Source organism: Malania oleifera, chromosome 2 (assembly GCF_029873635.1).
Source record: "Malania oleifera isolate guangnan ecotype guangnan chromosome 2, ASM2987363v1, whole genome shotgun sequence".
Classification (NCBI taxonomy): Eukaryota; Viridiplantae; Streptophyta; class Magnoliopsida; order Santalales; family Ximeniaceae; genus Malania; species Malania oleifera.
Genome location: NC_080418.1, coordinates 135,887,640 through 135,959,728, shown reverse-complemented (window position 1 = coordinate 135,959,728; position 72,089 = coordinate 135,887,640). Strand labels below are relative to the sequence as shown.

The 72,089-nt window shown below is 35.0% G+C and overlaps 2 protein-coding genes across 5 annotated transcripts in view; one reads left to right on the top strand and one right to left on the bottom strand.

The window, feature by feature from the left end:
• Positions 1-13,225, bottom strand: part of LOC131148558 (uncharacterized) — an 18,654-nt gene extending 5,429 nt beyond the window's left edge. Inside the window, exons 1-3 of the mRNA XM_058098338.1 lie at positions 13,095-13,225; positions 12,890-12,958; positions 9,785-10,398 (exon numbers count right to left, since the gene is read on the bottom strand). Of these exons, the coding sequence (XP_057954321.1) occupies positions 9,785-10,398; positions 12,890-12,911 (636 nt within the window). The 5' untranslated portion in view covers positions 12,912-12,958; positions 13,095-13,225. The remainder of the gene's footprint in view (positions 1-9,784; positions 10,399-12,889; positions 12,959-13,094) is intronic.
• Positions 13,226-17,596: 4,371 nt separating this feature from the next.
• On the top strand, positions 17,597-66,943 carry LOC131149179 (uncharacterized). Of its 4 annotated transcripts, XM_058099362.1 has the most exons (11): positions 17,597-17,798; positions 19,750-19,998; positions 21,572-21,663; positions 29,979-30,050; positions 35,429-35,535; positions 35,804-35,859; positions 56,227-56,401; positions 61,782-61,865; positions 64,449-64,751; positions 65,601-66,448; positions 66,593-66,943. In XM_058099362.1, exons 2-11 carry the CDS (start codon positions 19,840-19,842, stop codon positions 66,620-66,622), a joined length of 1,926 nt encoding a protein of 641 aa, XP_057955345.1. In that variant the 5' UTR covers positions 17,597-17,798; positions 19,750-19,839; the 3' UTR covers positions 66,623-66,943. The 4 variants fall into 4 exon arrangements, with proteins under 4 accessions (XP_057955345.1, XP_057955347.1, XP_057955346.1 ...); XM_058099364.1 differs by lacking the exon at positions 61,782-61,865; XM_058099363.1 differs by having other exon boundaries at positions 65,601-66,943.
• The last annotated feature ends 5,146 nt before the right edge of the window (positions 66,944-72,089 follow it).

Here is a 72,089-nt window from a genome sequence, read left to right as displayed (position 1 = left end):
ACATCTTAGTTAGCCATCAGAGTAAGCTCTTGTTTTTTCTTTTCTTTTCTTTTTTTCTTTTTTAATCAGTAAAGAGAAATTTATATTAGCAGGGCTTCCAGGGGATGCCAACCCATGTACAAAACATCCATAACTCAGTAGAGTGTCGCAAGCACCTAGGATTACACCATGATCATTAACAATTTGCCCACTAAACCAGCTGGAAACAACAGCAATCCACTGTTCTTTGCAAATCTGAAGCAGAGTAGTTGTATCTTTGAAGGCTCTCTTATTTCTTTCTTCCCAAGCACACCAAAAGATGGCAAAAGGGATGAGGTACAAAGCCTATTGCTTCTCCTTGGTGACTCTGATGTCTTTCCAAGCCCAACTCACCCCTCCAACTGAATTTGCCGTGACCAACAGCTGTCCAGTCCAGGATAGAATCAAATCCCACAAATTCCTTAACCAGGAGAAGTGGAGAAGAATGTGGTTGATTGATTCCGCATCAACCATACATAGAAAGCACCAATTTGTGACTGTAAGCCCTCTTTTCTGCAGATTGTCAAGGGTTAAAATATTTCCACATGTGGATTCCCGCACAAAAAAGGCAACCTTTGAAGGGCCTGCTGTCCACCAAATGCGAACCCAAGTGGAGTTGTTGTAATTTGTTCCCATCCAGGGAGCTTCTTGTAGAAAGATTATACAGTGAAAACACCATTTTTGTCCAAAGCTCATTTTGGTTCATTGGGGATGTTTAGGTAATGGAAATTATAGAGAATTCTGTAAAACTCAGAGAGTGGATGAAGTTCCCAATCTGCCAAACTCCTAGTAAAAGGAATATTCTAGAAAATTCCTTTATCAGTGATTTTGAAGATGATGACTGATAAGGGCATTTTTGTCACAAGCCAAGTTGCAGAAGGAAGGAAAGACAACTCCTAAGTCTAAGATTACTGTTCTCACACCAAACATCATGCTAGAATTAAACATTGGCTCCATTTCCCACTTGAAATGTCGTAAATTGGAAAAAGTCATCTCATTCTTTCCTAACGAATTTCCAGACTCCCACTCCATAGGGTTCCCTACTATTGTGTGCTGTCCAACCATTATGCTCAAGCCCATATTTAGAATCAATAATATCCCACGAAAAGTGGTCTTTCTCCTCTGTGAACCTCCAAGGTGGGCTTTATTGAAAGGATTTTTCAGCCCCAAACCTCCCAAACAAATTGGTTGTTTAACCAGTCCCACCTAACAAGGTGATATTTAACTCCTCTCCTAAGCTTCCCTAAAGAAATCTTATCTGAATTCCCTCCAATCTCTTCACAACTAAAGTCGGTAATGGAAGGAAGGGCATGAAATACTAGAAGATTCATCAAAGTGCTCCCAATGAGGGTGATTTTGCCTCCTTTTGATAAGAAATTTCTCTTTTATCATGTCAATCTCCTTTCAAAATTCTCAATAATAGGGGTCACAAACTCCCTTGTCTTTGAATTTAGCTCCAAGTGGGAGACTGAGGTAATTACTGGGAAAGGATCCCATCTTGAAACATGGATGACCAGCAAGGAAGGTTCCCCCCATGTTCTCTCCAATTGGAATAAGCTCACTTTTACCATGGTTCACTTTCAAGTCTGAGACAGCCTCAAACCCTAACAAAATGTCTTGGAGGTCAAGGATATGAAGGGGATCATCTTTGCAAAAAATGATAGTGCCATCTATGATAAGCAGATGAGAAACTTCAGTAAGCCCTCCATTTCTGCCCACCTTGAGACCTCTAAAGATCCCTTCTACATCCATAACCAAAATAAACAGAAAAGGGGGCAATAGATCTCCTCGTATCAAGCCTCTCGAGGAGTGAAAGAAATCAGAAGGGCAGCCAATTATAAGCACTGAGAAGCTTGAATTTTGATGCATTGAGCAATCCAACTACACAAAAGCTCCCCACAGTAAGCTCTTGTGTCCCACCCACAAACATTAGCCACCTCATACACTTCCCAACTGCATCTGCACGAGCATTAAGGATTAGGATTTTGTTCATTAGGGATCAAAATGCTTTTGATGAATCTTCTCACATTTTACAAGGGCTCACTTGGAGGGCTAACTATGAACCTATGGTGCTAGGAGAGTATTTCATCAACAGAATATGGTTGTTGCATATCAGATGAATTGAAACAATGTGCAAAGTTCAATGCATAATATTGTGCAAATTGAAGTTCAGTGACCAATTTGAAAGTACTCTTAAAGTTCAGTGGCCATTCATGATATTTACCCCCGTGCAAAGTCTACATTCAGCCTTGTCGCTACCGTGCTTATTATTTCATAGCATTGTCAACATGTCATATTTTATATTTCATAAAATCCACAATCAAAACACAGCCATCAAATGAGTCCTTTCCTAGCCCCACTAAAGCTTTGTCATCACATTACAAATTAAGAGCACATTCCTCACATTAAGACTGGATCCTTGCCCACTACTCCACAATCTCACCTCCACAAATCACCATGCATGCACTTTGATCAATTTAACAAATTATTACTACTTGATAATCTTAAACTTGGCGGTAGAGGTATACACGGTTCGGTTCGGTTCGGTTTTTGCCAAAACCGCCAACCGAACCGAACTCCTCGGTTTTCAAAATGACTGAACCGAAACCAAACCGTGAACTTTGCGGTTCGGTTCGGTTATTTTCGGTTTTACCAAATTTTGAATAATCAAAACAACACTAATACAGAGCCTGGGCTGCATCAACAGCCACAGCCCAACAGCCACAGCCCATTATGTCATTTTATAACTCTTAGGCCAAGGCTTTAGTTGCAAAGCCCAAAACATGAGATAAAATATATAAGGTGGGGATATATTTCTCTTCCCATTTCCAACCGATCTGGGATGGCTACTTGGCTAGCATGTGGTTCCTGCATGTGCCTTGCCCTCTTTGCAGTTCGCCGGTGGCCTCTCTCTCTCTCTCTCGCAAACACACACACACAGAGATGGGGCGTGTGCACTGCACACCAAGAAGACGGTGAAGAAATCTCCCACCGCCGTCGCTGTGCCGCCTCGCACGCCGGCTGCTTTTTGCCTCCGCCTCCGCCGCCGCCCTTGCCGCTTGACGGATAGCTCTCAAATTCCCCTTTTTCGTACACCGGAGGCAGCTCCGTCCGCCATCTCTCTCTCGCAAACACACACACACACACAGAGACAGAGATGGGGCGTGTGCACTGCACAGTCTGCACGCCAAGATGGTGAAGAAATCTCCCGCCGCCGTCGCTGTGCCGCCTCGCATGTCGGCTGCTTCCACCTCCACCTCCACCTCCGCCGCCGCGCTTTCCGCTTGACGAATAGCTCTCGAATTCCCCCTTGTCGTACACCGGAGGCAGCTCCGTCCACCATCTCTCCAGGCTCCAGCTTCGACCTCAGTCCTTCCACAATTCCACGCTTCCGTCCAAGCTCCACTTGTCCAAATTCCGCATATGTTACAGGCTCTCTCAATTGGGCCAAGATGTCCGGCCCGCTCGTTTTCAGTTTAATCATGATTATTTTTTATTAATTCGGTTTTCGGTTTTTTCGGTTCAGTTTTGGTCCAAAACCGAAACCAAAACCGAATTTTTTTATATTTCAAAACTGAAACCGCAAACCGAAAAACCAAACCGAAATGTATTTCGGTTCGGTTTCGGTCCGGTTTTCGGTTTTTCAGTAAATTTTGTACACCCCTACTTGGCGGGCAGTTTGAGCTTGCCAGCTTAGATTATGTCCTTTCTAAGTGAAAACATGAACAAATATTTCACATTGAAATAAATTTGCCATTCACCAATACAAGTTTTGGTCCTTAAAATGGTAGAAAAAATAAGTAACATAGGGTTATGCTAGACAAAATAACCAAACATAGGGTTTATATGTTTCAGAGTTTTGAAATGAATGACAAGAAGCCAAGAAAATAAGGTTCACCAAAAATAAATTGAACTCAATTTATTCACACGACTATGACGATGATCACTAAAATTTCACTGTAATTTTTCCAGAACTCCATGTTCAAAACCACTATAACAGTTATGGTTGGCTCATCCATATCAGTTGGATGATGCAATTCGAATCCAGTAAAATATTAAGGAATTGCATACACCTACTAACAAAGACTGAAACATTTTGAAGTATGGCCATATGCACATCAAGGGCAAGTTGCTGCAAATTTATAGAAGTAGGGGTAAGGCTGGTAGTGCATACACTATAATGACCCTCCCATACCCTCACAAAGCAGGGAGCCTTGTGGCCCGAGGATGCCCCTTTTTTTGTTGCAAATTCGTAATGGGATGGGGGTGGAACATAAAGCAAGGGTCCATAGTGGGCCAAAGAGCACAAAAAGCAGGCCTCGGAAACTAATATTTCCAGCAGAATGGTATTAAGGATTCTTATCAAACTAGCATTCAAGATTCTTTCAATATGTAAATGTCTACAGATAGTTCATATATGAACTATTTTTAAATTGATCTTTTACCATTCTCAGTTCCTTCAACCTCCTCCCAAGATCAATAATCTCACTGTGTTCTAGAACCATACAATTTCAAGAAGGTTTCTAAGCTTAAGATTAATATTGGAAAGAGCGGTATTGCAGCTATCAATATGCCTATCGTGAGTGTTAGGGAGTTATCGGAGGTGGGTTGTAGTGTTCTGGATTGGCCACTGTCCTATCTTTCTGCTCATTTCACTATTGATCGTTGTTCTTCCACAAAGCTTCTCCAACCAACACCTTAAAAACCCGCTGGGATGCTTTTCCCATCCCAATTCAACCCTCAAGGTTTTGTTAATTAGTGCCCTACCATATTTCATTCTGTGAAAAAGAAAAATCTATCCTACCAAAATGGATGAGAAACCATCACAAAAGCTAAGGTAACCCACCCCCCACCCCCCCCAAAAACACCCACTTTTTATACTTACAGATAGAAGGATATCCCTTCAATCTAGACAGTACGCTTGAGAGTTGAGGCATTCCTCCTTCATCGAAACTAACAGCCATGACAAAACAAAATCAAGAAAGAGAAGGATTAGAGAGAGAGAGAGAGCAACATTTTGTCCTCCCAAGCATTACTTTATTATTTAGTCCCGTTTTTAGTGGGATTAGAAAAGTCATGCACCCCCACCAAAAACTTCAAGTTCTTTAGTTGTTTTCTTGGTTTTTTTATCATCTTATAACATTGTCCTTTCATGAACTTTGGAAGATCCCCACCTATCCCTAACTCTTTTATTTAAATTGGGACCAGAAAATAATGCATGCACTTGTCATTTGAGTTTTAAAAAAAAAATCCTAAGTAAATAATGAACACTTGAAAAAGTAAGACCCAGCCCTCTTTGTCACAGAACCTCCTTACTAGGCAATGTTTTTGTCTCGCAACCTCGATTTGGCATTTCTTGCACGGAATCTTTACGGACCCTAATTTCAATCATGGCAGAATCTTGCTCCCATAATGCAAGTACCACCCTCCCACCAATACAAATCTCAAACTAGTTTTAGTAGGCCACATGAGAGTTAAGAGTTTCTTATTTATTTAGGGTTAATAAAAACAAAGTTCCAATGTAATTTCAAAACTTTAGGCATTGCTATTAACATGTTTTATAGATTTATACAAATTTTTCAATATCATATATAACTTAAATAGGAGCTTTGCTATTGCTTCCACACCTCCCTGCACCCAGTCTTGCTTCCATTTATGCCCCTTGTAAACATGGCCCTGCTAGGGCCATTCTTTGAGCCCAAAGTCTCATCCTAAGCACATTCCTTTATAGGGCTAAATAGTAGGGCTTAGGCCCTAATAACCAACCATTTGATGGTGGGAGCTTAATTGGGCTTGGCCTTAGCTTTGACTGACACCATAACAAAGTCCTAGACGAGACCATCCTGGCCCATTTTGCACCCCTAATAAGGAGCACACAAGCATTCAAACAGTTTTTTTAACGATCGACAATTAACGAGCTTGGGTGGTGCCTCGGAATTTTAGAGATGTCTTGCTCATGAAGCATAGGGTTTTTGGCTCAAGTAGAAAGGCCGGTGTATTATGGATTGGAGCAATTTCATACCCTACACACCCTTTGGATCAAGAGGAACACAAGAATCTTTAAACACCACATGTCTTGCCCTAGTCTCTTATGGGATAAAGTAGTGTTGTTGGATTCATCATGGGCCCAGTCTTTAGATGTCTTTGGGGTTTATTGTTGTCCGATCTTCAAAAGGATTGGAGTCCAGCTCTTTTGCAATGTTCTGGCTATAGTTCATTGTATCTTGAGGAGATCTTGTCCTCTTCCATGGCACATTATTTTGTTTCTTAATACAAATTTTCTCTTATCCCAAAAAAATAACAATAAAAAAGAGAGGCATTTGTTGTTGGAGGGGTGTTACCGTGTTAAGCCTCAACTTAGATGCAAATAAAACCTTGTTCACAACTTCTACAGATCTAACAGAAGGCAAGAACTTAGTTCTTATTATCTACAATCACAACATAAGCTCCTCCCGCTCTCCTACAGTCTTATTATCTACACCGCCTCCCCCCCCCCCCCCCCCTTTCAACCCCCCAAACCCAAAAATAATAATAAGAAGAAGAAGAAGAAGAAGAATATATAAAAAGCATGAAATCATTTACATTCTTGTTTTCAATCAACTATCAATAAGCTCAAAGGGAGTTTTTCTCTTGGGGGGGAGGGGAAGGCATTGGAGAAGGTAAGTAGGTCGAAACATATATGCAAAAGTAAATAATAATTCCTTCATGAATTTTCAAAGATATAGCAAAATAAAGTTTTTCTTATTATCTAATTATCCAAAAAATAGGTTTCTCCTCCGATTACTACTAAAGATTTCTAGAATGTACAACACAATGCAAGCACACATCATTAAAATAGAAAATGAACTTCCTACAACTAAGATCACCACCACCGTCATAATATGATTAACACATATTTGCCTCCCATTAAAAAACAAGGATTCCAGTATGCAATAAGTTTAGGGATTGTAGGTTGCAGAACATCCCATTGGGTAGTGCGTTGTTTCCTTGGTGTATTGGAGGGGAGCGTTCTGTCTCTAGCTGCTTGGAAGTTCCTTTTTTTAATAGTGACTGGGAGGATGAGTTTCCTTATGTGCTTTCTAGGCCTACATCAAACTACCTTTTTTATTTTTCAACAGTTTAATAAGTTAGGTGGTGGCACCCTACTCCTGTTCATTTTGAGAATGTTCGGATGCTCACCAGTCATTCTGTTATTTGGAGGAGGATACATTGAGAGACATTCAGTGATGGGAAAGGAAGCTTTGAAGAAGTTGATGCATCTCAAAGAGGCTCGAAGGTTGGAATTAAAATGTCTTCTTTTTTTGGGTGATGTTAGAGCTGAGAGGATACATATTTTGCATAAGATTTGGAGTCTGACAAGGAAGAGGATTCCAAGGTGCTGTTTAAGGCTAAGGCTTCAATTCATGTTTCTCTTGAAAATGAGCTGGATGATATGCTTTTAAGGAAGAAAGGAAAGGAAGTGGAAACTAAATCTAAGTTGGTTAAGAAATGAGATAAAATCTTCATTAGGAACAAGATCATTGTAGGCCTATGAATGAAAGTTTGAATTGCTGTCCAATCTTCAATGATTAAGCGGCATGATTGGAGAGGCCTTTTAAGGAGGGGGTTAAAAGCGCACTGTCAGCGATGGATTGAGATAAGGGTCACAGAACAGATGGCTTTAGTAAGGCATTTTCCACGATTGAGGAGATATGGTAAGGAATGAGTTATATGAAGGCCTTTTAGGAGTTTTATGTTTGGGGTCAGCGGGTAACTAGTAGGAGAATTAATTTTTAACTTTTACTTTGTTCCTTAAAAAGGGTTGTTTTGTTAAGGTGCAGCACTTCAAGCCTATTAGCTTGCTGATTAGTGTAAGATTATTGCTAAGGTTTTTTTTTTTTTTTTTTGGGTTGAAGAGTTGAGATCCGCTTTCTGTCACACTATTTCTATTCTCAAAGTGCTTTCATTGGCAGTAAACAAATTTTTTATGTTGTATTGGTGGAGAATGAGGTGGTTGCTCTTAAGCTGGATTTTGAAAAAGCTATGATCAACTCAGTTGGAGTTCTTTTTTCAGTTAAGTTTGGTTAGAAGGAGCTTCCTACTAGGTGGAGTTGGAAAAGACTACTTGTCTACTTCTTTTGTCATTATAAACAGGGAACCTAAGACCTGGTTTACAGCTTCTAGGGGAGTTTTGGTAGGATGACTTTAGTTGCCCTTTTTTTACTTGTCCTTTTAGTGGATGTTTTGATAGTAATGGATGAAGGCACCGTGCACGGGATTAGTATGGCAGCAAGATGTTGTAATGCCTCACTTGTATTTTCTTGATAATACCATACTTCTTGGGTAATGATAGGATGTTCCAGCAATATTCTTATGCTCTTTCAGATTTTTTTTGAGAGTTTCTTCAATTTTTCGGTATCTGGTGTTTGCATAATAATCAACGTGTCATGATAGTTGGCAGGGTGCTTTGCTGTGTTTCAATGGGCGTATCACCTTGATTTGGGCATGTTTCCTCCATTCCTCTTTATTTTTTTGTCCATGTTTAGAATTTATTTTAGGTGATATAAAGAGGATTATGAGTGGCTTTCTGCGGTCAGGAGTGGGTGAGAGCGAGGATCCTTGGTTAGTTTGGAGATTGTTTAGAAGTTTAAGGAAAAAAGAGTTTGGACCCTGCGCCTTGATGTCTAAAAATATTATTCTGTTAAGTGGTTGTGGCAGTTTCCCCAGGAAATTAATTCCCTTCAGAATAAGCTGATTAAAAGCAAATTTGGCTTGCAGAAGAAAGGTTGGGATGCTAACACTGGTATTTCAGCTACTCATAAGAATCCTTAAAGATTCGTTTCACAAATTTCCCTTGCTCTATCCTTTTATTAAATATAAAGTGAGTGATGGCAAACATATTGATTCTTTGCTACATAATGCACCTATTTCTTCTTCCATGACTGTCAAGGGGTAGGGGATTCTGTTTCCTAGAATTTTAATTTTTCATAGAAGCTTAATAATCAAGGAGTGGAGCTTTCTTTACTGCTCAATTTATTGGATGCTCTTTGACCTTTGTTTATTAGGGATTCTTGGGTCTAAATATGGTTTTACATGATTTATGGTAAATCAATTTTCAAACATTTGATTTGATCCTTCATGCCTTTTCCTTTTGGAGAGCTAATTTCCAAGGTCAAAGCATTTATTTGACTGGGGCTAAAACTAATAATCTACTGCAAAGGGGAAGCCTATTGAATTGCTCAGCCACAAGGTCAAGGCATTTATCTTATGTTTCCTCTTCTTCTAGTTTTTCTTTTGCATTATTTTTGCTTGATGATTTATGAGAATATCTTATTCTCTGCTTTGTATATCTTCCTTAAGTTTATATATTTTCTCCTCTCTCTCTAATAAATTTCTTTGTTTATCAAAAAGAATATTTTAATATTAAAAAAAAGTATATTTGTCATAATAACATCTGTCAAACAATCTCATCATCTTTGTCGTGTCTTCTTGATGATTAACAGCCAAAAAATCCACCACTAATCCTATTGTTTGGAGAAATTTGAAATTCAAGCTACATCCTACAAACCTGCTCTCTTTTTTCTTGTGGTGATTTTTCAATTTTTTTTTTTTTTCCCTTTTGGGTGGGGGGTGAATTTGAGGCAATTTTAGTCATCACTCACTACACTTCCAGGTAGGGTAAAGGGTTCTTACAAAAAAAAGAAAAAGAAAAAGAAAAAATTGCATAGATTTCTTTGTCTCAAACTAGAAGTTGAAAGAAAACTACTTGCATTGAATCTTTACATGCCTGAATTTGCTGAATGCCGGTAAGCTCCTTGCAGAAATCACTCAGAAGTTGATTGCAGGTTGGCCGCACATATATTTGGAAAGAATCTTCAAGCTGTCCAGTCACACTGTTCACTATTACAGATGGGAACTCAATAATCTCTTGCGGATGAGGGTTCTTCTCTTTGTCGCAGGTTGCCTCAAAGTCTATGACCACAAAATATTGAAAGTCCTGGAATTGGAAATCCCGTGGGTAACTTTGGGGTGGCATCTTCAAGGGCATGTATTGAAATTGATTATCCATGGAAAAGCAGTACTCGTGATTCATGGGATAGAAATGGTTTTCCAGCACATGTAATTTATTTTGTTGTGTCTTTTGAATGTCAGGATGGTAAGCTGACCAAACATAAAATTCCGGCTGGTTTGGTGGCCTATGGTAGCCTTCATTAGGAGATGTAAAAGACTTGCTGCTCAATGGACTCTCAGGTTCCATAGTACCACCTCTTGGAATGGTACTTGTTCTCTCTTTAAAATTTGAGGGCCCTTCCTGAAAATTCCCAGTGTATTGCAGATTGGAAGGGAACATCTTGCCTTGGAGGCATCTCATGGATGCCTCACGGTTACTTAGCATAGGTTCTGCAGCAAAGAAATACCAGAAATTAATAACAATATCTTGGTGGGAAAATTTTACAAAGAGAAAAAAGACTTGTATCTTCATTATATAAGAAATCACACTTAGGTACGCAACATAAAACAGTGACAGGAAATCACACTTTTGAAGTATGAAAAATAATATCTTGAAGTCATGTAACCTTCACCAAAAGAAATTTCACATTTCCATTTTATGGAATCCAGCGCAACATGGGTGTGTGCGTGCATGCGCGTCTGTACATGTGTGTGTGTGTGTGTGTGTGTGTGTGTGTGTCTGTGTGAGAGAGAGAGAGAGAGAGAGAGAGAGAGAGAGAATTTTTATCACAACAGCAATTCTCTGAAATATTAAAGACGAGAATTATTTATTGATTGAAATATGTCTTATCTAGAGGGATGTCCTAGCATAGCCACCAACATAATCTACGACAATGCCATACATTTTTTAGTTCAATATTGCCAATACTCCAACGTAACCCAACAATCCCCAACTCCCTACCCCAGCTAACATTTTAAGCACCAAATTTAGATTTCTTTTGGTAATAATTCCATTCATATAAAGAATTTATAGATTAATCATCCCTCTTAACAATTCCACAACTAAGATGTTGCAAAAGCTACAAGACTTCCATCATTCTCGCCAAGTCAAAATCACCAAACGTAGATCTTGGAAAATCACTTACCTAGGCTTTATTCCCCCTGAACCATCATGTTTTTAATTATATCATCCCAGCACAATCAACTACCCCTGATTGAAACAAGTGAACTCCATTACAAAGGATAGGCTTGGTGCAAAATGTTCAACCTTACTACCAATGTGGGAAGATGCTTAAAAACTCATTATCCTCCATTGATCACTGCCTGCAGTTTCCATGCCCCTTTTTTTTTTTTTTCAGTATTTCGGAACCATACGATGTGATGATATTATATTGAAAGCACAATACTTCCCAAAGTATGAGTAAGAACAATGCCAGATACATGAATAATGATATTTTTTCAATTAGTCTAATTTCCAAGTACCAAATAATCCAATAACACTGCCACCATATTTATTTTTTTTTCCTCACATAAATAAAGGAAATAAATTCGTCCACAAAATTCTATGGAATAACCATTTTCAATAAAGTAAACTAAGTTATATCATGTCCTCATGACTCCCTCAATCAAAATGGAATCAAGATTTGTAATTTTTTATTATTCCCTTAAAACTAGCAGAGACAACTGAGTGCATGTTGTTTTGCCTTTGATTGCATCCCAGTTTGCCAGTCCCTTAATTTTGAACCAATTTGATGAAGCAGGAATATATTCTCTTAATGCCTCGGAATTGCTGAAATACCACCCCCATCATTTAATAACCCTCTTATTCATTAAGAAATGAGCTTTTAAATTCAGAACTTGAGCTATGCTATAACACTTTATTTTATTAAAAAAAACAAGAACATGAATCGCAAAAACTTGTAATCTCCATTCACTACAAACAATAGGCAGACCCACATTTTGGATACAACTCCTGATCATTTCTTTTATAAAGCATATTTATCTTCACTAGAGGCAAGAGCTAATTGCTGAGAACCTACAGCCAAATGCATTCTTTGTTTGTGGAAATATTATATCAGGACATAATACTTAATGCAGATGAGGAAATCAACGTTGATGACCATATATCATTGTGGGATGTGGAATGGTGGATGAGAACTCAGAAAAATGGAATAATGGAATCTTTAAGAAGAAAATATTAATTGACAGATGGGTGAATGCTTGCCAATATTTCCAAGCAAAGTATAACAACTAATTTATTTCTAGTGTCATTAAATTGCACAAGCAAGTATGCAATTAGCACAATAGAACACATTTAATTTTCAAGGCAACTAGATTACATTGAAAATCAATGCTAATGCTGTTGGTTTTTTGCTTGTTTCTTCACTTATATGAAACTATAGAGCAGTAGCCTACTTGAGCATTAAGAAAAACAATAGGCTACATGCTGTGGTTCACAGAAGAAACATTAATAAGATGATCAAAATGGCAAGTTATAATTTCTTCCTTTCCCCACTACATGAAATAAGTTCAGTTGGCATATAAATCAGAAAGTACCATAATAACTGAACCATTAAAACTCAAACTGAGCATCACCCACCATTTTCATAATTTACATTTACCATTCCACTTCGAACGCACCAATGCCCTTTCACGCGGCACTTTTTCCTACAGATAAATCGCAAGGGGGGGCGGGGAGGGGGAAGGACAGAGACAAATAAAAAATGGCGATCGAAACTCCATCAAAACCCATCTTCCTATCGTATAATTAACAACAAAATAACAAAAACTTGATACTTTGAAGCCCATTGAAGTCCCAAAATCAATGCAACTCGATCATAAAGAACAACAATAAACCCGAATATACACACAGAACATATTTACTGAAACAAAAACAGAAACGGAGATCAAGAGATCGCGTGCTCGTATAGAAAAATCACACCTTTGCGTTCAAGGGCCATCATGATCACACATAATCAGGCACGTCAGATCTCCCTCCACAACTTTCCACCTGAATTAATCAACCAATTAACAAAAACGACAGGAGAAAAAAAAATACGATTTAGATCATCATTAAGAAGCAAAAGAACAGGAAAGGAAAAAGAAGAACAAAGAAGAAATTGTAAAATTTGGCTGCGAGAACTTACATGCTGCGATTGAGGAGGAGGGGGAGTGCGTGGAGAGGGCGGGATTGGTCATATCAGCAGTTCGGGCATTGGTGATTGTTTGGAGACGGAGAAAAGAATAAGGAAAGAAGGAGTAGACCCCACGGCACTAATCTATTAGACTATATTACTGTTACGGGAGTGGTAGAGCTACGCGCTGGCTTACGCAATACCCTCCTACTCGCTTCCTCTGCTTTACGCGTTGCTCCCTGCACGAGATATTGGCTGACGAAGTTGACCGTAAATTATTGCTGTTAAGTTTTGAATTCACGTTTACACGTGTTTGGAGAATTGAAGTCGTTCATCAATGGCTCCACAATTTGATTTCGGTAACTATTTTTTCAATTATTTTTAATTTTAATTATTTTTTCTAAAATATCCTCAATTCACAAGTTATGTTAAAATTATAATATTTACAAGTCATTAATATATAACTAATTCAATAAATTATTTTTTAAATTTAATAAATTTTCAAACCCCCCTTCACCTTTTAAAATTTAAAAATAATAAATTTTAAAAATGGAACATTCATTCTACTATTATTAAAAAAATTCATTTTCACTCTTATTTTTTTTTAATTCATCTTATAAGTTAGCTTACAACTACGATAATTTACAAATGATGTATATATATAAGTAATTTAATAAATTTTATATCATAAATTTAAAATAAAATAAATAACAGATTTCCATTATCTTTTTGAATCCCTTAAGATAAGAAATTTGAAAAATAAGGCATAGATTTAAATTTTAAATAAATATTTTTAACTTCCAGTATCTTTTTATTCTCTATTACCCTTTAAAGATAATAAGTTTTAAAACTAACACGTACTATGCTCACAACTAATAAAACAAAAGATGCAATTTTCGGCCTATCCAAAAAAAAAAAATTCTCGATGTCTTTTTACATTTATTGCAGCTAAATCTTGCCCTACTCAACCTTTTGAACTAAAAATTCGATGACTCGAAATGAAAATTATAATGTCTATGTCAAATCTAAATAAATTATTACCTGAAAGTCTAATTAGTTTTATATTTTGAAGGCACAATCACATTCCACTAGATATATGTTTCTTTTATTAATGAAATCCATAGTTTAGTCGGAGTCACACAAAAGAATAACTTGACGTAGCATGTCTCCTATTGCATACTCTTTTTTTTTCTCCTTCACGAGATTTGGATCATAAAAGTTCAAACTTTAATCATTGTAGTGTTCCTTTAAAGGTCCGAATGAAACAAATTTAAAAATATTTTAATCGGCCTAATGATGTCAAAATTTCAATGGTTGGTTAAATTTAAAAATAGCCAAAGACAATAGCCGTAACAATGTTTATAACAATAGAATATAAATGACAAAAGAATTATAGTGTTTTAAAAGGCCCAAAGAATGCAAATAAAAATTTAAAAAATGTCAACATAAATGAAGGAGTAAATTATATGTCAAGGTATAAACCTTTTAGAAACTTTTTTTTATTTTTTAAAATAGCATTATTACACTTGACTTGACTAAATTTTTTAGATCGAAAACCTTTTGACTCTAACTTAAAAGTTAGGCTACGATTCGTTATTAAACTAAATATATATATATACATATATATATATATATATATATATTAGAGGATTTTGGGATTTTACCTTTTTAGTCTATTTTGACTTTCCCAACCTTATTTAGTCATTTATTGATTTATATGATTTACTTAAAAATAAAAAATAAAAATGTGATTTACTAATTAAAGGGTGAAGAAAATCGAAGCATTATCCCCTATTTTGCCTTCCTCATGCTCACATCGTCATGTCAAAGTACAAAGAACCCATGAAAGTCAGTGTGTTAATGGCGAAGTCAAAACCTTTTTATTACTGGGGTGAATCACTTTAAAAGTGTTGATCATCGAATAATACTATAATGTCAATATTGCCATAATACTTGAGTCTTTAGAAATTGTGAATTTGTGTTATAATTAAAAAGTTGAATTAGCGTAGAAATCAAAGATACACTTGAATAGAGGTAAAGGGATTTCTTGAAGTCTTATTAGACCTAAACTATACAACAGGTGGTCAATTTACATTCCTAAATCTCTCATACTTTCTCCAAAGCTTAAATATAAGATGTTTAATGCAAAAGGATTATGATCAAACTATTGAATGTCCTTTATGTGGTGTTTGGGTTATGGGAACTGAACCAACGATCTCGATAATTCTTACGCTTTCTTTTGATATTTTTAGACTTGGTTTCACATTTTATAATCTGATTCAAGGCTAGTACATATTTTCACAAAAGCTTTTCACGATTAGCGTCTCTATTTCATTTTAAAATGTGGTATCCAAATTCCTAACTTGGAGAAATCACTTAAAATTAAGAAGTGAGAGAAAACGACACATCTTCAAGTAGCATTTGAGTTGTACAATGAGTTATACTCTCATTGAGTTGTGTAGCTTTTTAAGTATCTTATTTTATATGTTGAAGGTCGTGTCATACTATGAAGCTTGAGCCATGAGGACTTTGAATGCTACGAATGGTATAACTTGCTTATCTTGTTATCTTTTTTATCGTGTTAATATGCAAAAGTTACATTGATTTTACCTTTAATTTTAAACTTTAGTTTCTTAATGTTTGGATTGAAAACGTAGTTTTAATTTTTGATTAATTTTATAATGCATAATTAATTTTAAAATGCATTCAATATTAAAAAAATATTTATAAAATATTATAATATTTAAATTAAATAATTATTAGCCCATTAATTTGCCTTCATCGATCCATTGAACCAACGACATAGTGACCTAATACCTTTGTCCAGTCATGGCGAAGTTAGGTATAATAACATTGCTTTCAAATACAGCTACACAAACAAAATGTGATATTGAAAAATATAAAAATAGAAAATCTATAAATTTGAAAAAAAAAATGTTTTGCAAATAACTGTTGATTATCTAACAATAAAAACTTAAATTTATTCAAGTTAATTTGTGTTAATAGATAATAATAACATTGTAAAATTCAAAATCACGAGTCAAACGTACAACTCACAAGTGTTTTTAAATGGATGATAAGCTTATATTTTCATTTAAATTTGAAGTTTCATTAATCATTTCATATATACACCCAGTAAAATTTTGTTGACGCTATTTTACTAATCAAATATGGCTAGAAAAAAGTATGAACTCAAAATGTACATGTCTAAATCGAAGGAGCGCTAGAAGTGCCTAATTTGTACAAATACACAAATTTCAGTTTATTATGTGTTTCCTTTTTTTTTTACTTTAGTATTGTAGAAGATGTCTAAGATCGTTTTAAGTTTTTTCACATTTGAATTACTAGCTCATAAAAAATATACTATTTTAAGCAAATAGTAATATAATACTAATATCACTATAAAAAACTTTAAAGAAATAAGAAACATTTATCTTCGAATCTCATCATGAAAATGGGATTTTGCTAGGATTCAAGTCAATTACAATAATATTAACATAGTGTTCGGAAATTGAAAACTTTAAAAGCCTTCGCATTTAAATTTTTGACTAAATTTTAAAAATTATAATATTAAATCAAAGTACATAATTAATATTATTCCAATAAAAATGTGAAAAAATAATAGACAATTATTTACAATTTATTTTATCATGTTTTGTATTAGTTAAATAATATTAACTCTAGTGCTTGAAAATTCAACCTTAACTTTTACATTAAAATTTGTATAAATTCAAAACCTAAAATCATGCTTAAACCGATTCATAAATGAGTCAAAAGTAGTTAAAATTTTTTTTATCCACTTCGGAATGGGTTGGATTGAATTTATTCAATGAATTTCCACCATTCCATTAAAAAATAAGTTGAGATTCATAACTCATTAATCCTTAGATGGTGTTCGGAAATATAAATTTTAGAAATGATATGTAAATTTAGTAATTATATATAAAATTTAATATAATTTTGAGTTATATTTTATTTAAATTGAGGTAAATCCAAATTCAAAGTGTTTTTCTCCAACGTATAACATAGACCTAGCAAAACGAATCAGGTTGAATAATCAATGGAGAATTAGGCGGATTATAGAGTAAGAAAATTACAATTCATATCCGACTCAATTAAATTATGAATTTATGACGACTTGGATAAGTCCATGCAGATGATAGATAATTCATCATTCCCATCCTACATATAATTTTTTTTGTTATTCAATTAACAATTTATTTCCTAACATAATAACTGAAGTTATTTTTAAAATTATAATTTGCTAAATTATTATTAAGTATTTGATAACCAATTACAAATATATATATATATATATATATTTATTATGATCATGAATTTAAGCATTTTGTTTTGATTAGATAAATGGGTCTAATATGGCGAGTCCAAGTCATGCGTGCGGGCAGCGGATGCCCAGTAGATAGTAGCCCAGCCGGCAGGAGCCCATCCAGCCCACTACTGAGGCCCAGTCGGCCAGTCCCTCTGCTTAGTTGCTGAGGCCCATTCCATTCGGTCATTCCCAGCCACTCAAATCATAGAGAAAGAATTGAAGAAAACGAAACCCCAGAGAGAACTTCTGCTCCACCCTTCGCATTCCCGCACGGAGGTCACCGCAGTGCTGCACTGCTTGGGGTTGAGGGGCGGGGGGCGGGCACTGAGGCTTCACCGAAGAGAGATTCACTCTGCAGTCGCCGCACCATTTATTCCGGCGAAGAGGTGTGCCCGTGCCCCTGCCGACCTTTAAAATTTGATTTCCACTCCCATATTTCACTTTTTTGATTTTTTTTTTTTTTGAAAATTAATGGTTTTTTGCGTCTTTGTCATTTGATATTTAAGTGTAATACTACTAATTACAACACTGATCTTTGAAGAATTAAAGTGCTGGTTTTTTCCAATCAAAACAGTGATTTTGAAACATTAATACAGTGATTTTTGAGTAGCAAAAATGTCAAGTTTGAACCTCAATTCTGGAGAAAAAAATCAACATTGAATTTTACATACTGAAAACACTAATTAACATGCTGATATTTGAAAAATAGTTAAAAACACACTAAGGCACTAATTAATACACTAATTTTTAAAACATTCAAAACTCTATTTGACTAATTTTTAAGCATTAAAATCATAACCAGGACATTAGTTTTTAAGCATTAGAATGCTGATTTTCAAACACCTAGATGCCTTGAAACACTCTTGTTTTTGCAATTTTACTAATTAAAAACCTGAAATACTGATTTCTAAACACTAAAAAAATACTGATTTTAGCACATTAAACACTGATTTTAGGCACTAAGACACTCATACTAAGACATAAAAAATATTGATTTCTAAACACTAAAAAAAAATTTGATTTTTAAAGACAAAAAATGTTGGCTTTTAGACACTAAAAATGCTAATTAAAATACTAAAATTACTCATATAAACAGTACTTTTTGAACTATTAAAGCACTGAGTTTCTATGTTAAAACGTTGACCCTTTTTTAGCTCTACAAATTCCAAAAAACAGGTTTTAGCACATTAATACACGAATGCTAGTAGCATTCACAATTATGAAGTTGTTAAATTATTAGAAATTCTTTATCATAGTTACTAGAAAATGCTAATACACAAGCAAACCATGTATTGGACAAACTATAAGAAATGTGTTTGCCATAATTACTAGCTAAAAAATAGGTTTTTACTTTTGTGATTGGTTTTTAAACGTTTAACAATTTAACGAATTCTAATTTCAAACACAACTTCAATTATTATGTCATGAAATAAATTGCTAATCGAATGAAGAAAAATTTATATTTAGAATGACAAATAATTCGTCATTTCCCATGGATTCTCCATTACAAACCGCCATTAATCCACCACTTAAATGAATCGAATATGATTGTGATTTTCTCACCCAATAATTTGCTTAATTTGCCGTAGACTATTTGTCCTAATCCACTTTGCCAGGTCTACTTAATTAGGATAACTTTACAATCCTTACATGATAAAGGATCCTAGTTAAGAAAAAACCTATTTGACTTTTTATTTTGTAAACTCTTAAAAGATACTAATTTTTAGTCTCTTTTCTTGAAGCATGTATTCATTGTAATAAGGTCATATGACATGGCAAAATCTAAGATCATATCATCAAACTTATTTTTGTCTCCATATTCATGTCCTCCATGTACCCTCTTGTAGCCTTTATTGTCCTTTCCAATGTGATCATTCAAATAAGCTACTATGAATATTTTCTCAATCAGATGTTGGTTGTACACCATCCATATTTTCCCAAATTGTCTTTTAAGGTTTTCTACTAAGCCTATTTGAAGAGCATAAGCACTAATAACATTTTTTTATCTATTGAGCCAAAACCAAGTTGATTTTATGTTTCTATCCCCTTCTCATTTAACATCTCAAACATATATAACACTATCTTTTAAGTCTTTGTCTGTAATGATTCCTACCCCATTCTTATATTTTTATTTTCCGGTCTACCAAAGTTTAAATCATGTTTCAATTTCTCTAGATTTCTCCCATAGCCACTTAATTTTTTGAAGGCAGAACCTAGCTGTTGTTATAATCATTGTGTCAACTATTTTCATACCTTTAGCGGTAAGTGTCCCTATCTTCCATGTTGCTAATCTAATCTTAGTCTCCTAAACTAACTTTTTTGCTCGTCCATGTCTAGAATGCTGTGGGAACCCTCGCATAATTGACACCATATTTGGGCACCGGCACAAAGTGTTGCTTCGGGGCAACGACGTAGCTCACCTTGCCCATGGAGTCACAGTCAGTGTTTCACGCACCTATGGGAGATGAAGAACAGGGATCGCGTGGCTACAAATTGGTCCCATGGCTAAATTGGGATGAGTGGAACTTTGTTAGAAAGTCTCTCTTCTCATCTTCTCAAGATGCCATAGCTTCAGCCTTAAGAAGAGTATGTAAAGTTAATTCATGCCCTCTATCAGTTTTAGTAAAAAATTTTTTCCTAGCAAACAAATTTCCTGCATAAATTGTATATTTGAGGTGTCAAGAAAAATAAATAATGCTGCATAAATAAACCTAACCTTACTTTTCCCTACAGAATATCTACATGTGTAAATGGCTTATTCCTCATTGTACTAGTATTAACTGAAATTACGTATGGGTGTTTAATAGGTTTAAAGGAAGGTTTGTTGTACTTGTATTAACTGTTGTTACTTATAGGTGTTTGACAAGTTTAAAGGACGGAAATTAAGTCTGCATTAGAATCCCTTTCAAAATTGCATATTTAAATGGTAAACTTTTGGTCTCAAGTTTCAACTCTCAAGCAAGTGTTTATTAAATTGCATTAGTGATATCAATGAGAGATTTGTAGTTTTCTACTAAGAATGAGAAAGTATTAATATAAAATTATTGCATATGATTAATATCTATTGTTGCTAGTAATTGCAATGAGTGAAACGGTAGGTTGGATGTTGTGTAACTTGTCAATAAGTTGAAATGGAATTGAAAGTTGGAAATGAGGTTGAAACTAGGCTTGCTAAGGCTTTAAATATGCCACAAATGGCATGAAATTTCAAGCAAGCTTGTACCAAAATGAAGTTTAAATGGACTAACTTGGGTTGGCCGAGGCTTAAGATTCTAGTTTCCAAAAAGGAAAAGTTGCATCATTGTTTGGATTTGGAGGCCCAAATTTCAAATCCATACAATTTTGAGTTGAATTTAAATTTATAAGCTCGAAATCCACAATATGGGTTTTAAAACAAAATTATGATTTATCGTTTGCAGAGAATGGTAGTTCCAAATGAAATCCAATTTCACACCCCGAATTGAGGGTGTAAGTGAATTAAGCTGACTCGCAAGCTACTCAGAGTTGACCCGTGCTGTTACTCTTATTCATATTCGAGTTTGAGTCATGGTTGAGCTACTTGAGTAGCTTGACAAGTCAAGTTTGAGTCTAGCATTATCACTTCTGAGCCTAATTGAGCTTAATTGAATTCTAATAATTTAGTTATTTTTATATTGCATAGCAAATATATTATATATTTTATACATGCATTTAATATTATATATCAACATATTCTATATGTTTATACACATATTAATATTATTTTACAGTCAAATTGAGCTTAATTGAGTTGAGCTTGAGTTTTAAAATATGTAGCTGAGTTGATCTTGAGTTCCATACTTTTGAGATAGATTGATTGTGGGTCAAGTTTTGAGTGTAAAATTTTGAGTCACGTCGAGTTTTTAGTATCCTTTTCTGTTGATTTGACTAGACTCAAATACATTCCAACCCCAACCACAACATTGTTGATGAGTTTAGATATTTGCTGCCATCCATATCACGTCTAGAAAGAGAAAAACTATGATCAATAAATGATTTTATTTTATTTAATAGTCTCAAAGATTAACCAAAAAGGTTTTGAAGATAATGTAATTCCTAAATTTGGAAAGGGGATGTAGAGTGAAATAAATAGAATCTTCTTAGAAGAAAAATTATTACATAATTCAGAACTTCTTTTCAGATATCAACATGGCGAAGCAGAGGATGTCTTCCGGATGTAATTGAAATCACTTCTTCATTCATTGAGATTCAGCAGAAGGATCCTTTCTTTAGGTAGTGCTTTCATGTCAATATTATGTAGTTTGCGATATATATATTTATTCTACGATACCTGTCCTTATTTTATTTTATGACTGTCAGCTCTCCTAGTGCAAGAAATTATGTGTAATTAGGCTGCCGATCCTGCCATCTTGAGCCTTTCAAGATGTCCATCGATGATGAACTATGCGTTTCTTTTTAGCTTAGTTATTTCAAAAGATGATTCAATTGATGTGCCTTAGTTGAAGTTGAAAGGAAACATGCTTGTAGTTCAACCATGGTCGTAAATTTCCACGAAACTGTCAAAATTTCTGTTGAAATTTCCGATTTCTGTCACCTTTGAAATTGAAATGGCAGTCGATTTCTATCTTGCATAATTTCCGTCGAAATCTCAACGAATCATCCGAAACTTATCGAAACCTCAAAATTTTAGCGAAATTTGTCGAAATTTATCGAAACCTCGAGAGTGAAGTGAAATTTCTCTTTTAATTTATTTTATTTATTTTATTAAATCAAAAGGTTATCACAAGTGCTTTTGAAATTATATGAAAAAATAAACTTATAGTAATATTTTATTTAACCATTCATGTCTAAATTATCAATATTTGTATAATAAATAATATTTAAATGATTTATGAATTTCTTTTGCATTAACTGAATATGTTTAATGTACATTATATTACAAACATGTTTGATACACATACTATTTTACAACTTTTCCACCTCATACAAAACATAGATGTATTTAATTTGTAATATTAGTCTTAAAACTTATATTTTTATGTTTGTTAACCATAACCATTTCTAAAGTTTCACAAAGAATTCCATGCTTTACTACTAGTTTCTGTTATTTTTTCAAATCGAAATCAAAATCGACATCGAAATTGAAATTTCCGTCGAAATTTCCGTACCTTTGGAGCTTCGAAATTTGAGTCGAAATCGAAATTTAAGACCTTGAGTTCAACATAGATAACTCTAGCCTGGTTGTTAAAATTTTGACCCCTAGTATCCTACTATACGAAAACAATCTTGATCCTGTGTAGAATTGCAAATTGGTAAAATGTTAGGATTGGAGTAGGACCTTTGTCGGGCTGGTAAAGTTAGTAGAATCGTGATAGGATTGTAAGATCCTACAATACATTCTTTTTTAAAATTTTACCAACTTACTTGTACTACAAACTTGATGTTTTTCGTGTATAACTTGTACGAGGAATGAGCAGCTTAGGAAGTGATTTGATTTATCAAATATTGACTAAACTATAGAATCAAAAATTTGTTTTCTTAGATTGACATTCATCAAGTCGTTCAAACTTCAGACATCAATACTAAGGTTGAGGTTAATGCACTAATGCATTTGATGATAATTGTGATGATGGTGACGATGATTTAGTAATGGGTTTGATGAAGTCACCCCTCATGATATTGGTGATACTAACGAACTAAATAGTAGCTTGAATGTTAGTTTAGAAGCGAATGAGCTAGCTTGATATTTTGGACTTTGGTAGTTGTTCTTTATATATGTGTGTATTTATATTTTGTATTTTAGATGTTCATATTGTTTATTTGTGTTTTTGACGTGAAATATTAGAGATTTTTATTAGCACCAAAGGGGGGAAAAATAATAAGTTACCACAAGTGAGTAGAGATTATGGAAACATAAGAAAACAGAGGAGGTGCTTAAAACTTGCCTTTACAGCAACTCTGGATTTTAAATCTAGAATAGAATTGAAAACAGTTGCCTTGATGTTGGGCTTGAGCTTGTTGTAGACGGGGAGATATGTCATTCTCCAATGGGGATAGATAGTGGAGCACCACGCAAGCTTTTCGATTTGGTCAGCAGGGAAGTGACTCATGGAAGAAACCAGAGAAGGTTACCTTCTAATCTCTGTGAATTACACTGGACTTCCAGTCATCTGGCAAATCCAAGATGATAGCTTTTGTAACAGGGCAGGTGAAGAAGAGGTGGCTTCTTCAGGTACATCTCTGCAGAGTTGGCAGGCAAAGTCTAGTATTAATCCCCATATATGTAGTTTGTCTTCTGTTTTCAGTTTGTCCCTTATAGCAAGCAAAGTGATATGAGAGCTGTTGGGATGCAATGGGCAAACTAGATGGTACCCTACTAGGTTACTGGGCTGTTGTTGCTTCTGATGTAGTCCTAAGCTGATGAGAAGGTGAATTTCCCTGAGGGGTTATGACTGAGCCTATGGAGTCTTTTTTTCTGGGGATAGGGAAGAAGCTTATAAAGTCATTGATTTGGAGGACTTCTGTGTTGATCTTATGGTCCATGACCAACCATTGCCATTGATAATTTCAGAAACTTTTGACTAGGGGGTGGTGGACCAAAGTCTGAAGGGAGTTGGTCTCCATATGTATCATGTAGGGGGCTATGTGGTTGCTGTATAGTTGTTTGTAGACTAATTTGTGTAAAAATCATGTTTCCCCACTTTTCTTTATGTGCAATTTTTTTTCATTATATGCTGGTTTGATTTAGGAATGCAACAATTTGAATGTGTGGTCTAATTGCTATGTGAGGGCTTTACTCATAAGCTACTGGTTATTTTTTAAGTCTGGAACACTTGCCCCTTGTATGGTTTGTGGAATGGGATTTAAGCAGGAAAGTAATCTAGGGGGAGAAATGGAATCAAGGTAGGAATGTGATCACTTTTGATTTAGGAATGCAATAATTTTAATATGTGGTCTAATTGCTATGTGTGGGCTTTACTCATGAGCTACTTGTTATTGTCCTAGTCTTGAACACTTACCCCTTGTACGGTTTGTGGACTGGGATTTAAGCAGAAAAGCAATCGAGGGAGAAATGGAATCAAGGTAGGAATGTGATCACTTTTGGAATGCAATTACTGAATACTTCTTTAAGGTTTATAGTATTTAAATCTAACTTTATGTTTTGATAAGCCAGAACTTGCTTATCTCTATGTGTGTGTGTCCTCTTTTTTCATCGACAATGATATTGATCCACAGCCATGATGGAAAAGAACTCTGATGATTAGCACAGATTGAAGGAATTCTTTGATTTGAGAATGTAAAGAATGAGGTTAGGAGATGGAGCGAGACAAGAAATTGATGGGTGAGGCTCCTAAATTGGCAAACAATGGATTTTGCAGAATTTGACTTTTGCTGCAGTCTCGATTGTGTAAGTTTTTTCAGAGAAAGAAATTTGATAGTCTCGATTGTGTGGTGGTGATCAACCTGACTTGGCTTGGCCGATTTCTTGAGTTAGAAGTTTAGGAATCTTTGATTTTTGTTCTTGAAGGGTTGAAATCATGGTTTTGAGTAATGGTAATGGGTAGCATAGCATAATGTTTTGAGCTCTCAACCCTTCTTAAAAAGAGTTTTAGTGCATTTTGGTTCCTTCAGCTCAACTTACTGACATTATTTAGTAAGGGCAATAAATTCTACATTTGTTTTCGTCTGCTATCAATAGAAAACTTATTTATTTTCTACTTTCCGTTAATCATATGTTGATAAATTAATTAATGAAATAAAATACATTATACACTCCATTAATTTGTTAGGCACATAAAAAAAAAAATAATACAATAAATTAAACAAATTCTATTATTTTATTTGTTAAAGTAACAAAAATCTAATTAATTTAGACTTGCGAGTTAAATTGTATAACTATAACCTACACTTTAAAGTTATAATATATAAATTTTTATAAAATTTATCAGTAAATAAAGAAGTACTAACAACTTGAACTCGATAAAACTAGAAAGAAAAGAAGGTTGAAGTTGAAAAATATTGAAAAGAAATATCAAATTACTAATATTATGAAAATAAATATTTTTTTGACAACATTATGTTCATATCAATTTGTTAATTAATGCATCTCTTGTGAATATTAATAAAAATAATAATTTTCGTAGCATCATCATCCTCATTATATTGTTCTCCATCCTCTCTTTGCATAATTTATCAAGAATGACTTATGAAAGGAAAAAAAAAAAAAAAAAGGAAAAATGAAAAGAAGAAGTGAAAAGTGAAAAATGAAAAATATATTTTTTGCCATAGCAACCTATAACGGTTACGTAATGGTTGTAGGCTTGTAGCTGTTGTTAGTTGTTACATAAGTGGTCTGTACTCCGTAGTGGCCATTACGGCTGTGAGTTTTCTTGCCATCTAACGGTTGCAACCACTGTTTAAAACCATGGCTGAAATGAGGTAGCTGGAAAAGATTCATGGAAGGGATCTAATCTTGAGAGGTTTGGCATAGAAGGGAACAAAAGGGAAGATTTTGTGGAGCGAGGTTGTTAAAGGAAAACCTCCTTTGGAGTCATCTGTGCATGGATGGAGGGGCATGAGTTGTGGGAATAAAGATGGCTTCCATTGTGAAGGCAGTCCAGTAGTTGCGGCGCAGCACGGTCAAAGAGATAAGATGGTGGCGTAGGTTTAGGGAGATACAGAACTAGGTCTTCTGTGAGTGAACAGTTGGCGAAGAAGGTGGAGATGTTTGGACCAGAGAGTAGGGGTCCTAATGGATCTAACTAGGTTGTTGGGCCTAAGAATGGTAGACTTCAAAGTAGTGGTATGAGTGCAGGAAGTGTTTCGCGTGCTTGCTGGGAGGGGGCAGGGCATGTTTTAAAGAATTCAATATACTTGGTCTGAAGGGGCCTCGGTAAATCAGGCAGAGGGGATTAGAGAGGCAGTTTTCCCATTTAGTAAAACAGGCAGGGTCCTGGGTATGACCTGAAGGTGGCTGTTGTATGGATAAAGGAATTTCGCCCTTTGATAATATTGGCATGGTCTTAAATTTCCACGAAACTGTCGAAATTTCCGATTTCCGTCACCTTTGAAATCGAAATGGCAGTCGATTTCTGTCTTGCATAATTTCCGTCGAAATCTCAACGAATCATCCGAAAGTTATCAAAACCTCGAAATTTTAGTGAAATTTGTCGAAATTTATCGAAACCTCGAGAGTGAAGTGAAATTTCTCTTTTAATTTATTTTATTAAAACAAAAGGTTATCACAAGTGCTTTTGAAATTATATGAAAAAATAAACTTATAGTAATATTTTATTTAACCATTCATGTCTAAATTATCAATATTTGTATAATAAATAATATTTAAATGATTTATGAATTTCTTTTGCATTAACTGAGTATGTTTAATGTACATTATATTACAAACATGTTTGATACACATACTATTTTACAACTTTTCCACCTCATACAAAACATAGATGTATTTAATTTGTAATATTAATCTTAAAACTTATATTTTTATGTTTGTTAACCATAACCATTTCTAAAGTTTCACAAAGAATTCCATGCTTTACTACTAGTTTCTGATATTTTTTCAAATCGAAATCGATATCGACATCAAAATTGAAATTTCCGTACCTTTGGAGCTTCGAAATTTGAGTTGAAATCGAAATTTAAGACCTTGAATATGGGTGCTATGCAACTGGATGTGAGGAAAAAATATGATTTGGAAACTTCTTATTCAATTGTAGACTTGTAGTAGGTCTTTTAATGGAAGTTCTTTGCAGCATCAGAATGTTAGAGTGTAGAAGGGGCTAAGCAAATTGTCAAGGGTCTCAGTGCTGACCAACTTTAAATGCTGATATTAATGATCTTGCTGGGGAGCTTTCCAATTATTTTTGTAATGAAGTGCTTAAGAATCCTTATGAGGAGCAGGAGTTGCAATCAGGTGGATGCCAGCATAAAGATCGCTTTGGTTATGGCCTTATGGCTTATGGGTTTTGCCCAGAGGTGGTGAGCACTTTTGGGGAAAGAAAGGATGAAAAAGAATATAAAAATGCAGTGGAAATGAAGGAGTATAAGCGTCAATCAGTGTGGAAGGGATGGAATATGAAAAAATTGCTTCTTGTACAGACTCAAGTTTGTGGGGAGGAAAATTTTTGAAAAATAGATGATGCTGGAAAGTTTCATGTTCAGAAATCTCAGAATTGTTGTAAGTTTGGCTTAGATGAGGGAGGAAATTGTCCTCAGAAGGAAAAAAAAGAAATGGCGATTTTTCAGAAGAGGATGCTGAGTATGAGAGTGATTTTGCTTGTGATAGTGGTCTTTTGTTGGATGTGAATCGTGAAAATATGGATTATATTTTTGATTCTTCTGGTGCTCTTGGGGATATTTCTTATTTCCCCTTCTCTGCTTGAAGGCCTAGAGGATGTTTCTATCTTTGAGTGGGTGGAGATGGGGGTTGGGTGTATACTTGGCTCTGGCAAATCAATGTAGGGATGGGTTCTTACCTATTCTAGTGGAGGGGGTTGGGTGTAGACTTGGCTCTGACAAATCAATGTAGGGATGGGTTATTACCTATTCTAGTGGAGCAGATAAGTGCGCAGGATGTTGGAAATTATTATAATATTGGGCACGATGAGTACAATAATATTCATAATAAAAATGAATCATAAAATAAATTAAAACCCGTAATTTGTAATAGTAGAAATTGTAGGCTGAAGCACAGTGATCTGTTGCCCTATAACTGAATTTGCCGCCACTTTGGTGCAGTTGGTACTCGGTGTCCAGTCTCCATGATTTGATAGCTTATAGCTTCTGGTAAGCTGCACACCAAATGAGCTGCCTCCAAACTAAACCCAATCTCAGCTAAAGTAAATAAATTTAACAAGAAACTCTTTGAGTTTTTTATATCTATTAGTTCATCTCTGTTCTGATATCTCTATATCGCCACTCTTTTAAATATATGTAGGAGTAGCTGTTGTTATTGAATTAATTCAAAGAAATAAATAGGATATTAAAATCAATCACAACTGAAAAATAATAAATACGATGTAACATGATTCAACAGCCTATAGCTTCTAGTAAGCTGCACACTAAAACAGCTGCCTCCAAACTGAACCCAATCTCAGCTAACGTAAATAAATTTAACAAGAAACTCTTTGAGTTCTTTATATCTATTAGTTCTTCTCTGTTCCACTCTATATCACAACTCCTTTAAACAGATGTAAGAGTAGCTGTTGTTATTGAATTAATTCAAAGAAATAAATAGGATATTAAAATCAATCACAGCTGAAAAATAATAAATACAATCTAATGTGATTATAACTTCTGGTAAGCTGCACACTAAATCAGCTGCCTCCAAACTAAACCCAATCTCAGCTAAAGTAAATAAATTTAACAAGAAACTCTTTTGAGTTCATTATATCTATTAGTTCATCTCTGTTCTGATATCTCTATAATGCAACTCCTTTAAATAGATGTAAGAGTAGCTGTTGTTATTGAATTAATTCAAAGAAATAAACAGGATATTAAAATAAATCACAACTGAAAAATAATAAATACAATCTAACATTTTATAAATAAATCACGTAATAATATAAAAACAGTTATATTTATTTTAAATCATGTATTTAAATATTTAAGTTATGAAATTATAAAATATTTTTATGTTAAAACAAATTAACATTCAAAAACTGCTGAAAATTTTGAATCATAAAATACAATAGTTCCAACACAGTATGTTGGTGCTCAAAAAATTCTGAATGATATGGGAATGTGGCTGGCCGATGTGGAGGGATTCGAGGGAATGAAGTTCAATTGGTTGGTGCTAGATGAGAAATGATTAAGGGGCAGTGAGAACTAGCAAGATTACATAACTTCATCAATTGTGAAGGGAAGGGCTTAAAAAGGGGATTTTTAAGTTAGGGTTTGTTAGTTTTTTTTTGGTTTTATTTTTCTTGTTTATTTTTTTACTTTTCCCTTTTACATTTTCTTTCTCTTTTTTAGTTTTTAATTCTCTCTTTTCTCTTTCTTAATTAATTTCTTCTGCGATAAAAAAACAGGGTTCCATTAGTTACGAATGGAACGGCTTAAAGAGGGTTTTATAGAATTAGGGTTTGTTTTTTATTCTGTTTTTATTTTATTTTTTATTTTTATTTTTAATTTTCATTTTTTTTTTTCCTGCATTGAGGATCTCTTATCCTCTTCCAGTTAACTAGATTGTACTTCTCTCTCTCTTCCTTATAAATTTATTTTGCTATAAAAGAATTCAATTTATAAATATAACATATAAATGCATTTTTTATATCCCTTTTACACCACTAGTATACTCTAATGATCCTCAATCTGACCCTACAATATGATCCTCTTAACCCTTACAACGATCCCATGTAGTATCCTCATTTTAATAGCCTTAGAATGCCATATTATATCATAGTTCCTTTTCTTTCTTTTCCTATTTTGTTTTGTAGGATGCCTCATTCTCTTTTGTATATGCTCCACTTTCTATTATTAATATATTTCTTTATTAAAAAATTTGATCATATATATAATAAATTTGGCTGCTGCTCAGCTATATTGACATGCTTTGTTTTGTTCGATTTTAGAGCGGACCTGATTGGTGATGCTACACATTCAGAGGAAATGTTAGCCATGCTGTATTGCATGGCAATCGTAAGGTAAGATTTATTTTGTTTATATAGGGATGTGCTATTGGCATTCCAAAAAATACCACTGGCACTCTACATTTACTTTTTCATGTATAAAATAACAATTTTACTCTTTGATTTTCACTTCATAAGTGAAAAAGAAAAAAAAAAAAGGACAATTTTCGGAATTTTATTGTATTAAAGGGTAAAATTGTCATTTAATACATGAAAATCTAAATGTGGAGTGTTTGCGGTATTTTTTGGAGTGCCAATAGCATCTCCTATTTATACACACACATACATATACTTCAGCTCTTAGGTAAAGTGGTAAGCTAAGAGCTGGTTACTAAAAGGTCCTAGGTTCTAGTCTTGTTGCCTGCGTTTATTGCGTGGTGTTTAAAAAATAATTGTATTCCTCTTATAATGATTATTCTCATTTGTTTATCTCTCCATGTGCTGTCTAGCCGCATGCGCGGGGATGTAGCTTGATATACATTGTTGGCCCACAACCTAAAAGTTTAAGCTTTTAGGTGAAGTGGTAATCTAGCAAGATATACATATCTCTATTTTTGAAGATATGCCTTTCCTTTGCCTGTACTAATGGGTATTCATTTTCTTTTTGAATAATTTGGGATCTTTTAAAAATATTTATATGGGTTAGATACTTCTTTGCATAAATGTCATATAAATCTTGCAAATCAATATCTAAAATTCTTAAGCAATATCCTGTTATATTTGTTATTATTATTTGCTGTTTAATGAATATTTTGATAGAACCATGGTTATATGCAATTCTTTTGTTGCTACCTTCACTCTAGTTGGTATCAGCTTTTGCATTTTGAGCATAACTTGATATTATTGGTAATCCTGTTGCGTTGATGTTATAAGAATTGATTTTGTTTTCCTATAAAAGCAAACAGCTTTGTGCTTATAAACTTTATTGGGACCATAGTTGTGAAATCAAGATTTGAATCGTGAATCGAAATTTCAATTTTGCGAATCGAGGATTGAGAATTGAATAGAATCATAAGATTTGGTACAAGTTTCCAAAATCAATTTTGACATGCATATATTCAATAACAACAAGCCTTTAGTCCCACTAGGTGGGGTATGACATGCATATATTGATATATGAAAATACAAGCAAAATAGTAAAATACATCTAAAATTTGACAGTAAAAAGAACATATTTCATGTGTTTGCGTTCTCTAAACAAATGAAAAGTAAAAGAATGAGTAAAAAAATTATTTATAAAAAAAATGAACTCTCTGTTGTTTAAGGAAAGGAATCAAGAAAAAGTGGCAAAAAACTGAACTTTGGTGTTTATCAACAATTAGAAAAATAATATTTCATGCATATTTTTTCTTGGACTAACAAGAAAAAATAATTAACTTAAAAAATGATAATAATTGAACTACAACGACAACAACAACAACAAGCCTTAAGTCCCACTAGGTGGGGTTGACTACATGAATCCTTTTTTGCTAATTCTCATGATTGAAGGTAATGTCCTCTGCTAGCTTAAGAGCTATTTAGTCCTTCCTTACTACCTCATTTCAGGATATTTTAGGTTTACTACTACACGTTTTACTATTAGAAACATGATCGCCTCGCTCCTAAAAGGCGTGCTGCTTGGTCTATGTTTCAAATGCCAAACCATCTAATCTGCCCCGCCCTTATGTCTTCTTCAACTGGTGCTATGCCTAGTTCTTTCCTATGTTCGTTCCTTAATTTATCTTTTAATGTTATACTACTTACCCACCTGAACATTCGCATTTGACAACTTTAAATTTTTGTATATATATATTTTTTAGCTGCTCAACATTTTGTTCCAAAAAGCATGGGTGGCTTTATAGCCGTCTTATAGAATTTTCCTTTTAATTTTAAGGGTATTCTAAGGTCACACAACACACCTGATGCACTCCTCCATTTTACCCATCTTGCTTTAACTCTATGTATTACATTCTCTAAAATTGTTCCTTCCACTTGTACAATGGATCCAAGATGTCGAAATCTATTAGTGCTTTAATTTCTTGATTATCAAGTTTAATCTTATTTCTAGTACTCCTCCTAGTATTATTGAAATTACATTTCATATACTTTGTCTTATTTCGACTTATCCTAAAACGTGTAGACTCTAAAGCAGTTCTGAAAGTTCTAACTTAGATTCCACTCTACTACTTTCACCAATCAAGGCAATATCATCTGCAAACAACATACGCCAAGGTATCTTGTTTTGGAAATTCCTAGTGAGTTCATCAATTACTAAAGCAAAAAGATAAGGGCCCAAAGTGTAGCCTTGATGTTCACCTATTGTGATTGGAAATTCTCTAGACTCCCTTCCTACAACCCTAATGCTACTAACTCTATTATATAATGTCCTCAGTATATCTACTGCAAACTCCTTTTTTTTTTTAAAACCCACCAAAGAAATTCCCTAGATACTTTATCATAGGCTTTCTCTAGCCTCTTGGTCAATAGAAATGATGTGCAAGTCCCTTTCCCCCTCCCCCTATACGTTTCCATTAATTTTATTAAAAGATAAATTGCTTCCGTTGTCAATCTCCTAGGCATAAAACCAACTTGATGCTATAAAATTCTCATTTCTAGTCTTATCCTTTGCTCAATTAACCTTTCCCATTCTTGATTTTCATAGTAGTGTTAAAAAGAATAGTTAACCATATACTTCATTTATCCCCTAAACATTTCCAAACTTCAATTGGTATGTAATCTGAACCTATAAATTTCCCCCTTTTACTCTTTTTTAAAGCTATCTTAACTTTAGTGACTCAAATTTTGTTGATTAAATCTCATATTTTTAATTTTTTCATTATTTGTCACTTCCAAATTCCAATTTCAAGATTTCAGTATGGTTTTCATTAAACAATTTACCTTCGCCACCTCTCTTTATGTCTTCTTCTTAGTTAAGATGTTGTCATTCTCGTTCTTCATACATTTTCATTACCTAAATTTTTGCATCTTCTTTCTCTAGCTCTAGCAAGTTCATAAATGTCTCTTTCTTTTTCATTCGTAACTAGTATAGTATATAAAGCATCATAAGCTTTATGTTTAGCTTCCCTAATGGCCCTTTTTGCATTTTTTCTTGTCTCTTTATATTTTTCAAGGTTTTCTATATTTCTACAACTTTGCCATGTTTTATACTAGTTTCCTTTTGTCTTAACGGTTTTTTGGATATCTTGATTCAACCACCAGCTTTCTTTACTGTCCGAGTAACTTCCTCTGGATTCACCTAAAATCCCTTTTGCCATCTTTACGATAGAGTTAGCCATTCTATTCCTTAAAGTATACGCATCCTACCTTATCCCCTATTGTCCAATTACTTTTTCTCTGATCATCTTGTCTTTGAATCTTACTATATTTTCTCCCTTCAAGTTTCACCACCTAGTCTTCTTGCATGGATTTATATTGCTCTTTCTCTTCCATTTTTTTATTATAAATATCTAATATTAGGAATCTATGTTGTGTAGTCAATTTTTCACCTGGGATTGGTTTACAATCCTTACATGGTAGATGATCCCCCTTCCTAGTTAAGAAGAAATCTATTTGGCTTTGATTTCGCCGACTTTTGAAAGTTATTAAGTGTTCTTTTTTATAAAGTAGGTACCCAATATAACCAAATTGTAGGATGTGTCAAAATCTAAAATCATCTTACCAACCTCATTTTTATCTCCATATCATGGTCCCCATGTATCCTCTCATAACCTATATGGTCCTTTCGAATGTCTCCATTTAAGTCAGCTCCTATGAATATCTTTTCAAACCCGGGTATCCCTTGTACAATACTATCTATATCTTCCCAAGTTGTCTTTTAAGATATTTTGCTAAACCTAGTTGGGGAGCATACACACTAATGACATTTACTATCTTTAGGCCTAGAGCTATCTTAATTTTTATTATCCTAGCCCCTATCCTTTTAACATCTACTACATTATATTCTAAGTCTTTGTCGACAATGATTCATACCTGTTTTTATGTTTCTCTTTTCCACTGTACCGAAGTGTAAATCTGCCTTTTCAATTTCTCTAGCTTTCTCCTTTACCTTTTTTGTCTCCTGAAGGGAAATTAAGTTAATTTTCCTTCTGATCATTTTATCCACTATCTCCATGCTTTTGCCTACAAGTGTCCCTATATTTCATGTAGCTAATCTGATCCTAGTTTCCTGCTCTAACCTTTTGTCCCTCTCCTGTCTATAAAGATCCGGTCTAGACCACCCTTGTCCATTTTTTGCTGCACCGGGTAGTGTAAGTGCAATGGGTCACTTGTAGGGGATGGCAATGATAGTATTTGAATGAACTATTGAAAGAAAACAACTTTTGAATCTTGACAACATAACAAAACATGAGTACCACCTTTGTGGATTGAGTGTCTTGCCCCTTTTTCTCAATGTGGGGAACACTATACTCCTCCTAGAGTGAAGAATGATTTTGTGAAGGCAAGGTAAGACCTAAAGTTCTATTTTTTCCTCTTTATTTTTATTTTTATTTATATTTATTTATTTATTTATTTTGCATAAAATTGACATAGACAGGGAGCAAGATATGTATACTTTCGTTAGGAGCGTAACAAAACCGACCGAATTGAAACTAGTTGATTTTGTAGGTGAACCGGTTCGGTTCAGGAAACTAAAGAACTGATTCTGTTGGTTTGGTTCTGATTTGACCTTTTAAAAACTGGCTGAACTGAACCAAACCAATTATATATATTAAAATATTTTATATTTTGTTATTTACACTTTAAAAATAGCAAGCAAAAAAATTACAAAATATAATCATGAATGCAAATGATAGAATTATGTATATCAATTATCAAATTATCAATTTTGACATTTGTAAATTGATTGACGATTTTAGAACATAATTTATAGAATTTTCAAAATTTTAAACATCTGCCTAAAAATTCAATTAAAAAATTCATTATTTAAAAGGCGTATTCAGTTGTTGTTTGAACAAAAATTCCATTGGGCAAATTTTTTGATTAAATTGACATGATTTTAAGAAGGTTTGTTGCTAATTTTAATGAGTGTAGTTAAGGTCCATCAAGAGGCCTAAGTTCACAGAAATCCTGAACCACCAGAATCGGTTTAGGTGTTGAATTTATCCAAAAACCAACCAAACCGAACCAATTACGCCCCTAACTTTCATTTCATTCTTGCAGTTATTGCATGATCATGAGTTTTCATAGTGATCACATTGACACCTTTATTCTGTTCCCACTACAATTACATTCCAACTTTGGTTCCATTCTTGTTTTGATTCCATTCCTCAAACAAATCGTGGTGCTAATGTGTGTGTATATGTATGTGTGTGTCTTGTTGGGTTTGTGTCAAATATTCCTTAACAAGAAATGCCTAGAAACTAATTAGGCCTACATGCTTAAATCTTTGGAAGGCTTGTGAATTGCGTCATTGAGAAGACGCGTAAAAAGTCAGAGGTTTCAATTGCTGAGGCAGCTGATAGGATTTGTATTCCCCGTATGCTGATTGATATTCGTCACGGTAATATACTTCATCTATGTATTTTGTCCATGAATCTCTTGTTTTATGTGTAATGTAACTCCGAAGCCCAGCCCATAGGTTAGTTTCTCATCTTACCCCACCAGCATTTAAAGTGCATGTGGATTTTAACATTCAATCTATTGACTTTCCTTGCTGGATCGGAAGGTTAATGGATCCATTGATAGTTCATTTATATGAAACGCTTTTAACTTTGTTTACTTAATTATCATTGAGTTTAATATTTGGTTTGATCTTGCTATAATTGTAGAGGGTTCTCACCGTGATCTCCCTTCACTTCAGTTGGTTCGTGTTGGATCAATTCAGGTATATTTTGTCCTTATCTGTCCTCAAAATTATTTGAAGGCTGAAGCAATTCTTAATATCACACTTCCTTTATAGTTACTGTGTATGCATATGTTAAAACATGATGTTTTTTGGTTGGCCGTGATTCCTTGCTGGAAAAATGATTCATATTGAATTTTCCCTGAAAGAAAAAAAGGGTTCTAGTTTTTGAAATTTGCACACTATTAAGGGTTAAGAAAATTTAGACCATGCTGTCTTTCTTGGTCTACAGGTGGAGGTAGATTGGTAGCTAGAGATAGATTCTTGTTCTGTAGTGAGTGGGAGTATGATTTTCTTAATCTTTCCCAAACCTCTTTATCTATACTTGAAACATTCCACTTCCTCATTTGTTAGAAGCTAGCAAGGTAAGGTGGGGTCCTACTCCATTCAGATTTGAGAATATGTGGTTAGACTTAGATCATAATTCTTCTCATTCGTTGATAAAGAACTCCTAGGATGAGGCGCCTATTAGAGGTTAGGAGAGATTTAAGATTATGAAAAAGCTCAAACATTAATGTGGATGTTTTTGGAGATAATAGGGTTAGGAATCTAACAATTTAGCTGAGATTGATTTGCTGGACTGAAAAGAGGATGATTGAATTTTAACAGAGATGACGGTGGCAATGTGGGTTTGATTGAAAAATGAGCTGGAGGGGGGTATTTTTAGGGAGATGAGGAGTTGGATGCAAAAAAGCTAAATTTAAATGGGTTAGAGAGGGTGATTGTAATACTAAGTTTTTCTAGACTGGCTGATGGAGTTTAGTGAGGGTTTTGGAGTTGAGAGAAGGAGTGGTCTCTTGTGATGCTCGATTGATTTCAAATGAGATCGCAGAGCTTTTTTCCAATTTATTTATGGAGGAGGTTGAGAGTAGACCAATGGTTGAGGGGTTGAAGTGGATCCCTATTTCTAGTTATGAGATGAGGTTGTTGGAAAGGCCTTTTGAGAAGATGGGAGTTAGGAATGCTGTGTTTGGGATGGATAGGGATAATGCTCTGGGTCCAGATGGTTTTACTATGGCCTTCCATCAGAATTTTTGGGATGTGGTTAAGGCTGATTATAATTGAATTCTATTTTAATGGAGTCCTAGGAATAAAACATTAATTCTACTTTCATTACTTCAGTGCCAAAAAAGGTTCGGGCTTCAAAAGTTTCTGATTTTCAACCTATGAATCTTGTCACAAATGCTTACAAAATTTTTGCAGAAGTGCTTGCGGATAGGTTGAGTAAATTTTTAGGAGACACTATTTTTCTAATGCCCAAAGTGCTTTTGTTGCGGGAAGACTGATTATCGGATGCTAGTTTGGTGGCTTATTATTGGATGCTAGTTTGGTTGCTTATGAAGCAGTGGAGGGTATTCATAGGAGCTATAAGAAGGGGGTTATATTTAAGTTGGAGTTCAAAAAGTCTTATGATAGGATTTACTGGAATGTCTTGGATAAAAATTTTGCTAAAAGGGGTTTGGGGAGAGGTGTGGTAGGTTGGATAAGTGGGGTTGCCAAATGTTTTCTACTCAGTCACTGTGGGAGCCTAAGGAGTGGGCTAGAGCTTCAAGAGGGGTTAGGAAACAAGATCCATTATCACCTTTTTTGTTTGTTCTAGTTTTTGATACTTTGAGTAGGTTGATTGATGGAGCTGTGGATGAAGGTTATGTGAAGGGGATTGGGGTGGGTAGTGAGGGGGTGCTTGTGTTTCATCTTCAGTTTGCAGATGATACTTCCTTAGATGAATAAAGGGTCTTTTTTGAATGTTGTATTGATTCTTCTGATTCTTGAGAAGGTTTCTAGTTTAAAAATTGATTAGGCTAAGAGTGGGATTGTTTATATTGACCTTGGTAGTGTCAGGTCTTTGGAGTTAGTTCCCTTATCTGGTTGTGGCATTCTTGAGTGGCTTTTGTATTATGTATGAGTTCGTTTGGGGGGTAATCCTATTTCCTAGGTTTGTTGGGTTTTAGGATCTGGTAGTGGAGAGGGTGTCTAAGTGTTTGGAAGGGTAGAAAGGTGCTTTATTTTCTCTTGGTGGTCATATCACTCTTATCCAGGGTTGCCTCTCTAGTATCCATATCTATTTTTTGTCCATTTTTAGAGTTTCAGTTGGGGTAGCTAGGAAAATTTAGAAAGTAATGAGAGATTCCTTGTTAGGGGGAGAAGAGAATCATTTGGTTAGTTGGGTGGATTTGTGTGGACCAAAGGTGGAGGGGTTTTGAATCTTGGAAATTTGGTGTCTAAAACACTTCTTGGGGAAATGGCTGTGGTGCTTTCCTTTATAGGAGAATTCACTTTGGCATAAATTTATAAAAATAAATTTGCTTTACATTCTAAGGGATACTAATTGGGGTTTAAGATGTTCTATGGAGAGTCGGAAAAGTATTGGGCAGATTTATTCTTTGATTATTGCTTATATAAAATATGTTGTCATCCATGGGTCTCAGATACCATTTTGGGAAGATGTTTGGGTAATGAACTATGCACTTTCCATTTCATTTCCCTTTTAAAGCATCTTGCTTTTGTGCATAATGTCATTATTTCCTTAATTCAAATGGGCCTACTTTTTAATTTTTATTTTTTGATACAAAAAGAAATTCATGAACAGGAAAGAGAAGAATTTTCAAGGGGCAGAGGATAAGAGGTCCTCTTACAGCAAAGAAACGAAAAAACAAATGAAGTTACAATATTTCTCCCCTTCAGTTTCTCTAAAGATCTGACAAAAATAAAAAAGTGAGGTTGCTTTGCCTTTAAATATCCTTGCATTCGGTTCTGTCCAAAGAGTCCAAAGGAGGGCAAAGATGGCAAATCTTCAAAGAATGAACCCTTCCTTGCTTCTCCCTAAGCCTTTGTGACGCGCCTTCAAGAAAGCATCCACTATCTGTGGTAATACCACAGCCTCACCAAAGACTGAAAACAAGAGCCCAAAGCCACTTAGCCATCCAACAGTGAAGGAACAAGTGGTTGATAGTTTCATTTAACTTAGAGCACATGAAACAAATATCTGGATCTTTATAAGGCCCTGCAACAAATCATCAGTATTAAGCCGGTAAAGGACCAAAGTCCACATGAAAGCTATTATTTTGAAGGGAACTATTTTCTATATGAAATTATTCAAAGGGAAAGTACAAGGATTTGAAGATTTCATAAGTTGAGAGAAAAAAGATTACTTGGAAAAAAAGTGGGTGTCTCGTACCCAAATACTCAAGTCATCTCTTATTTGAGGAGAAAAAGACTACAAAAATCTCAACAAAATAATCAAGTCAACAACCTCTCTCTCATTGAGATTCTTGAAAAGTGAAAATCCCAAGAAAGAGGTCCCCTTCCAAAGAGTAGAAATTAATAATTGAGGATTATGTGATCTGGACAGTCTAAAAGAAAAAAGGGGGGGGGGGGGGGGGTTGGGGGGACTAAATACACCAATGAAATCTTACTCACGGAAGTATCTTCCTAGAAATGAATGCTATTTCGTTTACAATCTAGAAACAAGTAAAAGGGTAGAATAAGTGGGCTATCTAAGAAATGAATTTCCAAGGGCATGCATGAGAAGCGCATCCACTTCCTCTGGTATTCCACCCATCTGATGCAGCCATATTTACTTCTAACTATCATGTTCCAAAGGGAGTCTACCTCCAAAGGGAACCTCCAAAGCCGTTTTCCAATTGGTGAAATGTTTTTCAGAAACCACTCTCCTTAGTCCCAAAGCCCCTTCAGACTTAGGTCTTTTAATCCTATTGCAGCTAACAAGATGTCTCTCTTATCCTCCTCAACTCTGACCATAATAAATCCCTTCTAATCCTCTCCAAAGTCACTGCCGCCCTTGGAATTTTGGAAAAGGAAAGAAAATATATAGGTGCATAAGAGCTGCATTGATGAGAGTAATGCGACCTCCTAATGATATGTAAGCCAACTTCCACTCTAATCTACTACCCGATCTTTTCGCCATAGGGTCCCAAACTGAGGTATAGTTAGGATTTCCACGAAGGGGAAGTCCCAAATTAGCCAAAGGCCACTCCAAATTGGTACAATTACAACTTGCAAGATTAGCCAAGCCTTCTGCTTCTGTCAAATCTAAATTGATACCCACTACCCTGCTTTTAGACATGTTAATCTTAAGGTTTGAAATATTGTCGAAGATTTTCAGTATAGTGTCTTATGAAAATTCAGCACCCTATCCTCGAGAAAAAGCATTGGCAAATTGGAGATGGAATACTATGATCTCCTCCCTACCACCCACCTAGAGACCTCAGATGATATTAAGATTTTGAGCATGGTTGGAGAGAAATGGGGAAAGAGGATCCCCTTGCGTCGAACCCTGTGAGGCATGAAACCACTCCCTAGGTTGGCCACTCACAATAATTGACATTGTTACTGTGAGATGCACCTTTTTATCCACTTCCTCCAAACCCACCCGAAACCCTTCATAGCCAACACATGATCCATGAAACTCCAACTAATTATGTTGTAGGCTTTTTCAAGAAATCTAATTTGAGCAAGACTCCCCTTCCTCTGGTTCTCCTCACATCCTTCACCACCTCATTAGCCACCAGGGCAGCATCTAGAATGTGTGTATCCTTAATGAAGGCAGGCTGTTCTAGAGTAACTGTTTTCTCTAATACCTCTCGAAGCCTCTTAGATAAGATCTTGGTGAGAATTTCATAGAAACTAGTAACTAAACTTATTGATTGCAAGTCTCTCACCCTCTTCGAACATCCTTCTTAGGGACAAGAGCTATAAAAGTGGTATCCACATCATGGATTTAAATCGCGGTCGCAGGTAACATTGTGTAATGGTCGCGGGTGTCACGGGACGCGGGAGATGCGGATGTTATGTAACAGGAAGTAGGCGTAATGGTTGTGAATTTTTTTTCATGCATGCACAACCATGCCAAAATTGAAAAATGAGCATGGAATCCATGAATACATGATTTTTAATGAATTTTGACTGTTTTTATTCAACCTACACATGCTTTTAATAGGTAATATGATTTTTATATTAATTTTAGTGCGTTGTTTACAAAAAAAAGACATTTTTTTTTATAGTTGCATTACTTTAATGGGTAAAAAACTGTAGAAATGTAATTAAAATGAAGAGTCAATTAATTAAAGACATAAAATTACTAAAAATGAGTCAATACTCAATATATACACATACATGAATTTGAAAAATGATTGGTATCAATAGTTGAATACATGAATACAATATTAAAAATTTATAACATAGCACATGTCACCACCAAAAAGAATGACGTGGAGGGTCTTCATAATCTGCATCTCTATCTTGAGATTGGGATTGGGATTGGGAATTATCTCCCCACCCTTGTGGAAATACATAGTTGAATATACCCATTTGCTCCTGAAAATCTATTGGTGGTGAAAATCCAATTGATATAGGAGGTGCATAATCTCCTCGTTGACCATATCCTGAATAATATCTATAACTTCAGGATGGGTTTGGCTTTGTGTGGTGTGTAGAAGAAAACTCACTAGACCCTAATCCACTAGGATAAAGATGAGACACATAATATATAGGAGGTGCATAATCTCCTCGTTGACCATATCTTGAATAATATCCATAACTTGGGGCTGGGTTTGGCTTTAGGTGGTGTGTAGAAGAAGACTCACTAGACCCTAATCCACTAAAATAAAGATGAGACGCATAATATGGATCATAGTGTTGAGGTGGTGGATATGCTAGATGAGATCCATATGATTGTGATGATGAATCATCTAAACCAAAGTTGCCAAAACTACGAACCACACCATATGAATCTTAAGCAGAATCATGATCTTGGTGTCGGTGACTTCTTCTAGTTTGTGCTAAGTCATAATTTTCGGGTATATCATGTAGTCGATAACGACTAGGAGGATATGCATCCCCTACAAATAATGACCCTGTGTCATACCCGTAATCATATCCTACACTGCCACCACCACCACCACCACCCCCAGCCCTAGCTGCAGCACCACTACCACCATCATCATCACTTGGTGGGCTCAAACCAAGATTGTCATCACTTTGTGTAAGTTCAGGGCTTAAACTTGAATAATGCACGTTTATTGGTGGTTGATCACCTCCTTCTATAGTACAACCAACCTCTTCATCTAACCAATTTGAGTTGTCCTAACCGTCGAGTAATGACGCCTCTCTCTCCTCTAATCATGGACTCAAAAGATCATCTTCTTAAAAAATGTAGTCCAAATTGATAGGGTTGAAACTATCTTCAATTTCTTGTTGGCTTCTTCTCATTGTATGTCCTAACTTTAACCTCATGTTGTAATGCACGAAAACAAGCTTTTCTAGTCTCATGTAGTTTAGTCTATTTCTTGTTTTCGTATGAATGAGGCTAAAGGTGCTTCACTTACGCTTACAGTTTGAAGCCGATGTGGTTTGGCTATGAACTCTAATTGCTATTCTTTAGAGCTTAGGAGCACACATGCTATAATGAATCCACCATTCGACTGCGTGAATAATTAAAGAGAGTTTTATGTCAGTATAGTGTATTTTTCAAAAGTCAAATTTGAACATAAAAATGACAAAATAGATCCATTCATCCATTATTTATCTATATTTACTAGGATTTTTTTTGTTTCACTGCCCTTTAAGCTAACGGGGTTCCAATTATCTCCTTCCTATCTTGATACAACAACAACTAAAAAAGGATGATTGTGAAGTATAATTAATTAATTAGATATATTCATATATATTCTAGAAAGTATTATAGAATACTGAAATAATTCCTTATTCAATTCAATAGAACCAATACTTACTTGATTAATAGCCCGAATTTGAGTATCTATATCGGGGACTAACTTGGTTATCACTTTTTTAACCCCATCCATGACTTCTCTAGCAACTTTAGGAGTGGTTGGGGCACTATAAAGAAATTGGGGGTTCAAAAAATATCCTAAAATTAAATTTACAAACATATTAATCAATAATAGTGTTTTAATGCAACTATGCATAATTTAAGGGTTAAAATAATAAGAAATTGTATTTTATTTACTCTTATCAGCATCGTGCAAATCTTGTTGCAATTGAAAACTCCACCAGTTATAAATAACTTTCCAATAGTCTTTGTAGAACCGACAATCTTTTTGAATGACCAACTTTGCCTTATCAATTGCCTCGTATATGAAACCCATGGTTGATTTTTCATTTCCATCAACCAATTTAAGAACTTTCATAAGGGTTTCCTATACTTTAATTATATCTGAGTCCTTTTTCCAAATTTTTTTTTCCTAAGATAATCTTCTTCATATCATATGCTGGGCCTGATTTTGCCATCCCAAACCTTGAGTTTTTCAAAGCATCAAATGTAAACATTTTCCTCAATGCTTGTTTATGCCTAACAATAGTCTATGGCAATAAAGTTGGTGGCAAATCGAGTGATGCTAGGGCGAAGTAACTCTCTATTATTTGTGAATTTCTTCGTGAAATTCATTGTCCATCTGTGGTTATAAATAAAAGAGGCTATTGTTCTTACATCTTTTAAGACCTTCTTCACGTTACTTTTCTTACCAATATCTTCAAGAATAATGTCTACGCAATGAGCTGCACATGCTATTCAGTAGGGATTGGGCCTCTTTTGCATTAATAATTTCCCTCGTGCCTTCATTGCAGCTTCATTATCAGTCATTACTTGGACAACATTCTCTTCTCTAATTTCTTCAACCATCTTATCCATTAATCTGAAATTAAATTATAGATTTAATAATTAGTACTACTTTATTAAAAATATACAAGTCTATAATACTATTTACATATACAATCAAAATTAGAAAATTACTTGAAATAATATTTAGCTGTTCAACTTGGCACATCAGAGTCATCAATTGACTTATGAAACACGGTGCCTTTATTGCATTAAACTAAATAGTTTATTATGTGTTTTCTAATTGGTCCTGACCATCTATCACACATAATGTTTACACCTTGCTCTTTCCAAATGCCAGCAAAAGAAGATATATAATCTTTTATTTCTCGATACTTTTGCTCCAAATAAATTTCAGATACCTCATAGGGTGATGGACCCTTCACCCCTTTTCCAACCTCTGCAACAACATCAAGCATAGACTGCATAAATGGAGAGTCGGCTACATTTTCTGGAATCTGATTATAAATTAAGAATTTTTCAACTGATTTTCCTAATTTACTTTTTAAGCCTTTGAGTACCTTAGTGTTTATTTTTGGTTATTTTGCACTCTTGCTTCTTTCTAAAATAGGATCTATTGCCCTTAGTCTAGCTTCAGGGGCATTGGGATTGATCCATTGTCATCCACTACCTCTAGCTTCTCAAACACTCTAAGATTGAGCTCTACTTAAGCACTGGCGCCGCCACTACTAGAGCCACCTCCCTCTTCATAAATATTGCCCCCTCCAATTGTTCTTATTCGAAATCTCTCTCTCTCTCCCCATTGTTTCTGTGATCGTATGCTTTCTTGTCGAGCAAATCTCATTCTTTCTTATTTTGAGTGTTCTTCATCACTCAAATTCTCAAAATCTCCTCTAATTTGAGCTTCCACTTCTTTTTTCTTTTTTTGTTGATCTCTTTTCTTTTCAGCATACGGTTTTAGATGTTTCATCATTTGTTCTCTTACTTGTATGGTTACATTTGAGCATGCAGCCACTTGACCTTTTTTATGTGCCAAGTGTTGTTTTAAGTATGTAATGTCTCAATTAATTATTTTCCCGCATAACTTAAACATAATAATATGCTTGTTACCGTTCACTGGAGTACCAAAATTTCATCCAATGTCCTCACTAGGTAAGTTCTTTTTTCCTTTCTCATGTGGCATCTTGATAGACTTGATTTGATGATCTTTACACAAAATACATAGAAAATACAAAGTTACAGTTCTTATAAAAAATGAAAGATATAATATAATTTGTAAGTACTAAATAGTCCTTCTAGTTTTAAATATTTATTACATAAAAATAAAATATTATCTTTGATTAAAAATAATAAGTAATGTTTATTTAAAATCTTTGACTAATTAAAAATCTAAAATATTAGATATTTCATCTATTAATAAAATAAGAGTCATAAAATAAAAAAAATATTAATTATTTATGTACAATGTATAAATTTAAGACCATTAAATTTATTTCTCAAATCTTAGCAATTAGGAATTTAGGATTTTAGGTAAACATCATATAATATATAAATTATAAATAAAGTTAAACCTGATATAATATATAAATAATATGATTTATAATAACTAAAGTAGTATATAGTATATAAATAAAGCTAAACCTGATATAATAAATAAAAAAAAATATAATCTTTGGTTAAAAATAATAAGTAATGTTTATTTAAAATCTTTAAATAATTAAAATTTTAAAATATTAGATATTTCATTTATTAATAAATTAAGTCATAAAATAAAAAAAAACATTTATTATTTATGTATAATATATTTATTTCAAGACCATTAAATTTATTTCTCAAATCTTGGCAATTAGGAATTTACGATTTTAGGTAAACCTCATGTAATATATAATATATAAATAAAGTTAAACCTGATATAATATATAACTAATATGATATATAAATAATTAAAGCAGTATATAATATATAAATAAAGGTAAAACTGATATAATAAATGTTAATTTATATGGGCCACACTTTATACGTGCGCAGGGACTAAGATAACGCCAACATAAACGGTAATTATGACCGCTTGAAAGGACCGTCTCCAAATGAATACTGAGTGGTTAGCATGAACTTGCGAAATGACCCTCTGAGTGAATTTCCCAAATGAGGCTCTAAGAAAATTTTTAGCCCATATGTTGCCTTACATGAATGTGAAATCTTACCTTGGTTGTTCCTCCGAGCAACATATATTAGAGGTGCTCTATATGTGCCTTTTTATCTTTAAGAGAAGCATTCTTCACATCTAATTTAAACAGGGACCAAGATAACAGTGACAGAATTTGACACGCATACTGAATTGAGGCATGTAATTGGGTAAAGTCATAAAATAATTGAAATACCACAAGTTTGTGTACATCCTTAGCAACCATATGAGCTTTTGGGCACACTGTACTACCATATGGGTGATATTTTATTGTATACGCCCATCAACATGACTACACCATACAAATTCCTTATTGGTGGCTATTTAACTGAATCCCATGTATAATGGCATAATATGGCATTCATGAACATCCATAGCACTTTTCAAACTAGGTACAACTACTGCTTCCTGTTGACGTTTAGGGATGGTAAGAGAGGAAAAGCAAAGGTGCAATGGGGAATATTGAAGAGAAAGATACTCAAAATTAAATAAAATTAGTGAAATGATAGGCACAATTAGAAGTAGAAGGATTATAAACTTTTGGGTATTTTATGGAGCATGTAGGAGAAGATTATCAAAAATAGGTGGATGCCAACTTAGATGTTGAAGGCCAGGTGAAAGGCTACAATGTCTCATTAACTTTTTTCTCTCCATTCTTTGCATTGCTGTAAGCATAGTTGAGCTTAGAACGAGAAGGTTACATGGACAACAAACCATCAAAAGAATTGGAAGAAAAGGGCACAAAGTAGAGAGGAGAATTGAGTCATCGGTGGATACTTGATATCTTGCCCTAGTTTAAAAAAATATCATGTGGATTTTCACATCTATGAAAAATGTTGTGTAAAGTAGAAAACTTAATTATAATAATAGGTCTCCCCCTCTATTTAGTATATAAGCCAAGTACATAATAATAATCATAATACCCTCATTAACTCATAGTTACCAACGTAGGTAATTTTATGTAGTGTTTTGTCCAAATCCACAAAAATCCAAATCCAAGCCTTGAAATCTATGCTCCAAAACACTGGGGGCTAGGACATTCAAATGGTTAAATTTGTAAGTTTTCTATATTTTGAGACTTATATGTTATAAATATTAGTTCAAATTTTTGGAAGGAGTGGGAAGGGATATGGGTTGTAAGATGGCTGCCTAACCTCGGACCAATGTACACTTGCATATAATGCGGTAAATAACTAATAACCAATAACACTCCACTTCAAGTTGGAGAATAGATTTCATATTCTGCTAACTTCTTACAAATCAATTTTTACCTTGAACGCCCCATAAAGCTTTAAAGTGAATAGATGAATGAGTTGGTGCTTAGACTTTGCATGAATGCTTTCAATGACTAGAAAAATAACAGTCAACTTTGATATGTTTCATTCTCTTGAGGAAGACTGAATTGGAGGCAATCAAATAGAGCTTAATTATCACACATCAACTCCATCGGTTGACACTATAAGAAAATAAGTTCTTCTAGCATGTTATTTAGCCAAACGAACTCATGTGTGTTCCAGGGTTATAACAGTTTGTTTCTTACTCTTCCAAGATATTAGGTTACTGCCAACAGACATACAATACCTTGAATATGAGTGTGGCCCCTATTGGTACAAGAGGGCTTATTCTTGGTGCACTTTTGAGGCACAGCAAGATACAAATGACAATATTTCAATGCATCATTTGAGGAGAATCTAGAAACTGTCAATGCTTGTAGCAAAATATATGTTTCATTGTGCGACTTTGAGGTAGTTTAACTTCCCAACAAGTCTTGATACCATTGAGGGTTAGCTAAGAAATCGCCCACATTTGATGCTAGTTTGCTGTTTCATATCTATAGGTGTATTAGTTGGTTTTTTATCCCAATAGCCTAGTCCCATTTAGAAGACAATATACTTTTTCCATGACAAGGTGGTCCCTCTGCGAGATTTAGATACTTTTATACCCAAATATTTTAATGGACCCAAATATTTAGTTTAAAATTTTCTCTAGAGAAACCAATTCATACTCTGGATACCTTGATCCAGCAATCGCTATGTCATCTACATGCGCAATTAACAAAATCCTACTGGCAATATGGTGAAGATCACAAGTGATGTACCGCAGATTGTTGAAGACCAAATTAAGTCACAGCCACATTAAACCTACCAAAATATTCTACACAAGGATTTTTTTAGATGATATCAATGCTTGTAATTTTCCCATGCAACATACCCACATGGTTGCTCCATATAGACTTCCTCTTAAAAGATCACTGTACAGAAAGGAATTTCACATTGAATTGATGCATAGGCCAACACACTTGGTGGCTAAGGAGATGAACAAACGAATGAGACAAGTTTGGCAATGAGAGAGAATATGTCAGAAAAAAAACCAAACTATACACCGAAGTACATACTTCCATAACAAGACGGACCTTCAGAACTGCAAGAAACTTTGGGGACATTCATTTGATATAGTAAAGGATGAACACGTTCAAGAATATGTTTGTTTTTCCTTTTTGCAACTCCATTCAAGTGTGGAGTGTGGGCACAAGATGACTAGTCATCAATGATAGTCATTTGAGAATGGTCATCAACAAACGTAATAGAATACTGAATTCAAAATTTGATGCGACATAAGTAAGATCCCAAACTTCGGGATGAACTGACATGAAAGGGCTAACTGCCAGTTATTGCTTTAGGAAGCAAAAAAGTATATGATGGTGCCTTTCCCAACTGACATGACATACACAAGATTAGACATATAACTCAAATTAGGAACTATTTACTTTAACTTGTCCAGCAAAGGATGGCCAAGTCGACAATGCTTAAGTGGTCTGGGATCAAAATGCAGGCTATAGGATGAGAGAGAGCGACTGAAAGTAGCAAAGTCCACTAGCCTCAAGTCCTATGCCATCACGTCCTATTCCAATCATTTTCCTCGTCGTTAGACTAGAATAAGAACAAAATGAGGAAAGAACGTCACAAAAAAAAAATTAGCGATCTCTTAATCTTACTAATATACATGTGATTAAAAGGGGATTTAGGAGTGAAAAAGGAAAGAAAGAGAGACTGAGCGACCAAGGTTACTATTCTATCTCATTAATTGTAGTGTGGATCCATTAGTAAGGGTAGCTCAAGGTAGGTTTTTAGAACATTGGAGGGTAGAAAAAGGGTTGGTTATACATGTCATATGGTCTATGGCAGTAGAACTGATGCTTAAGCACTAGTGGGAGAGATATTGGATGACATGCAAGTTGTAGGATTACCTTTTGAGCAAGAAATGCAATGTGATGAGATGCTTGCTTGGAAGCTTGAGGCTATAGGGACCTCAGATACTCCTTTGAGACAAATAGAATGTACAATTCATCAATTTCTGAACAAGTACGGGTGTAATCTTTGGTGGCTAATGAGGAAAACATACTTTTGGGGTTCATGAACTTTGTCCCAACACACAAGCAAGATGAGCAAGGAACAACATCAACTAGAACAATTGTGAAGAAAGTAAACAACTAGAACCCCCACGAGCAAGGTGAACAAGTAAAACAACAATGAACGATTGAACAAGTCATAAACAAACTAGCATAAAACTACTACAGCCCCAAGGAACTCAGCTACTAGTTACACACAACTCTAGTGGCATCAAACAACCATTAACAAAGTTCTGTGAGTAAATGACTGGAAAATGTTAAATATTGGAACGAAGGGCATGGCCAGCGACTCAATATGAAGGATTATAGAGGGATTCAAGCCATGTGGGAATTGATTGGGGCAAAGTTATGCATAAAAAAACGTGACATACCAATGCATGGTGTCGAAGTAGTGGCCATCGATCACATAAGGGTGCATAGGTGGTGCTCTAGCAATGAAATTTTAGGTGGTTGTATATTGACATGGTGTGTAACTGTGAGGTGGTTTTGGAAAATCTAGAGTTCTTGTGGTTTTTAACTGGCAGTGGCATCCAGATTTTTTGGTGTTGTTTCAGAGTTTAGTGTGGCGGGCGATCCTCCTATGCATAGGGTTATGAAGTTTCTAGGGCTTGGTTTAGCGGTGGCTGTGACACTTACCCTATGTTTGGGAGAGGATTTGGATTTGGATTTGTGTGAATTTGAACAAAATGTAATACAAAATTGTATTGAATTTTGTCCAAATCCACCCAAATCCAAGACCCAAAATCCATGTTCCCAATCACAACATTAGGGCTTATGTTTGGGGATCTTGCTTTGATACCATGTTAAAGAGGCGTGTAAATTGGAAGACATGATCATAATGATTGGTCTATACTCTATTTATAATATAAGCCAAGTACATTGTAATGACCATAACATCCTCACTAACTCAGTAACTTTTAGTTACTAACATATACTAAATAATCAGTAACAGTAACAAAATGTTTCGGAGTGAATGGGCCATTTGGTCATAGTAGTAATACCTTCTTTTGTGTTCGAGTACTGAAAAAGCACATATAGTTGCCTGTGGAGAGAATGTCATGATTTGGGCCATGACCCATGACCTTCAACAAAGCAAGTAAAACTAAATGTTTGAGAAGATTAGGTGATGACTTGAGGATTAAAAATTGAAGTAAAGGGAGTCATTTGAAACAATAGAGGGCATACAATTGCTAGTAATCTGTGAGAGTAGCATAATATTTGGGTAGACCCATGTGAATAAGTAATTGAGGGGCAACATCAAGTATATTCAAACTTCTCTATGCCACACCATTCTGTTGAGGAGTATATACTCAAGGTTTTATTGCAAATTTCCTTTTTCAGTAAAAAAGTGGAAATCTCATGCTTATTGTATTCAAGTGCATTATCAATGTGAAGAACATGAATATTATGATGAAATTGAACATGGACTTCCTTGCAGAATTGCTTTAAAGTGAATAAGAATTAGTGCGATCTTTGAAGTAAAATAATTATGACATTCAAGAATAATCATCAACAAAAGTAACAAGAACATCTAAATGCTGACAACGTGGGGACATGAGGTTGCTATGTGTCTGAAAGAACGGGGAAGGGAACAAAACTAATTTTCTCCTGTTTAGGTAGAAAATGGACTTATAATGTTTATGAGATCTGGAACACTTCAACACTAAAGTTGGATACTAAATAAATGGAGTACCAAGCTTTTGAAGTTTTAGCAGAGATGGATGACTGAATGGTTGTGCAACCAAAGAGTTAAAACAGAATTTTAACTTGATGCTGCAGTTGGTTGAAAAGAGTTATCTAGCAAATAAGTTCCTTCCATCCACTAATTCTCCTCTTTGTTTGGAGGTTTTGAGGAACACAATATAAGGGATAAGAAGTTGCCTAAAATTTTTAAGGATTTATGTTAAACTTTGGATCATAAAACTGTGACTGAGCAATCCTTTTAGTTTGTTTTCAGCTGTTTGTGGGCAAAACCCCTTTGGAGTCCTTTAGCTGTACAGTATCACTTTACTTATCAAAAATCAAAATATAAAACTGAGGACAAGGAAAGGGAAGAAGTGAGTTGAATCAACTCTTGACCTAGTACACTAGAATGAGCCAAAGTTGCAGCGGTAATATGTGGTACTCGAAAACATGAAACTTCTAGTTATATTTCTCTACTCAAGTGGTCATTTCGGCCTTCACACAATGTGAACGTATGAGGCCAGTTGCTATACCACTTTCCTGTTTGGCAGGGAATCCATGGGCCTTTTACCTAAGGCTGCAACTTCAGTTGTCAGTTTATTCAAAGCATTAGTAATAGTCTCCAAGGCTTTCTCCATGTTTTGTACCCTATCGGACAGTAAATCCACCTTTGCAGACAACTCAACATAACTCCCCGATCTGCTGTTTTTATTTTATTTTATTTTATTTTAATTTCAAAGATATATACTAAAGGTATTGATCACCAATAATCCTTAACACAAATGCCAGCAATTCTTAGTTTATTAATGCAAACCATTGGCCTGTTTCTGAATTTCTCAATTCACCTATAATCTTGCGTATCATGTGGAAATTATGCTGAAAAAAGCTCATGAATTGCGACAATGAAATCTGATTCTTGATGCTGGCATTCAAATTTCTAGTTTTTGCGCATCAAATTTTCATGCTTGCTTGCGAAATACCATGTCCTCAATCAAAATATGATGCTGCAATCAATTTTCATGTGAAAACCCAAATCTTGTGGCTGGAAGCAATTTCTCGTGACACTGGAAAATGCGGGAGAATCTGGTTAAGTAACATACGCGTTGCTGGCACATGGGGTGTGTGAACTACCCGCAGTGACCTTCTGGCTATGGAGCTTGGAGCAAAGGTAAATCAGAGGATGCTAATTGCAGTGGTGGTGGTGCTGTGGAGAAACAATCCCAAAAGCTTAAGGATTTCGATGGGGCAATGGCTGGAAATTTTTCTCCAGTGCATGGGGCCAAATGGCTGATCAGGTGGTGATGAGATTTTGGGGAAGGGCCTTTCGAGGGTTTGTACTTCATCTGGTGATGGTGGTGTCGTGAAATGACATTCGAAAGTGGTCTTTGAAATTTGATGGCAGTGGCTGCAATTTCAGTTTTTTTTTAGCAATGAACAGAGCTGCTGCGATAACAATTTCTGATATGCAGCAATGAGTATTGTTAAATAGGGAAAGGTATAGAATGAAGAAGAGAGAAGAAAAAGAATATAGAAGTTACAGAACAGAGGAGAAATTCGAGAAGGAAAATCAGAGATGGAGAAGAGAAGAACAGAAGAAGAAGAAGAATGAGTGGAAAATTGAGGGATTTAAGTGGAAGAACAGACATCAATTTTGGGCTTTGCAGGATGGCATCATGTATCTTGCTGCCAAGGGAGAAATTAGAAGAAATCGAGGAGAGAAGGGATGGGGAAGAAGAAAAGAGGGGAAGGAGTTACACTTGGGGACATTCAATTCAAAATTTTCAATAACCAACATCCTATGTGGCTTTGAAACACTATTTTTAGGAAAGCATATAATACAAGAAGTACACATATACCCCTAAAGGTACATGAACTTACTAAACACTCCCCTAAAATACACAATTAAGAACAAGCCCCCAAAACACGTAATCCTACTACAATAAAACTAAACATACATAATAAACAACTTATTTAACTAAGCACATTTGGGTTTAGGGCCCAATAATCCGTTGACCCTATTCTTTGACATAGGCCTTCAAGATGGGTATCCATGCAAACACCCGCCTCTCATCCTACATCACTCTCTCTTCGCTCTCTCTTCACCCACTTCTCTCTCCATCTCTCTCTCTTAAGTTGGAAGTTGAGGTCGACAAGATCTCTCTCCAAAATAGAGTCCTAAATTGAAAGAGATCAAAAAATTGAGTAGGTTCCCCAAATTTCATCTTTAAACCTCTCCTTTTTGCTCTCTTATGGAGTATGATGCTCTTTGTCTTTAAATATCTGCTCCCTTGTCTTTTTAGTTTGTCTAGGTTACAAAACCCTTTGATTATTGACTTCGACAATTTGGAAAGGGGGGCTCTCTCTTAGGATTTTCAATTTTTAGGAATCTCAATGAGAGAGAGTTTGATAATTTAACTATTTTATTGAGAGTGGTGAAATTTTTTTCTCCCATGTTGAAAGATGACTTGAGGATTTGGGTAGGGGATTCCTTTGGTTCTTTTTCCACTAAATCCTTTTTCTCTCAACTTATGAAATCCTTGAGTCTGTGTGCTTTCCCCTTGAATAATTTTATTTGGAAGGCAAAGGTTCCTTTCAAAATTGAAGCTTTCATGTGGACTTTGTTACTTTATTGGCTTAATATCAATGATTTGTGGCAGAAAATGAGGCCTCACAAAGCTTTAAGTCCAGATATATGCATAATGTGATTCATACACCATGACTCAAGTGAAACTATTGACAATTTGCCCCTACATTGCAAGATGGCTAAGTGTTTTGGTTCATGTTGTTTTTAGTCTTTGGTGAGGACGTGGTTTTCCCAAGGACACTATAGAGGTTTTGGGAGAAGGAAGGGAGGATCCTTTGGAGATGTGCTATCTTTGCTCTCTTTTGGACTATTTGGACAAAAAGGAATGCAAGGATTTTTAATAGCAAATCAAATACTCCTTGCCTTCTTTGGGATATAGTGGTTCCTTGCATTTGTTGGGCTTATTCTTTTGGGTTTTTTTGAGGTTTACTTTTGCTAGGTCTTTAGAGGAACTGGAGGGGATCAATTAATACATTATTGTATTCCTTTAGTTTGTTTTATGTATTTTTTTATTTTTATTTCTTTAGGATATCCCTTTTCCTTCGTCTTGATGTAAATTATTCTATTTCTTGTTTATGATTTTTGTTTTCCTATAAAAAAATAAAAATTTAACCAAATCCATGCAAAGTACTAGGGTTTGTTTAGTATTATTTCTGTTTTGTTTTGTTTTGTTTTTTGGTTTTTTTTGTTTTTGTTTTTGTTTTTGTTTTTTTTTTTTTTTGTGTTCATTTTTGTATAGGGAAGAAATGTATAATGAAAGCACATTTGCTTATACTAATTTTCTGTATTTGGTTTTCAATTGTTTTCAAAAAAACTGAAAACCAGATTTTATGGTTTTCTTGTTGTCATGATATTTTAATATCCAGAATTAACTTTTTTTTTTTTGGGATTAAATCATTCATTTTATACATATAATTTTATTTTAAGTTAAAATAAGATGATAACATGAATATAAAATACAGTTAAAACAAAAAATCTAAGAAACTTAAAAAAAAAAAAAAAATCTATTTACAAAATATTTTTTACTATTTTCCAATTATCATGCACAAGAAGATTTTCTAGTGAAGTGAATTTTGGAATATAATAGTTAAGTGAAAAATAATTGTAATAATTTTATTTTTATTGTTGTTTTTTTAATTTGTATCATTTTGTACTTTTATTTTTTTAATCATAATTTTTTTAGTTGTTATCTAATTCAAGGACAAAAATGAACAATTTTTTTTTAATCAAAATTTGGGTATGTTCTAGTTTCAAAAATATTAACCGAATAGGTTAGTTTCTGATTTTTGGTTTTGTAGTTTTCATTGTAGGGGCTGGGCCTTGGATCAATGATAAGGTTGCTCCTTGGTGACTAATTGTCATGGGTTCGAGTCCAAGGAAACAACTTCTTTGCATAAAACAGGGGATAAAGTTGCGTACACTGGGGCGACTCTTTCCATACCCTTGCAAAACAGGGATCCTTGATGCCCCGGGATGCCCTATTATTTATAGTTTTCATTTTTATACTTTTTGACAGTGATGCCATGCGGCTCCTAGGTTTTCTGTTTTCATATAACATCATGAATACAATGTCTCCAATGTAGATTTCATTGAAATGGTATTACTGACAACAAATTATAGTAAATATTCTATGAAGTCCACCAAGATTCAGTTTGTCAATAATCTGATCATTATTGCATAAAAATGACATGAGTTATTGAATTTGGATTATATATATATATATATATATTTTCGTCCATATCATTTCATATGTGACTCACACTTGCAATTTAAAGATTCTATGTGTTGCTATTTTGGCTTGCTGGTAAGAGAGGATCAGGTTCATGACATAATGTTATTAAAACATGGGCATTGCCAGTGTAACATAAGATTGTGGAGTATTTTGGATAATACCATTTTTTATGTTTCATATATTAAGTTCAAAAATAATTACAATGCTTTTCCACCCATATTTTTATGCTCTGTGACCTTTTGGACTTGTAAACCACTTCCTGCAACAAACTTTTTTTAAACCATCCTTTTCTAAGTAGTGTACTTGTTGTCTCTCTTAGTGGAATAATTGTTAATAGAGAATGTGTGGAGGGATGTGCAATGGTAAATTTTAATTGCTTTACTATTTCTTTAAATAATAATATATTTTAATATCATTGTCATCTTAGTATAAATTGTTTAATATGTTTAACAAAGGATTTGTGAAAATATGTTAAAGTGTTGCACCAGATATTAACTGAGATTATTTTCCCTGGCTGAAAAAATCTTCTAAGATATCTCTGACTGAGATTATTTTTAGAGCTTCATTTTTCCACTCTCTTATGCTTAGTATTTATGACATTTTCACACTTGTGTTCGGTAGTTGCCAGAAAATAAAAAAAAATCTGATCTCTATGATAAGTATAGCTGATCTCACTTGGTAGGATTTAAGGTTTGGTGGTTCTATTTTATCCATTATACAGGAAATAGGGAAAATGAAAATTTTTAATATGCTAACAGAAACAGTGGCAACAACAACTGAGCCTTAAGTACCAGTTAGTAGGGTGGGCTAATTGGGTACGGTTCATATTGCATATATTTGACTAGTTTTACACTGGTTGTTGGCTACCTAATGCAAACCTCCTCCTGAACTCAGCTTGGTTTTGGTTGCGTAGGAATGTTAAGGTACTAAGCACAAATTTGACAAAGTTCATAAAATGCTAACCAATTTTTTCCAGAGGTCATTTTTTGGAAAACTGAAAATAAAGAAAAAGATTTCATGGCTCAATCACTAAAAAAGGATTGTAATGATGTGCTTGCTCATGCCCAATTTCCTGTTGTGTATCTTATGACTTGTGGTTTCTCCACTTGAAAGATGGTTCTTATAATGCTGGAGAGGTATCTGATGTTGATATGTGCAGGCACTTGATTGGTTGAAATCTAACTATTGGGAGGCCCAAAGGAAGTCAATTTTGTTTCAGAGCAAAGGGACTTCCAACATCAGAAAAAAAGTCAATTGTAGACTGCATGAACTGGCTTTATGTTTGAAATTCAGGAAGTCCATCCAGTTACCTTCTTCATTAGTTAAGGGAAAACGTAAGTACAAATTTTTCTTTCTTCTCTCTAATTTAGGTTTCCTTGGTTAAGTTGATATGATAGTGCTATAAATTCATTTTGGTCTTTTAAGTTATTTGATTTGTCTATAGATATTCATCTATTGATATTGTATAAATGTTTTTGGGTTAAGTGTTGAATTGCAAATTGGAATCCGAGGAGGATCCAAGTTTGAATGAAACCACTCAAGTGTTAAGACACCACAAAACATGCTCCGCAAAATCTACCGAATCAGAACTGTACAGAAAAACCTCTCATCCAAAAATTAAGACAGAACCCCTTCCCTTTCCATTTCTTTGAAAAGTTTCCACTACTTCAAAAGCTCTTACGTTCTCTGAATATTCTGGAATGGTATCCAAAGGTCATTTATCTTTTTTTTATTGCTCATGGAGTCTGTAAGACGGCAGTTCTTTCCCCAGATATTATGCTGCCACCCCGTCCAATTCTCCCAGAAGCATAAACCAGAATCCAAAGAGTCTTCACCATTTGCAGTCCTAGAGAAGATGATTAACTGTCTTCTTCTATACATGAAAAATACAGATTTGCTATGCATATGCCCATTTTTTTCAGAGTATCTGCGGTAGGAGTTTTTCCCCTTTCCAAGTGAAGAAGCCACCTTGATTGGACTCTCATTTTTCAGAACTTCTGAGGAAAATCTGTTGGCCCAATCTTTCCCTTTTAGACAGCCAGAAATAAAAAAAACTTGACAGGAAATCTCTCATTGTTGGAGGGCCCACCGAGCCCTTTCCTGCATCTTCCCCTTACCCCACTTTCTTGGGAAGCTTCACAAGACATATCCTGTGCTACTTCCCAAGAAGAGCCCTCTTCATCACATGAAGATCATGTACACGTAATTTTTTTGACCAATTTATACTTTAAAACACCATCTCCACTGCTCCAAAGGATAAATTTTTTATCTTCTATTCAATGCACATAAGACTCGAATATAGGATGCAGCATGTGGTGGCAAAAAATCCCTTTCCCCTACCATATGGGGCATTGGCATGTGCTTGTAGACTTTAGAAGGCATTTGGAACCTTGTGTACTGGGAAAAGAAATTTGATGATTCATGTGGCTTTATGCAATTATGCTCTATGTATGAGTCATATGACGACATGTGCATTCAATGATAGCATGGTGACTACTTGTCAAAAACCTAAAGAGAAAGATTCTTGGCCTTTTGCAAGTTTTAGCTTCTATTATTTTGCTATCCTTCACCTGTAAATGTACCTTGTATCTTCATTCATTGTATAGCTTTCTTTTGCCAATATTCACAATCTTTTATCAATATCCTTAAAAGAGATTTTTTTTTTGGCAGTTCATTGATCATTGGATCCTTTTACATTCTTCCATATAATCTTTTAAAATTTTTGATCTATTTCAAATGATTGGCCTATTATGTGACTGCTCTACTTTCTATTTTCTGAAGACATTTGTTGAAATGTTACCAAGTGGTGCTTCCTTCTTGGATCTTGATTTGAAGAATCTCTCTTTCTCTCACACTTAGAGATACTCACAAAGTTTGGAGGATAAGGCATCCTCCTAAACCCAGATAAAAACTGTCATGCCTGGACCCACCCCATCCGGGTGGGTCCCAATTAACTGGGTCAGGCTGGACTACAGGAAAAATTTGAACTTTCAAGCCTGAGACAGATATTAGTAGCCAGAAGACATACTCTGAAAATAACAAAATGAGAAGCTAAATAAGAGAAAAATCCAGTTATAACACTTTTGTGGTACTGTCCAAAAGTCAGTAAAGGTTCCAACTAAACTAATTTAAAGAGTATAAAAAAATCAAAATGTTCAATGACAGTAACCCACTAGTACTGGGTGAGGCTAAAAGTAGTGCATCTCAACCCCTCTACCGGTGTCGGGAGTGGAAGGATAACGATTCAAACAACTTGATCCCTCTATCGTTGGCTGTCATTGGGTGTACGCCATGAAGGTTAATTTTGATGGTTGTCTTGCTCGTCAGAAGGCCTGCCTTGTTGCTAAAGATATACTCAAGTGTACAATTTGGTTATTCTAGTCCTTGTATGGTGTGCAGCAATCTTTCAGAGCATGGTTTGGTAGGTTCAAGGCTGTTGTGCTTGAGTTTGGCCTCTTGCTGTTTGTGTTATGTAGATGCCATTGTGAGTATTGGTAATGATGATCAGTGTATCTGGAGTCTGGCAATTTCTCTAGAAAAAGTTTTAGACTAAAGACTTTGGTCCATTAGAATACTTGCTGGATATAGGAGATCCAAATCTCGCATGGGGACTGTCTTGTTACGTAGGAAGAGTTCTAAATCTTTGAGAAGAAATTGGGCTTCTGGGATCCAAATCAACTAATCTAGGTGTGGTTCTTAAGGAATGGTAATGATGGCTTGGGGAAGAGTGCTTAGAAAAGTGTTTGGCAAGGAAGCAATGGCTCTCATACAAAGTTATGTTGGGCAGATTGGAGAAACAATGGGTGAGGAATAAATTAAGAGAATAAATTGTTAGAATTGGTGTATTCCCAAGAGGGGGGGAGGTGAATTGGAATTTTAAACTTTTCTCCTAGGTCAAGTCAGAATTCAGTATGATTTGATAACCTAGGGTCTTTCTATACAATCTCAAAATGCGCAGATAGATATAAGAAACGTAAATTAAATCATGCGCTTTATTCAAACTATAACATACATATGCAAAAAATGTAAATTGCGGAAATGTAAAGAACACGCACAAAATGTTATTGGGTTTCGGGCAACTATGCCTACGTCCTCGCCTCTAGCTTGCAAGCCCGAGGATTCCACTAAAGGCTCACTTAACGGGTGGAGCGGCACCGATTACACTTAAGTCAATTCAAGGGGCTGATCTCAACCAACACGCCTTATCAATATGGCGCACCTAGCTTTCCTAACCGGGTTTAAGCCAGTCCGGGACTATCCAATAGGGCTAGTCCCCCTCTTCAGGCCCATGCTTGGAATACAACAAATGTGTAATACAATTTTTGAGTACACGGAAATATGCTTCTCACACTAAGCAGATATGTACTACAATATGCGCAAGTAATAATCAATCCACACTAATCATGTAAGAATTGTAAGCTCAGTGGTGTATATGTGCAATCCACACTCAATATAATGATTATACTTAGTCAAGCACAAGAGTGTTCAAGCAAGCTAATATTTGAAAACAAAGTATATGAAATCTCAATATCAGATAAGTGTTTCAAAGATGCTAGCAATATTGTTCAAACTAACTCAAAAATATTTTCTCAAATTGTATCAAGCATAAGAGTTGTTTGAAAACAAGCTTTATAAAATATTTTGCGCACAAAAGTAATTACTTAAGAAATCTTGCAAAGACAATGTAAAGATTCTCAAGGTAAAGAGTTTTCCCAGCACAAGATTTATCAGGTTAAATCCGTGGGAAGAACTCTAGCCAAACTCTCAACAAAAATCAAATAATACAAATATCAATGAGAGTATAGGGCTATTTAGAATGAAGCACTAATAATCTAAACACTCTCTATAGACTTGGATGATCAAAGAGAATGAAGTAGAGGAGTATTTGAGATAGTATTTGACAAAATAGGCTTTTTAAATTTGAGAGGATTTTTCGTTAATGATCTTGCTAATCTCATCCTAATTATTCCAAATGAGGGGTTATATATAGACTTCCCTAAAAATATAACCGTTCAGGACACATATAGAATTATTATAAATGTTTTAATACATTTTAATACAATTAACCCTGTTTAAATATTTTAACCATGGTAAAAATATTGGGACAACCCGAGAGTAGCGGTCGACCGAAGCAAGGTTCGATTCACCGACTTGTGCACGTTCGGTTGACCGGGTAAGAAATGAACTAGAAGTTCGGTTGACCGGTCAAAGAGGTTCTAAGGCGATTTTTCTTTTCTGCACGGTTCGGTCGACCGGGAGGATTTGAACTATGTAGTTCGGTCGACCAGAGCGTTGAGTACTCACACGTGGGAACTTGGTCGACCAAGTAGTTGGTTTACAATTTGAGCTCGGTCGACCGGATGGTTAAAGTGTTGACTTATAGGGAGTTCGGTCGACCAGGAGGAATATTCTGGCCATGGCTCGGTCGACCGGGTTGTGGTTAAATTGTTGACCCGGTCTTGGTTCGGTCGACCGGGTGGAGTTGTACTTGAGTAGTACGGTCGACCGAGCATGCATTTAAAGTGCATTTTGGTTCTGTTTAATCATGTGATTACCCATTCTATTTAACCAAATATATATATATGCATGTGTGGGTGTCTTAGGGTTATTCTAGGTCTTCTTTAGAACATCGAAAAAATCCGGTGTCGGTCGACCGAAAGGTGATCCCTAAGGTCTTTCTAAGGTTATTTGATTTTCAAGTGATGTGTAGGGACCTAAAGTCGTTCTATGGTCTTTGAACTTTGTAGTTCTACATGTATGATATACACCAATTATTACAAACCATTCCTACTTAAATATTACAGACCCAAATTAATATTAATATAAATTACAACAATGAATATTCAACTAGGATCTTCATTTTCCTCTGGGTCTTCGAGTGCCATCATATGATATTGCCAAGATAAACCTGCACATCAACTCGGCAGATATTAAATACCTGAATATAATCAGTAGTTCAATTCAATTTGACCAAATATAAATTAGGAAATTTGTATACTGCTAGGATATTTCATTAATAACAAATAAAACCCTAGAGTCTGCTAGCTTGTCAACTAATATGTACCGTTACAAAAATTTTATGAAAACAGAAAAAATTCTTGGAAAAGAAAAAAACTCCAAGACTGCCCAAAATTTAAAAAATTTCAAGTGCGTTGAACTTGAGTTGAGGTTGAGAGCTTCATTTGTTGATCTCTCTATTGTTGCACGCTACAAAACCTCAAACATACAGCATATTCATATTTCAATATTAAATGTATTTTAGTTTTCCTTGCTGAATACAAAACTGTCCTACCAAACTCTTATAAAATCCGAAAAATTAGAATGAGTACCTTTATATGTGTGTGTGTGTGTGTGTGTGAAAGAGTAAGATGAAGAATTTAAAATATGATCAGGTGTTGATATTGAGCTGATCTGCTTTGGTAAATAATTTTTTTTTTTGAATTTCGTTCTCATTTAAAGATATGTTTATAAGTAAAAAAATGACATTCTCTAACCTCTTTAGATTCTACATAAAAAATTTATTCTTTTTTATCACATTGGAGATTGTCTGTAAAGTGTGATGTTTGTATCAACTGCTGGCAATCCTCAAAGGCTCAGGCCTTGTTTCGATACTATATTCTTTTAGCCAAAAATTGTTTTATATGGTTTTGCATTCGCTGCTTCAACATTTTCTACTGTAGTGGAGTTGTTAATTTATTGACTTTCACTTTGTAGGTCCTAGGCGGAGTGAGCTGTTTTATGGGAGTAACAAGTTTTTCTCACTTGTTTCTGGCAAACTCAAACATTCAAAATGTGGAGGTAGGAGTTATTTATTTATTATTTCTTTTTCTATAAATGGAAGGGAAGGCAAAGACATTGAGGACAATGTGTTTCCTAATATAAACTAAACAAAAAAAGTAGTGAAACTCTAACTGAAGCAAAGCTGCTCAATTTGCTAATCAACCAAGGCAATCCATAAGCCCAGCTAGGTGGGATTAGCTACATGAATCCTTTTCCACTATTCCGCACAATGTTGGGTAATGTCCTGATAAATGTATCATTGTTAAATTATTTGACTATCTCATTCTTGTTATTTTAAGTCTACTCATAGACCTCCTAGTCCTGCTAGCATTTTTACTGGCTCACTCTGTGCATTATTTGGCCTGTCGCGCAAGGCTAAATCATCTCAGACCCCTCTCTTTTAGCTTATATTCTACGGGTGCTATGTGCAGTTTATCTTGTATGTGTTCCTTAATTTTTTTCTTTTATATACATTCATCCACCTTAGCTTTCTCGTTTGGCAACTTCTAGTTTTTGGATATGTTGTTTCTTAGTTTTCCAGCATTTTGATCTGTGTAGCATAGTTGACCTTGTAGCCGTCCCATGGAGTTTTCCTTTCTTCTACGATCATGCAACACACCCAAAGCATTTCTCCATTTTATCTGACCTGCCTTAACTCTGTATTTGCATAATAGATCCAAGGTAGTGAAATCCGACTGTGCTATTAATTTCTTGTTCACTAAGTTTGATTTTTTCTCCAATATCCTCCTATCATGATCTAAGTTACACTCCATATATTCTGTCGTATTTCTACTTATTTAAAGCCTCAAGATTCTAAAGCTTCTCTCCATAATTCTATTTTAGATTCAAATCTTCCTCTAGTCCATCAATCAGGACAAGGTCATCTGCAAACAACATACACTATGAACCTCAATTTGGATATTCTTAATAATTACCAACACTAAAGCTAAAAGATTAGGACTCAAACCCTTGATGACTATTGTGATTGGAAATTTTCTACTCCACCTGTAGATAGGGCTGTGTAGAATTCAGTTTGCACCGAAATAACTGGCCAAACTGAACTAGTTTGGTCTAGGTTCAGTTCCATAATTGATTTGGTTCGTTTCGGTGCTAATTCTTATACTGAAGAAAAATCGGTTCAGATTTCGGTTATATGTAAAAATTTTCAGTTGGGTCAGAAAATCGAATTCATAATGTTGTGTTTGTAGCCAAGATGGCTAGGCCCCTTGCAGTTTTGCTCGCACGGCAGTACCCAGCTCCTGCCCCAGCCCCAATCCACTTCAATGGCCCAATACCCAGTTACTCAGAGTTACGAGTACAAAAGGGCAGTGTCCTCCTCCCCTCTTCATCTTCAATACTGAATGGCTAAACCTCTAAACTCCATCTCCAAGAGCTGTGTGCGATGGTGCAGATGTGGCAGTGCGACTGCAGGGAAACTCACGAAGTCACAGGCCAAGCATCTTCTTCGTCTTTGGCTCTTCATCAACAGTAAAGCAGCTCCTACTTGGGTCATTGGCCTGCTGGCCACTGCAGTATTTCCCTCCTCAGCCTCACTGCTTCTCCAGTTCTCAACTCTATCTTCTTTCTGTTGATTCGTGAAGAGTCTGAAGACTGAGACTCACAGCCTCAAAGCATATATAATTGGATTAAACCTCATCAATTGTCAAAAGAGATTTTGTGGAACCTTTCACATGCGCATGGGTTGATCTTGGTGAGGCCATCACGCGGGTCTTACAAACATCCCAAAGTGATGCAACATAAACAATTATAAAAATTTGATTTATTGATTGCTTTCCTGTGGACTGTTCTCCATTACTGTCATTCAGTTTGGTGCAAAAATGAATAGTTCAATTGTTTCATGAAAGTTGGTTCAGTCAGTTTTTTGGGAATTTCAGAGGTTTTGGTTATAATACAAATTTTGTTTGTTCTGGTTCACCCACCTATAAATTGAAAAAATTTCAGTTCCTTGATTTTTGCCACCGAACCAACCGATTGCACAGCCCTACTTGTAGAGTCTTAACACTATTCATTGCTTTATTGTACATACCCTTAGCGACATCAATATACTTACTACATACCTTTTTTTTTTTAGAACCATAAAATTTTCCTATGTACCCTATCATAGGCTTTCTCTAAGTCAACCATATACAAATTCCTTTTAATATTAATAGATATATAGCTTTTATAGTTTAGTGTAAGACCAAATTGATTTTCTCATAAACGAAGGCCGTTGTTTCTAACCTTAATCTTTGTTATCCTGAAGTTTCATTTTTTGACTTATAAGTTCAATGCTATGATAGTTATTACATCCCCTTTATTTTGTACATGGGTATTAAAGTGCATTTCCTCCATTTGTTCGACATTTTCTTAGTTCTTATTATTTTGTTCAACTAAACTAATTAGCGAACTAAATAATTTCATGTCGTCTAGGCGTTTCCAGTTGGGATGTCATATGGTCCTATAGCCTTTCCATTTTTCAGCTTCTTTAATACAAACTTAACTTCATTAATTCTAATTTTGCAGACAAATCTCAAATTTTTAGCCTTTTCCTTGTTTGGCAATTCTAAGTTTATGCCTTCTATTTGTTAATGGATTTTTCAGGTTCTAAGAAGCAGATTTCAAGGATTGTCAAAAATCTCGTTGGATTATATTCTTCTTCCTCTTCAGAAGTAGTATCCTTGCTATTGGAGTTCTTAATAAAGTCAATGAATTCCTCGGACTCAGTTGATCTCCCAAATAATTCTCAAATTGGTGAAAATACAGAATTTTTGCAAACTTCGTTTGATGACTGGAAGCTTGTAATTACTAAACTCTCAAGCAAGGAACCAAAATTGCTTTTGAGCCTCATCAGTGCAGTCCTTGATCTTGCTGCTAAAACTTGTGGAGTCGTGAAAAATGAAATTTGTAAGTGACAGTTCCTTTATTTTATTTTATTTTTTAAATTTTTTTAGGGCCTTAAAATAATATTTAGCCTTGTCTTTTGTTTTAGAATAGATTCTACCATCTGGCATTTTGCTGCAGTTAATTGTTTACAGGGAGGGATCTATTGTGTTGGAAGTTCAAAAGAACTGTAATTTTTAATCTTCTAGAGGATATTGGAAGAAGATCAATTTATAGGCTTCCTGAAATTATCAAAATTTGGAAGGACATAGGGCTGGCGCATATTCGAGTTACTATGGTTTCTGTTTTATCTATTTTCCGAAAATTTCACCATCCTTTAGATCATGAATGTGTCTTGATTGGTTTGAACTTGAGGAGCAACTTATGCCCTTCTCAGTATGCTCATGCCTAGGACCTTGGAAGTTCATGTGATGGAGTTGGCAATCCTTGAACCAGGCATGTCAAACTGGCTAAAATAAATAGTCCCTGGCAGTGACAAGCTCCTTTCTTGTTATGCCACTATTCATGTGTCAGCTGCAAGAGTATACTAATGTTAAGAATCCCCACCCTTCAATCCCTGCTAATGCCTCTTTATGTCTGAAAAAATTTACGTCAACCAAGCTTGCTGTTGTCAACCCTGGCCTGTCAACATGCCTTAAATAATGGTTTAGATTTGGACTTGGAAATGAAAGTCAAGCTAAACGTGTTATGTTATCTGCTTAATTTTATTTGGGATGAGGTTGGTTGATGGGGCCCTGATAAGTTATTGCTAGGTTCTGTGATCTTGTCTTTCTGAAGTTAAATCATGTATGTTGTGCTTATCTTTTTTTTTTTTTTTTTTTGAAATTTTAAATTTATGGTGGATGTTCTTAGGGGGACGATATCTTACATCGCCAGAGAAAAGAGCTGATACATCACCAGAGAAAATAGCTGATATGTGCCAAGTTGAGAACCTTTCTTCTCTGTTTGCATGGTTAATAAAATATCTTTGGGCTTTTGACAGCAAAAGTGCAGCGGCTGAAAGTGAAGGTTTTGCAGCAGGGGTACGTCTACCAAAAGAAACTCTCAGAGAGTTTCTCCGGAAATGCCTTATGCTATTGGCTCCTGGAAATGACCAGCTCATGGGTTCTGTCCTGCTTCTTGCACGCATGATAGGAAGTAACTCTCTGGTAGAGAAACTGAGCAAACTCTCCGTGCTTGGTTTGTTTACTCCTGATTTTAGTGAAGAAAACCATTTGTTCTCGAGTCATGATAAGTTTATCAGCCAGCAAGAGGATTCTCTGTGTCAAGCAGCTGAGAAGCTAGAGTTTGTGAAACGTCATGTGAAGGTTGGAACTGTGAAGACAAACAATGCTGATGTGGGGGAAAAGAAAATTTGGGCTGTCGCAAAATCTTGGAACCCATGTCCAATAGGTATGCTGCCTTCTCCTGTTAGTTCTTCTGGCTGTGATCCTGTTCTTGACTGTGATCATAAAGCAGTTTTAGATCCATCAGAGAGGAAAGTGCAGGCGGAATCAATTCACTGTACTGGAAAAAGAGAAGCTAGTCGTGAAAATGAGCTAGTGGACAATAAGAGAGTGAAGAAGATGAGGGAGACCATTGGGGGTTGTGAATCAGATAGTGAAGATGTTATTCCTTTGGAAGCTGTCAACAGTCGATTGATGATTGATGGGTTCTGGAAGCAAGTTGGGAAGGAAGAACTGTCAGCGATTGAATCGGCTGTAAGAATTTTGGTGTAGGATTTTGCTTTTATTTGTCATGACCTTGAGTAGGATTTTGGTTTAATGTTTCAGTTATAGGACTGTTTACAATGGATTTTTGTACAATATTTTCGACAACTGATAGCCTGGTCTTCTTGATTATAGACTCGAGGGCTGCTTTGGCAGGCATGTTAGCGTCTGGACGGTGCATCCCTCACAAGAATGTCAGTATGCAATTTTCTCGTGGAAGATGAAGAGTGCAATAAAAATGTTGCGGCTCGTCTAGTTCGGTGGAATAACTATTTATTGGAATAAGATTAAATATAGTTTAAATTTTATGTATTAAGGAGATAATTATTTCTCTTATATTCTTAAATTTTCATCCAACTTGTAACAAAGAATAATTATTTTCTGTCTAGATTATGCTATAGATTTATTAAGCTTGTGTGGAACACAAATTTGTATGTAATCTGTGTATTTTGAAAATTGGAAATTAAATTATATGTATTTATAAAATTATTGTTTTGGTAATATTGAAATAATGTGAACTTTAAATGTGCATTTAAAATTCTTCAGTATCTTGAGACTTGAGACTTGAAAAACTAGCAATAGTAGTAGGAAGCTCAAGAAATAAAGTATGTATGTAAATGAAGGCATGTTTTATTTATTTATTTATTTTAACAAATTATAAAAAAATATTATTCTGTTTTTTTTGTTACAGAAAATAAATTCTTGTTTTTATTTCTAAATTTACAAATAATTATAGAAGCATTATCTTATTTTCAAAATATATATAGGAAATTGATAATTCAAAAAGCAGGGAGAAAAGACATTTCCACTCCTATGCAAAAATCCGAAGATACATCCAAAGCATTTTAGGAAAAAGAAATGAGGAAGTCACCAGTTGTAATCATATTTTCCTTTTAAGACTTTGTCAAATTCATTTAAAGCAATGAGGATAGGACCCTCCTTAGTTAAATGGTTAGAAAAGAGGAAATAAAAGCTACAATTTTCTCCTTCTCTGACAATAAACCCTCTCATCCAAATGGCTTCAACGCCAAGTTCTTCAAATGCTATGGTATATCACAAGGGAGGATGTATAATACTGTGTAATTCAATCCTTCTTTCAACTCAAGTAGGTTAACAACTCCAAGCCTTCATATCCAAACGCAAATATGTAACCTATACTAGAGATTCAAACCAATAGTTTATTGTAACTTTCTTAACAAATGTATTTTCAAAATCCTGATAAATAGACTATAAAAATGCCTCCGCTCCTTCGTAAGCCCAAACCAAACTACCTTCACCAAGGGGAGCTTGTGACCTACGAACTAATGCACAACTACCTTTTGAGCTCCTCTAACACAAGAGTTTCACACGAAGCAAACTTAATGAAGGCTTTTGATTATGTACATTGGGATTTTGTACTCTAGATTCTACAAGCAGCACCTTGGAAAATGTCATCCTATGGGTCAAAGAATGTATAACAACCCTGAGCTTCTTCATCAAAGTCAATGGATCAATTGAGGGTTTCTTCAAAGGACAAAAAGACTTGAGACAAGGGATTCATTCTCCCAGTTCTTGTTTGTAATGATCATGGGAGTCGTCACTAGAATCTTGTGGTAGGTTACTGCTAAAGGTAAATTGTCTTTTCATCCTAAACGTAGCAAGTTCAAACTAACGAACCTATGCTTTGTAGATGATTTACTGATCTTTGCTAAGGTTGACCTTAAATTAGCCATCAATATAAAGTATGTCCTAAGATCTTTCTATACGTTATCTAGCTTGAAACACAACCCACAAAAATTTGAAATTTTTACCTTGGGATGTGTCTTGAAAACCCTAGATCTTAGACATTCTAGGTAATCCTTTGGGAATTCTATCAGTGAGATACCTCGACCTAACCTTAGAAGCCAAGAAAATTAGCAAAGCAAATTGTGATAAACTAATAAAAAAGATATCTACAAGAAGACTTTGATAAACTAATAGAAAAGATATCTACTAGAATATATTCTTGGACACACAAATATCTATCATATGGAGGTAGACTCCAACTAATAAAGTCTATGTTGCAGTCTATGTATATACTAGCTTCAACTCTTTTCTCAACAAAGTTAGTAATTCATGAGATAGAGGAAAGATTGAAATCCTTTTTTTGAAAAGGAAATAATTTGAACACACAAGGATGTAAAGTCAAAAGAAAAAACATTGCACACCCAAAGAAGGAGGGCTTGGCTATTAACACTCTAATAGAATACATTGATCTAAATATCGACCATAAAGTTTATATGACACCTCTACACTTTAAATACTTTCCTATGTGTTATTTGCGTTCACACCCACAAACTCAAAGGAAAGAACTAATGGGCAATAAAAATACCCTCTACAATCACTTTGATCTAGCCTATCATGCTACGCAAATAGTACAAAAAATAGCACTAACATTCCAATTTGATGAAAAGAAATTACCAAATATGAGCGTAATGGAAGCAAACAAGTCATTTGAGATTCTCTTAATAGATTGGACCAAAATCTAATTCCTAAGGATCTAGAATATGAAATTTGTGGCAACCTTTCATAACTTGCAAAAGATGTCCTTTTAAGTGACGAAAGTATTAGGACGAACCGAAAATCGTCACTGATAGTCACTAATATTTAATCCATTAGTGACGAACCTCATATTCGTCACTAATAATGCATTATTAGTGACGGTTTCCGGTTCATTAACACTTTCGTCACTAAACGTAGGTTTTCCCGCTCTAATGATCGCGTGAAAATATTAGTAATGATTTTTCAGATAGTAGTGAGAGTCTATTATTACTAACAGTTGTAGACCGTTACTAATAGTGGTTTTTTAGTGACAGTTTTAAAAAACGGTTACTAAAAAATTCCCCAAAGATTCCCCTGCTCCCTAGCCTCATCCCAAATCCCTATTCTCTCTATCGCGCTACCATCCCGTATCCCCACCTGCTGGTGCGTGCGATTTGTCGGGGAGCCACCGCTTGGTTGCTGCCGGCTAATTGTTTGCAGCCTACGACAACTATAGTTGGTATCGCTTACCACTACTTGCCACAACTAGTTGTCACCTGTTGCATCCCTAGTGTGTCGTGAGCTAGCTGCCGCTTGATAAGTGTTGTATGTCACTTTGACTGAACCATTATAGAATTATGTTATGTTCTTATTTCCTTGTTTTCTTGCTTGGCTGATTCTAAGTGTGGATCCATGTTCTATATGCACAACAATTTTGATCTTTAAGCATGATACACTACAGAAAAAGGTATTTGTAGTGACAAAATTATTAGTGACGGAGCAAAATTCGTCACTAATAATGGGCCATATGTGATGAAAATTAAATTCGTCACTAATAGTTAACGTATTAGCGACAAAAAAAATAACCATCACTAATCATCCATTATTAGTGACGAAAATGAAATCGTCACTAATACTAGATTTCCTGCTCAAGCTATTGCGAGAAAATATTAGCAATGCTTTTTTGGGTATTAATAACGAACATTTTCATCACTAATAGTGGACTATTAGTGAGGGTTTTTGAAACCGTCACTAAAACCCATGCCTAGAAAACCCCATTTCTTCCTTCGTTTCTTCGCGCTGAAATCCTCAAAATCATCAAAATCCCCAATATTCCCTCTCGATCACCCAATTTGCCTCCTCCCTCATAGAATCCCCTCCATCCCCAGTCTCCAGAGTTCGCTGTGTCCGTGTGCGAGTCGCCGGAGGGAGAGGAGTCGTGGGAATCCGCCGCAATACACCACCGGCTACAAGGTATTCTTCTTCTTCCTCCTCCTCCTCCTCCCCTTCTCACAGAATCCTCTCCTTCCCCAATCGCTGGAGTCCCCTCGGCCCTTTGCGCAGAAATCCCCAAATCTCCCATTTTTCCTTTCTCTCCTCCCTGCACAACCCCAACGCAAGCTACTTGCCATGTGTGAGGGGCCGAAGCTGAGGAGTTGCCGGAGTTTGCCACTACAACCCACCGCCACCTGCAAGGTTCTTCCTCCTCCTCCTCTTCATCCTACTTATGGTTTGGTGCTATTTGTATGCGTTTTTACAGCTATTGATAACATTTTTGCAATTTTTTGCTGTTGTATTTTGCCTGTGCTGTTTATAAAATTTTAGGAATTGGCTGCAAGGAAATTTGGTATATCATTGTTATAGAAGGAAGAACAACTTCCATTTCATTTTAGCTAAACAAATTTTCTTCCATCAATCTACGAGGTAGATAGCTAGGTTCCATATGTAGGGCAACAAGACAATGTTGTGTTTCAATCTTCAATCTTCTAAATGATATGTAGCTATATATCTAGTAGCTCGTATGGTAGGTCAGTCACCAATACCACCATCATATTGGTGAGCATTTTGCTAGGGTTATGATAACCTACGTTAAGGTGAAGACACATGTGATGTCATTGTATAACATCACTTGTTTCTTCTTATCTCTTCTCTATATTTTAAAATATGAATGTTGGGATGAATTGTGAATTTGATCGATTTTATTATACAAATTATTGTGTTCTTATTTAGTGGTTGGTATATGTTATTTTTAATTGTGTTTTGAATATTGCAAAAATTATTTTCCCCATTTGGTAGTATTATATATTACTTTTAGGGGCATTTTGAGTCAAAATAATGAAACATTTATTTTGCCTCTTGAAATATTGAGGTTGGCAGATGTTTTAAGGAATACTAGATAAATTCCAATCGGTCTAGTTGGGGGTAGGGGAGGGAGGAGGGTTATAGGGTCTTGTCTGTCAGAATTGCTTAGCTTCTTCATGTTAAAAGAGAAAATATAAGGTGACATTCGCTGTGGTGGTTGTTGCTGTAGATACCTAACTTTCTCCAGATCTTATATAATGAAATAAGTATTTTTTTTTCAAAATTTAAAATCATTTAAAGCAATCCTTTAATCACTCAAAATTAGTTACAATAGTTTGTCCTTTCAAAAGAAAGCCCATTGTGGGTTGGGTTACACTAATAGCAATTGGCCCACAATAGGCTTAAATCATAATATAGTCCAAACAAAGGTTTTGCTGTTAGTTTGTGACGGAATTTGTAAAACTGGGGTAGCTACGGGTTGGTATCTTCTATTGGATAGAGTGAAAAAAAATTATATTTTGTTTGTCTTCATTCATTATATGCATGTGTTCATTGAAGCTTAGACCCATATAAGAATCATTACTATACATTCACGTCTTATTGTAAATGTGTGAAAAATCAATTAATATTCAATTGATTATTAGTCATACTATCTAGATTAATAATCAATGGAATATGTTAATTATTTGTTTCATTTACGATTAGTGATGTTTGTATTTCAACCATTCTTGAATTGTCTAATGTGTGGACAGTTTAGGAAGTTGTATTTATATTGTTATCATCGTTCACACTTTGTTCATCGTCCATACATATTTCGAGAGCGTCTCTACTTATGTTCTGTGGGTGCATAGTGGGGTGTCGTGACAATTTGTTAGTGATGAAAAACTAGTAACATGTTCACTTCCCCCATCTTGTGTACTTGGAGAACAATGGGGAGATGTTGCCAAAATTTAAAATGACTATGATCAAGGAATTTGAATGATTGACTGCAATGTAAAAGCACCATTCTTGAATGGGATATGATCCATAACTTTTAAATAGAAGGTGGTTG

Excerpts from the sequence above, each read along its gene's own strand:
- LOC131149179 (XM_058099362.1), top strand. The coding sequence starts at position 19,840 with ATGGAGTCACAGTCAGTGTTTCACGCACCTATGGGAGATGAAGAACAG. Across the intron at positions 30,051-35,428 it reads TATTGCATGGCAATCGTAAG|GCTTGTGAATTGCGTCATTG; the intron begins GTAAGATTTATT and ends AATCTTTGGAAG. Across the intron at positions 35,536-35,803 it reads GCTGATTGATATTCGTCACG|AGGGTTCTCACCGTGATCTC; the intron begins GTAATATACTTC and ends CTATAATTGTAG.